Below are 72089 nucleotides of genomic sequence, written 5' to 3' on the forward strand. Positions count from 1 at the left end.
GTCCCTGCAACATTAAGAGATCTATCATCACCAACATATATATTTTTGGTGTTACAATCATTTAAATAAGAGAACATGGCTTGGTTTTTGGCCATGTGATAAGAGGCTCCAGAATCAATGAGCCACTCATGAGAATGAGAAGAAGAAGAAGATACATTTAATGCATAACCAGACTGAGATGATTGACAATGACATGCAGAAAGTGCCATTCCGGAAGTTGAAGTTGAAGTAGGCTCCACATGGATGTTATGTTTCTTCATTGCGGCTTCCAAGGCTTCCATCTTCTTAAAGCATTTAGATTCTAAGTGGCCATCTCGATTACAAAAGTTACAATGTCTATCAGTCTTCTTCCATTTGTTTTTATTGGTCTTATCATTTTGCTGAAATTATCTTTCATTTTGAGGCTGAGATGGTTTAGGACCATTCTTTTGAGGATATGACTTCTTAGGATTCTTTGAATTTGGTTGCTGTTGGGCGGCTAACGCTTTCGTGGAAGAGTTTCCAAGATTAAGAAGACCAAGGTGTAAGAGTTTTTCTTGTTCTCTTATTAAGGAATCACAAAAGGAGTCAAAGGAAGGGGCCTTGTAATCTTTTCCTTGACAAATGAAAGCTTCCCTTGTAGAATGGAAAGTGGAAACAAATACAGAGTAGGCTGGTCCCAACTTAGTAAGGATGGAATAAATAAGGTTACCATCTTCTTTCTTAACTTTAACACCTTCCAAGAGATATCTAAGGGTCTTGAATTTGGACAAGAAATCTTCAATGCAAGAAAAAATTATTAGGATCCAAAGTAAGCAACTCATTTTCAATTTGATGGGCTCTAATTTCATTTTTAATCCCAAAAACTTTAGCGAGTTTTTCTAATGCTTCATGAGGAGTCTCAAGTTCTGCAATGTGGAATCTAAGATCAGGAGAAATAGACATCCCTATCAAACCACGTGCTTGATCTTGTCTATTTTCCCATTTTGCAGCCTTGTCTTCATCTTTTGGTTTCTTCTCTTGGTCTGTGGCTATTCTGAAGAGACCTTTACTTCTAAGTAAATCTTCCATGTAGGCTACCCATTGGAAGTAGTTAGTGCTGTCAAGAATGACTTGGCATGGACTTTCCATTTTTTTTTTAAAAACTGAAGCTGAAGATGCTGAAAGTAAGTGTTCCAATGGATAGATCTCGAAAACATAGGCGGTTTAAAAAAAAACGGCTCTGAAAAAGGCTTCCGGATGAAGAAGTTATGGCTTTTTGAAAAAACAATTGTTGACGTTGCCGGCAAAGTGCGCGAATGTGCGGGAATGAAAAAAAATCCGCCCCCACAAAATGGAGACTTGAACCCAAGACCTCTACTCTCTTAAAATAGCTTTGAACCAATTGATCTATACAAAATATTTGAGAGAGAGAGATAGAGAGGGGGGGGGCCTTGGTTTGCGTGCTTGCCTTGAGAAAGCTCTTTTTCCCTACAAAACACAAAACCCAACAAGAATATGCAAAGAAAAACGAACCTTGCGGCTCGAAGTTAGCTTTAGCCAAAAAAACTAGAAATTTTTAAAAAAAATCTCAAAGTTAGCTTTAGCCGAAAAACTAAATATTTTTCTCAATGTTTCTGATTTTCCGAGATCACACTAAGGTGCAAGGAAAAGAGCATACGCATGAGAAAAATCCTTCCTTTCTGTTTCTGATTTGCCCAGGTCGCACAGAGTCGCAGGGCAAAGAGCATATGCAGAAATGAAAGGTATAGATCCGGTTAAAAAAAAATCTAAATAAACTGAGACCGAAATAAGCAGAGAGAAAATAACAGTAAACTGCAAAAAACACTGTATACCTCCCGATCTGAAAAATGACGCAGATAGGGCTACCGGAAACCTTTTCGCGTGAAACGAAAGGGGTTCCTCACTAGAACAGATGCTCCGAACACAACAGAGCAGTCCTCTCGGCCCGAAAGCAGTCAGAAACAGCAGATCTAGGAAACGACAGCCGCATGCAGTTCTACCGACTTCAGATTTGGATCACCAACGGATGCGGCCCTCAAATAGCTCTGATACCATGTAGGAATTTACAGGGTAAGTTCCTCAGAAAGAATACCAAAAGGACACCGCTCACAACCAGATCACAGATCAATACACCAGTATTTTTGACATGGTTAAAACCCTCAAAGAGGGAAACAGTCCACGGCCTGTCCCAACGTGGGTACTACAGGCAATTTATTAATCAAAGAATGAAAATTTACATAAGCTTCTCTCATGCACGGATTACCCGAACAATGACCCTCCATGCGCTTTAAATAGAACTCATGGACCAATCGGGTGTCAAGCCACGGATCAAGTGTCGGTAATACCGAGGAGAGAATGAACCGTCGGATCACTACATATCGTGACCGTCGGATTGTAAGTTACAAAATGTACAACAGTAAAGAAACACACTTTACCTAACTCTATACCTAACTCTACACTAGACCAAGTTGAACTTAACTATATCCTATGTGTCGGAATATCCTAACACCCTTCAGTACTTTGAAGCTTGCATGCCTCAATGGCAAGTTTCTCACTTCCGGCGACAGGTATACATCAATGACCTTCGACCAAAAGATTTTGCGTGGTGTTCGACGCCAAGTCCTTTATTCACACCACGTGAATTGTACTGCAGTACCTTGAGGGTCATTATCATTATCGGTGATCCCTCTCACGCTTGTTAACGGTTTACATCATTGACCGATAATCAAGCGATGTCTTTCCATGTTCGACTTCAGCGCAATTCTCACATGGATCGACTTGTACTTAGAGTGAAGATCAAACGAGTTTGAAGACCCCGGATCTAGTTTCATCCATCCGGTATGTGATATATATTCAGGAAATATAAAGACATTTGACATGTACATCATTGCAGCAGATGATCATCCTACTCAAAGGATGATAATTTCACCAAAATTATCAGTCTACCATCAGACGATCATCTGTTCTATGTACAAAAATGAATTTATAAAGCTGAGCATGGGAATGCCCGCCTCAGCTAGATCATGAAAGCAGTATGAATCATAATGTATTGTATTGTATCTTATTACAGGTCTCCTCCCAGCAAATGGATGAACTTCGGACCCTCCTGGATAAAGCATTTCACCCGATAAACGGCCTCATACTTTAGGGGGCAACTGTTATAGACATTTTTGTGCCTTACAGGATTGAGCATGAAATGTCCATAATCAAGGGATCCAAATTCCCTAAACATGTTGTTCCTACCCCTAGAGGAACAAGGCTAGCAAACCACAGCAATTCACAGAAGTTCTCCACCTGAAACAGCTCAAAAACAAGCCAATTCTGGATCATGTCAACTGCTCCACTGAGCATCTGCGCTGAATGTCAACTGCTCCACTGTCTACCTGCATTGAATGTCAATTGCAACAAAGGCTACCTGCGCTGAGCGAGTTTGGACAAGTGGCAGGTTCATTCCTCAATGTGTCAATGCCCAGGAAGCTTCCAAAATGACACTTGTATCAGGGAATTCGACTGGTGATGAGTAAGAGGTTCCAAATCTCCAAGTGGAAGCAAGAACCTCCAAGTGGACTCAAGAATTGAGAGAGGGAGAGGACACTAGTCAGATCTCAACCTGACTCATCCTCTCTCCAAAATAACTATATATAGATCTCTCCTCCATGGGATCTAGAGGCTGGAATTTTGTTATTGCAAAGAATTGATGTTGGTTTGAGACTGGAAACACTGGGTGCTTAATGCTTTGAAGGGAGCTGAAGAAGGAATTCCATTCTACTGGGAAGGAGATGCTGGATTAGAGCCGTCTGGGTTGTATCTCTTCCTGAACCCTGTTACTTATCAATAAAGCTATCTTGGTTTGCTCCTATATACTGGTGTATTTGTATGATTGCATTAGTGTATTTGATTTACTTCTAATCCTGAATCATGTATGAATATGAATATTTGCCTTTGTGTTGTGTTCTTCTCTTGTCGCAAGTAGCTGTTCTCTTGTCACAGGTAGCTGTTCTCTTGTGATCTCGTGGGAATCAAGTAGCTGTTCTCTTGAGCAAGCGAGGAGGCAAGTAGCTGTGAACACCCAAAGAGAAGAGGATCTAGATCGAGGGACAACCGGAAGACAACGTAAGTCTACCGATCTCCCCTCTTTCATATTTCTGAGGGGTGGTTGCAGAGACAGTAGAAACCGGAGTTGTCGATACTCCAGAAGTAAGTGTGGTAGATGTTGCGGTAGTTGCAGCAGCCGTTTGAGATGGAGTACTAGGTGCGATTGGCGACTGAGTAACTACCGAAGTTACAGAAGTTTGAACAGTTGACTGGACAGGTTGTGGTTGCTGGGGTGGACCAGAAACTACAGGTTGTCCAGTTTGAGGTAACAACTGTATACTTGGCTGCAACACCTGTTGACCTTGTGATGGATCCCACACTATCATTCTGGGGTATTGACCCGTAACAGGTTAGGGATACTGAGATCCGTAACCAGGTTGAGGGTAGGATTGATAATTGAAGGGTACATTTCCCGTACCTTAAACGTAAGATTGACCTTGAGGTGATTAATAACCTTGACTCGAGTACTGACCTTGGGGTAGATACCCTTGAGGTAAGTACTGATACTAGGGTTGACCTTGATGCATAAATTGATACTGAGGTTGACCTTGGGGTACATATTGAGGTTGGGGTTGACCTTGAGGAACGTATTGCACCATAGGTACATACTGTCCTTGAGGTTGCCCCCCAGCCGCAACTTGTGTACCTTGAGGTTGCCCCCCAGGCGTTAATTGAGGCTGCCCCCCAGGCGGTAATTGACCACCTTGAGGTTGAGAACCGGGAATTGAACCTGACATCATATAAACGTCTCCTACACCCAACGGTCTATTACCATCGTTTCCAGCTAATGACCCATGTCCAATGAGTTGAGGAGATTCTCCTGCAAAGGTACCAGAAAGTGATTGATACCCAGTAGGAACAGAAGGACCACCGTACAAGAAAGATTCAGGGGGTTGAGTAGACACGGACGACTGATTAGACATATTTACAGGAGTATAAATACCTCCGGGTGGATAAGGAGTACGAGGTGGAGAAAAACCTATCCCTGAGTTGTCTAAATAATTAGTTAACAAAAGGTACCAAGTAGTACTTCTAGGTGGACTGTAAAAGATAGATTCACGCTCTCTTAGGTCAAGAGTAGGTTGATCTTCAAGAACAGGGCCTACTTCTTCTTCTGGAGTAAGTTCTTCAATAGCTAACAAACCAGAAGGAAGATTTTCGGTTATGACTCTTTCAATCCTAGGTGAATCAGGAACACTAGAAGTTGGAGTAACAGGTTCAGATATTTCAGGTTCTTCGCCTATATCACTAGTTGATGAAAAACTACCAGCAAGCTCAGAAACTGCAACAGCTTCAGGATTGTAACCTGTTTCTAGACTTTGGTAATCTGGATGGACTACCAATGAAGACTCTCCTTCTTCAGGCGAACCTACTCTACTGCCACTAGGAGGAGTTACGAGGACTTTCAAACCTTCTAGATTACTCGGGTCATCTCGAGGAGGGTCACCCCGAAGTCTACGGGATCTCCTCAACAATTCGGCCACGGAAACAATCTCAGGAGATTGGCCCCGAAGTCTACGGGACTGTCTCGGTAATTCCGCCACAGTTAAAAACTTTTAACTACTGCACACGCAAACAAAGTAAAATCTCAAAGCAAACCACCTAAAGTCTCTAAAGAACGAAACAAATTTGAATCACATGCCTAAAGAATCTAGGGCATCAAACCATGCACAAACAGTAGCCTTCCGGATCGAAAACACCAGTTGGTGATGAAGCCCAACATCGCCGAATTCAGTACAGAAGTGGTGGGTGGAACAGTTACCCCGGCAACCTGCTTAATGAATAGACCGGCACAAGTTCCTCCACTTTAACCGTCTCGAGTGAAGTGAACCCCCAGGAAAATCCAAGTGAGTCTAGCCGACGTCTGCTCCAGGTACAGTGGGATCTTCCCTCCACCGTCACCTCGGGTAGAATCCGAAAGATAATGGTCACTAAGGTTACCAACAGCAACAAATACACCTGGGGGAACATTCTACACTCCGACAGCACGCAAGGGCAGAGTATCAAGCTCAATCCCCTTGCCGGCTCCTTGACAATAATCCAAGGTTTACCGACAAGTGGCCCCTGGCTCCTCGACAATGGTTAATCCGAGGTTTACCGTTTGTAATACGTGCGTGTCTGGCGTCGTTCCCAACGAGGGAGGATTGATCCCCTCACTGGTTCGGACACGAGCTCGTGCTTCTCCTTTAAGAGGAGCTTTCCCAGAGTATAAATGAAACAGTTGGATTTATCCTACCACAAGATCAGCTACTTGTTTGGTTTTGCTGTCTTGGAGAGTTAATTACTCTCCTACTCCAAGACACTAGCCTGATCTATATTGGTGTTTCAGATCCCTAGTAAATAAAAAGTTACTAAGTTGATTTTACTTTAAGCGTTAATTTTATGGTTTTCCTTTAAGACAAAAGGTAGTGGAGATGAAACTGATGGTGTGTAGACTCGACTCTCAACCACTACAAAGATGCACCTAAGATGATTTACACTACTTTCCTTTTTCAATGAATCTCCTAGCTAAGAGAGTTGAGAGAATGCAAACTTTATAGAAAACAACTTTCTTAACAAAGACAATCAAAGAAACAATTCTCTTTATCTTTTCAAAACATGCAACTCATGACCACTAATTATTCACGAAATTTCCTTTTTCTCCCAAAAGTCTACAAATGCTACCAAAGCAAACTTGTTTTCAAAGAATCTTTTGTATTTTTCCTATATTAATAAAGCATGTAAAAACTATTTATCAAATGAAATTTAACAAATCTAAGGCAATCAATTCAAAATCACTCAAAAGCAGATTAAAGGGAAATTTACCTAAAAGTAAGACTAATGAGGACAAAAGCCTACAAGGATGATTCCCGGATGTTTTACTTAGTCAAAATGCAACTAAGGATCAGTTTATGCAGAATCATAAACTAACCAAAAACAAAAAACGAAATCTTTTTGTTCTTTTTCTCAAGAATGGAATTCAAGGCTTTAACAAACAAACTTTTCGAGTTTCGCAAAGAGAAGACACAAAGGTAGGTCTCTCACAAGGGTGACTTCTATGACAGGCCCGACTCCTAAGAGGACTGACCAAAACCAAGGAGATCCAAAGTTTGACAACCTCTAACGTCAAAGTCACTACAGGACCAGTTAAAAATCAAACCCTAAGGCAAAATCCCTATGAATTCCACCAAAACCCTCGACACTAACGGAACAAGTTCAGGTGAAGATCTCTGACAGTAAACTAATGGATCTGGGCAGTAAAAACAAAGTAAAAACAAAATCTAAAGAGCAAAAAGATGAAAAATGAAATTTTCTCAAATTTGACAGGGGTACGCAGGTAATATGTTGACACAGGCGCGGGTACGCTCTATGCACACAGTCGTAGTGCGTACAAGTACGCACTGTGCTGAACTCAAAGCCTGCGTACTGCTGGCAAAGCTAAGAAAACTAAAAATCTAAATTTACTCTAAGCTAACTCACCCAAATACACAGCTAGACAGCCAAAAATCAGAAAACAAGCGATTTTTCTCAGACCAAAATATTAAATCAAAAAGAACTCAAGCACATTAATGGAGTCCCCAGTATGGTCGCCATTTTGTCACGCGGAAAGAGTCGCTAGTGCGGACACAATCGACCTTCCTAGAAGCCTAAGACTTTCTAGTGACAAACAAGACAAATAAGAGCAATCCTTCCCTAAATATGCTTTTACAATATGAGAAATCAAGTGTTTAGATCCTACCTGTAATCCAACGTTGTTGTAGTAGTCCAGCTTCGTTGATCCGGATGAGCTCCTCCTTCTCTTCGAAACCTACATTCACTAACAATCAAACGATTAAATAGCACCTGAATATCACATAAAATAAAACATATTTAACATATAGACCAAGGAGTATATGAAACAACTCATAAATAACAAATTGTTGAGAAGAATGGACTAATTTGTATTAAAAGGTAACAAAAGGAACCATTACAACCTGAGCCTTGGTGTTTTGCAAGCTCCTCCCAGGGTCCACAAGAGTTCTCCCTTACTCTGATCAGCTCACCCACCTCCTAATGGAAACAAGTAAAGATGGTAATCTCTCCTCACAAGCTTCTACAAGGAAGTCCTAATTCCAGCAGCATCTACCCTTAGGAATGTTCAGCTTTTCAACCTCCCCTCCCTATGGTCCAATGCATGTATTTATAGTGTTGTAGAGGAAGTTAATCAGGTCCACCATCAATGGGATAAGCCCCTCTTTTGGGTGGGTTAGCTCCCCTCTTGATGGGATAAGTTCCTCTTCTATAGGGATACATGAACCATCTAGAGGCGCTCCATACACGTCAAACAAGCTTCTAGAATGCTCTAGAAATAACCACAAGTAACTTTTTTGGAGTGAAACTTGTGCTTATTGACCTTTATAGGAGTACGCACCCATTGCTTTACAGACAGAGCGTACAAGTACGCAGGTATTATGAACTTGGATTGCGTACCCGCAGGTAAGGTTGAGAGAAACTGCGTACCAGAGATAACTTGACTTTAAATGACTTTTCTCTCTTTCTTTGAGTTTGACATGGAAAGCAGAGGCATGAGACTTGCCAAGGAGGATAGTATGACAGGTGATGGAGCCATACAAACTACAAATAGTTATGGTGACATTTTTTAGTGTAACAGCGGGTGTATAACTGCACTGGAGCGCTGACATCGCATCTGAATAACAGGGAAGGTTATGTCAGCGCGACCCAATATGAATAGAAGATGCGCTGGTTCATGAAATTCGACCAGCGCGAGAAACACGTGTGCTTCCGCGCTGGCAGCGCATTCGTTGTATTATGAGGCGCCAGTCAGCACGGTTATTTTAATAACAGTTGCGATGATGGGAAAAACTTTGGCAAAGTGGGTCATTTGGCAACATTAGAGAGCATGAGCATGATTAATTGGAATTCATGACACAGTAGGGAGACTGACATGGAGACAGTGACAAATTACTGTGTAACAACCAGGAAAAGATGTCGCAGAATTCCTGACATAGGGATTTGTAAGTTTGAATATCCTAAAGAAAAAGAAGCTCCTATATGAATATTTTCAGTTATCCTGGGTTTCAGTGAGATATATATGGGTATCATTGCCGATATGTTCCCTAAATTCTGTTCAGAATTGGAAGAAAGGGTAGATATTGGACATTGAGGATCACTAAGGGTCTTAGATGAAAACATAGATGAGAAATTATTCTCAATTTTGTCAAAGGATGGCAATAAATTTGAACGATGATGAGTATCATTCCATGGCATTTCGTCCAAGGTCATAACTTCCATAATCCCTTCATCAATTAAAAAATAGTGTTAAAAGGATCAGGCTTAGAGATTGGTTCCAAGCGTGAAAAATGAGAATATTCATCAATAATCATATGCATTCAATCGTCTTCATATATTGATGAGTTGGAAAAGTACTAAATTTCCTCATAGGATAAATCAAAAGGGGTACAAGGCATTTCATCACCATATAAGATCATTTCTATTCTTGAAGGTACTTTCCACATATCTCTTGATTCGAAAGTACTTGATGTAATCATGTTAATCTAGGCATCATTATGAAGGAAATTGGGTGCAAGGAATGCGAAATTTCCCATCAAATATGAGTCTTTGAGAAGACCAACGCAAATTTCTTCATATGGAGTGGTTGATTTTGCAACAAATGGGATACTACCATTGGAATTAGGGTCTAAGGTATAGTAGGATAATTGGTCTACTTTCACAATTCTTCCTTTGTGAAGAAACATAATCATTCTAAAATATGATGAGACTATTGTCGCCATGGCATAGGTCTAGATCCGACCAAGCAAAAGGTTATATTCAAGTTGAGCATCAACAACCTCAATGTAAATGGCAATTGTTTTTCCCTCTAATTCGATTGGCAAATCATTTTAAATTCCATACGGATGAAAACCTCTTCCATCAAAGGCTTTCAAAGTCATGGGATATTGATTGATTGTTGGAGAACCCAAAGATTTCCAACAAGAAATGGACATAATACATGTCGATTCTCCTTCATCAACCACTGTTTGAAAAACTCGTCGAGTTTTGAAATAAACTGGTATCTGAAACTCCAGTTGGTGCAGGAGACGTGGGACATGATTTTCAAGATCGAAAATAATCAAATTGGATTCATGATTATCTACTACTCCTATGGCTGATAATAATAATTTCCTTTGTGTTGGACAAGTTGGCAGCACTTCAAGGGAAGACATTGTTGAAGGTGACACAGCCGAAGTCTGATTTTTCTTAGAATTTTTCTTTTTGTTGTTAGATTTCTAGCTCACAAAACAAATCATGCCATAGGCGACATGTGATCATGTAAGAGTTGGATTAGTTTGACTAGGTAAGGGTAAATACGGGATCTTTTCATACAAAGTACTAGACTGATTATAAACAAGATCAAGGTATTGAGCATGAGCAATTTCTTGCTCTTCAGTTAAAACATCTCCTTTGGCCACATCTTCAGTTATTACTGGTAAAAGAGATTTTATGAACCACTAGGCCAAAATGTGGTCTAGAATGTAAACTTTAACTAGGCGACGTCTTCATCTCCATTCGTGAGTGTGATCTGAGATATGGGTTAACGTTGAATGCTTTAAAGAAGTTAAAAGTTTAGCTCCATTATCATATTGAATGGGAAACTGAAAATGGGTCAAAAAAGTTGTAGTAAGGACGTTAAATGTGTCGAAGGAAGCGTGCAGCAATTATACATACCATTTGGTTTCCTAACGAGTTAAGGTTCATTGAAAAGGTTGTAATCTAATAGAATCATCCATTAATGAGTTGGACGTGCATCAAAGATGATAGGTCATAACATGGTTGGATAGATATTCACCCGACTTACCTTCAAAATTAGGAATATCATTGGGCAACTTAGTAAAAATGGTAAACAAAAAAGTGGATCATTAGTTAATTGAGAGAGGTCAGGAAAATCCAAAGTTGCAATGAAGGGCAACTGGCAATTGGGATCCTGAGATGGATACTGATAGCCCTGAGGAGCGAGTTCTGTACTGGGAGGAGGATATCTAGGATATCATGGGATAGCCTTAGCAGTTGGAATATTCATACCTCCCAGACATCTAGGATGAGCCATACCATATTACAGTTGTATAGGTTGTTGAAACATATGACCTGGGTTTGGTTGATTCTGAAAGGGGAGACTCTGACCCATTTGACCTTAAGTGAACTGTCCTTGAAAGGGTTGACTTTGCAAAGGTTGAACTTGGAGAAATTGAGTTTGAAAAGGTGGACTTTGAACAAATTGACTTTGGGGTAGACCTTGGAAAGGTGGCCCTTGAAACGTTTCTTGCATATATGGGACATTAGGCTATATAATAGGCATTTGGGGTATTGACATAATTGTAGGAATGGATTGAACACTAGATACCTGAGGTAAATATTGAATAAGGGGTTGCATCGTAACTTGTGATATGAGCGGGACAATTACTTTTTTTTTCCGAAGAAAAAAGCCGAACTTTTCTATTAGTAAAATAAAAAAGTTACAATCAGATGAGTGAACATTCAGCAGACAACTGCTTGAGGCAGAGGGAAAACAATCCTCCTTTGTGATGCCATCAAAACATGTCTTTAGAAAAACTAAAAGTTCTCCTGTACCCGGCCTGAACAGCCATACCAAAAAATATAGACAAAATTGTCTCAGTGTATCTGGGTCTCCTTTTTTAAAGGAAAACAAGGATGTCTCTAGTTCTTCTTCATATTGAAAAGAGATGAACAGAAAAAAGAAAAAACACATAATTTCATGTGCTGCCAGTACCAGATAAGAGTCCTTTGGTACCTGGAACATTTAACAGCCATATCAAAAAGAGTATTTAAGTGTAAGGGGGGAGATCCGACACACGGTTCTGGTCCTGAAACTGCTCAGTTATCCTCCACGAACCCAAAGCCTGTTGCAAACCTGTTTTAGAATACCTGTCTGCTTCTTCATTTTTGTCCCTGTAGATATGTGCAATGGAGAAAGCATTAAAATATAACTTTAAACTTTGAATTTCTTCTAACAGTGGCATCAACATATAATTCCGACATCTATATTTCCCATTTACCCAGTTTACAACATTTAAAGAGTCTCCAAAAATCTGAACTGTGAGGATATTTCTGTGAATGAGCCATCAAAGGAGAAGTTTTAAGGCTGATAATTCTGCAAAATTGTTTGTGCCCATCCCAAGACCCACTGAGGCTTTTAACGAGTGTAAGGGGCTTAGATGAATAATAATTCCGACTCCAGTGGAGTTGTTTTGAGCAGCCCCGTCAAAGAAAGCCCACGGGATGCCTTCTCTGATATGAGGTTCCTTCCGCTAGTTCAAGTTTGAAGGACCTTCCGGCTCAGGGATGCTGGCAAGAATGGCTGAACTCTGAATTGCAATTACTTTCGCTGGAGTGGCTTTATCTTTGAAAATGCTTCGATTCCGGGCAATCCAAATGCCCCAGCAAAGAATAGGAGGGAGATTCCTCAAGTTCTTCTCAGGGTAGTGGGACCACCAGTATTCCCAAGCATAAGAGAGGTCTTCCCCTTCCCATCTTACATTAATGTTCAAAAGTTTTTTTGTTTCATCCCAGACTTGTCTTGTAAAGGAGCAGGCCAGAAATAAGTGAGGGATGGATTCAGAGGCTGCAAAACATAAGGGGCATCTACCCGGTCCCTGCTTGAAGCGAGCTTGAAGAATTTCCCAAGAAGGAATCTTGTTTTTTAAGGCACACCAGAGAAAGATTCTGGCTTTTTTGGGGCACTTCAGTTTAAACAAAAGCTTTGCCCACCAAGCAGGAGGATCCCATCCCTTTCTCTTCATCAGGAAGTTATAACCAGCCTTTGGGGAGTAGTAACCTGACTCAGCATGAGCCCAAACCAGTGAGTCTGGTTTGTCCTTTAATCTGACATTTGATCGTTTGAGTTCCTGAATGAAAACCCGCCACTCATTTCTCCAAATGGGATCAATGCCCAGGTCCTCTTCTGATTTCCATGCCTGTCCCCAGATGGAAGATAGCTCCATGTTTGCTATCTGATTTAAACTTTTGATTCCTTTTGCATCTAGATGAGCGAGAAGACCAGGTGATAAGGCAAAAAGTTCGTTGCACCCTACCCACGGATCCTTGCCAATCCGCAGGTTTTCTCCATTCCCCACCTGCCATGCTAAACCTTATTCAATTATTTTAAAAGCCTTTGTAGTGGCCTTCCAAATAACAGAGCAGTTTCTACCTTTTTTGTTTGGATTCCTAATCCAGTCTTCAAGCAGAACTGGATCAATATATTTTCTTTTAACAACTCTAGTCCAAAGGTTCTCCGCCTTTATAATTCGCCATCCTGATTTTGCTGCCAAGGATTGGCTGAAGTCAACGAGATGCTTTACGCCCCAGCCTCCCCACTCCTTTGGTCTAGCAATCTTATCCCAAGCTACCCAAGGTAGCACTGAGTCCTCCTTAGATCCAGACCACAGAAATCTGCTACATATCTGCTTGATTTTATGAAGGATCCCTTTGGGAATCCAAGTCAAAGCAGCCCAAAAAACCGGGATGGCCTGAAGAACGGAATTTACCAGAGTAAGTCTTCCAGCCCTTGATAACCACTTGAAGTTCCAATGGGATATCTTTTGTTCAATTTTTGCCACCAGCCAATTCCAATCTTGCTTTCGGTATGAAGACGGTTTTAGCCAAAACCCAAGATACTTGAATGGCCGATCCATATTGCAGATTTCAAAAGGCAAGTAGGATGTGATCAAAATCTCCTCTTGCCTGTTGAAGCCTTCCATAATTAAATGAGACTTCCTGGAATTGATTTGAAGTCCTGTAGCTTTCAGAAACAGATCAAGAATGTCTTTAAGCTCTTTTATTTCGGATTTCAGAGATCTGTGGCTTGAATGTTTTGAATTATTGATCGGAGAGTCCACAGTTTTTGCATTTTTGTACCAACGTTTCGAATCCCAAATGGAATCCATCTTCAGGATAAGAGAATGATGATGACAGAAGAGCAGCTGAGAAATAATAATAAATAGTGATGAGGATGAAACATTTGGAATAACCAACTGTCGGCTTGAAGTAATAATTTTTATTATATTTAATTTTTATTTTTATATAATTTAATATTAATTTTTAAAAATTAATTAATTTGTTTTAATATATAATATTAATGTGCTTTTAAATTTTTATTTTGATATAATATAATTAATTCTAACATGAAATTAATATTAACCTAAAATGAAAATGATTATTACCTAAGGAAAATTAAAACTAAAATGGAATTAATTTTGAAACTAGGTAAAAATTAATTCTAAGTAATTTAATTAAATTATTAATATTATTAAATTATTAATATTAATTATATTATTATTATATTAATTAATATGAAATTTGATATTAACCTAGGGAATATTTAAATTATTAATCTTAATTTTTAATTAATTGCATTAATTATATTATTAATATTCAAAGTATATATTATTAATATATAATATAATAAATATTAATTAATTATTATTAATTATATTATTACTAATAAATTAATTAATATTAATAAAATTAATTATTATTAATAAAATTAATTATTAATTATATTATTATTAATATATTAATTAATATTAATAAAATTAATTATATTAATTATTATTATTATTTAATTAATTATTTAATTATATTATTATTTCTCAATATATTAATTATATTATTATTAATATTAATTATATTATTAATATTAATTTGATTTAATATATAATATTAATTCTAATATGAGATTAATATTATTATAATTTTACCTAGGGAAAAATTAACCCTAAAGAGAAATTGATATTAATCTAGGGAAAATTAATACTAGAAGGAAATTAATTTAATAACTAGGGTTAATATATTCTATAAATTAATTTAATAACTAGGGTTAATATATTCTAGAAATTAACCGAAATTCTATACCTAGATCTAAAAGAAAACAAAGACTGAAGACACAAGAAAGGAGGGGGATAACTTACCTGCTGAGGTCCTTACCAGGGGGTGCGCTTGCGATTTTTATTTCCTTGATCAAGGGAAGCCAGCTGCCGCTAATCTCCAAGCCATTATCTCTGTTTAGATTATGAGGATGTTTGATAATTTCAAGCGCTTCTCTGATCTTTCGTCTCTAATGTTGCTCCTCCCTAGCGATAATTGATGCGCTTTCCAGACAGATATGATGTTTAGTTTTTAAGGAGTGCTCAGCCAGGGCTGAAGTACGAGATCTTTCGTTCTTAATATCCGCGCCATGTTCCTTGAGTCTCGTCTGGAGGGAGCGACCTGTTTCACCAATGTAGCATTTTCCACAGGAACACTCTATTTTATAAACTCCTTTAAGCTGCTGTTTGTCGATATCATCTTTAACGGACTTCAAACTTTGTCTGATAGTACCTGGGGCTGAGAAATGAGTGATAATGTTTTTCTTTTTTAGAATTTTGGCGATTTTGTCCGTAATCCCATGGATATATGGTAGAAAAACAATACCACAATTAGGCTGGTCTTGAGCCTTAGGCTCATGAGACAACAACTTTCTTTCAGCTTTCTCTATGGCCTTTTTAATTTTCTGCTCCTTGTAGCCTATACTTTTAAAAGTTAAGATTAGATGCTTCTTCTCTTCTTCCAGGTGTTCTGAGTCAGAAATTCGAAGGGCTCTGATGGCCAGGGTGTTTAGAACACCAACCTTCTGCGCAGGGTGATGGTGGGAATCGGCATGGAGGTAATTCTCTGTGTGGGTTGATTTCCTGAAAACCTTATGGCCCAAAGAGCCATCATCCTTTCTGATGATTAGGACGTCTAAAAACGGAGGGACCCCATTGCCACACCGGATGAGAGAGCTAAACGACCCGGGATTTCCAGAGCAGATCTAACCCTTCTGATTTCTGACCGAACTAGAGAGAAGCTTAGTTGAAGAAAAGCTTTATTATTATATTTGTTGTGAAGTTTATGCTTAACCTGAGCGAATGGAGGAATGATCTTATTATCCCTACAGTTTTTGAGAAAATGTAAATCTGCTGCTCTTCTGGCTATCCTCACTCTCGATTTTTCGAGTAAAAGGATATCACTCCAAGTATCCCCTCCGTACTGGGACAAGATTATGGATTTCAGAGATCTGTGGCTTGAATCTTTTGAATTATTGATCGGAGAGTCCACAGTTTTTGCATTTTTGTACCAACGTTTCGAATCCCAAATGGGATCCATCTTCAGGATAAGAGAATGATGATGACAGAAGAGCAGCTGAGAAATAATAATAAATAGTGATGAGGATGAAACATTTGGAATAACCAACTGTCGGCTTGAAGTAATAATTTTTATTATATTTAATTTTTATTTTTATATAATTTAATATTAATTTTTAAAAATTAATTAATTTGTTTTAATATATAATATTAATGTGCTTTTAAATTTTTATTTTGATATAATATAATTAATTCTAACATGAAATTAATATTAACCTAAAATGAAAATGATTATTACCTAAGGAAAATTAAAACTAAAATGGAATTAATTTTGAAACTAGGTAAAAATTAATTCTAAGTAATTTAATTAAATTATTAATATTAATTATATTAATTATATTATTATTATATTAATTAATATGAAATTTGATATTAACCTAGGGAATATTTAAATTATTAATCTTAATTTTTAATTAATTAATTAATTAATTACTAATTAATTAATTGCATTAATTATATTATTAATATATTATTAATATTCAAAGTATATATTATTAATATATAATATAATAAATATTAATTAATTATTATTAATGATATTATTACTAATAAATTAATTAATATTAATAAAATTAATTATTATTAATAAAATTAATTATTAATTATATTATTATTAATATATTAATTAATATTAATAAAATTAATTATATTAATTATTTATTTATTTAATTATATTATTATTTCTCAATATATTAATTATATTATTATTAATATTAATTATATTATTAATATTAATTTGATTTAATATATAATATTAATTCTATTAAGAGATTAATATTATTATAATTTTACCTAGGGAAATATTAACCCTAAAGAGAAATTGATATTAACCTAGGGAAAATTAATACTAGAAGGAAATTAATTTAATAACTAGGGTTAATATATTCTAGAAATTAATTTAATAACTAGGGTTAATATATTCTAGAAATTAACCGAAATTCTATACCTAGATCTAAAAGAAAACAAAGACTGAAGACACAAGAAAGGAGGGGGATAACTTACTTGCTGAGGTCCTTACCAGGGGGTGCGCTTGCGATTTTTATTTCCTTGATCAAGGGAAGCCAGCTGCCGCTAATCTCCAAGCCATTATCTTTGTTTAGATTATGAGGATGTTTGATAATTTCAAGCGCTTCCCTGATCTTTCGTCTCTGATGTTGCTCCTCCCTAGCGATAATTGATGCGCTTTCCAGACAGATATGATGTTTAGTTAAGGAGTGCTCAGCCAGGGCTGAAGTATGAGATCTTTCGTTCTTAATATCCGCGTCATGTTCCTTGAGTCTTGTCTGGAGGGAGCGACCTGTTTCACCAATGTAGCATTTTCCACAGGAACACTCTATTTTATAAACTCCTTTAAGCTGTTGTTTGTCGATATCATCTTTAACGGACTTCAAACTTTGTCTGATAGTACCTGGGGCTGAGAAATGAGTGATAATGTTTTTCTTTTTTAGAATTTTGGCGATTTTGTCCGTAATCCCATGGATATATGGTAGAAAAACAATACCACAATTAGGCTGGTCTTGAGCCTTAGGCTCATGAGACAACAACTTTCTTTCAGCTTTCTTTATGGCCTTTTTAATTTCCTGCTCCTTGTAGCCTATACTTTTAAAAGTTAAGATTAGATGCTTCTTCTCTTCTTCCAGGTGTTTTGAGTCGGAAATTCGAAGGGCTCTGATGGCCAGGGTGTTTAGAACACCAACCTTCTGCACAGGGTGATGGTGGGAATCGGCATGGAGGTAATTCTCTGTGTGGGTTGATTTCCTGAAAACCTTATGGCCCAAAGAGCCATCATCCTTTCTGATGATTAGGACGTCTAAAAACGGAGGGACCCCATTGCCACACCAGATGAGAGAGCTAAACGACCCAGGATTTCCAGAGCAGATCTAACCCTTCTGATTTCTGACCGAACTAGAGAGAAGCTTAGTTGAAGAAAAGCTTTATTATTATATTTGTTGTGAAGTTTATGCTTAACCTGAGCGAATGGAGGAATGATCTTATTATCCCTACAGTTTTTGAGAAATTGTAAATCTGCTGCTCTTCTGGCTATCCTCACTCTCGATTTTTCGAGTAAAAGGATATCACTCCAAGTATCCCCTCCGTACTGGGACAAGATTATGGATTTCAAAGATCTATGGCTTGAATGTTTTATTTCATTTATATTCCCATTTGTGAATAGTAAAATATCATCAACAAATAGGAGATGAGTTATGAAAAAATTTACAGCGACTTCCAAACCTGTGATCAAACTTGATCTCTTGGCTTTTGAAATCAATCTACTGAGACCTTCAGCCGCTAGGAGGAAGAGTAAAGGAGAAAGAGGGCATCCTTGTCTCAAACCTCGTTGGCTTTTGAAAAATTGGGAGGCAGCCCCATTTATCAAAACAGCAAAACTTACGTTTGAAATGCACCCCATGATCCAATTTATAAACTCCACCTTAAAACCAAGGTGAGTCAATAACAGTCTGAGATACGACCAGTTGATCCTGTCATAGGCTTTAGAAAGATCAATTTTTAGCACCACCCCTTTCTTTTTTGCTTGTCTGATACTGTGGATGGTTTCCTGGGCCACCCCTATAGCTTCATGAATTTGCCGCCCGTCCAGGAAGCCAAATTGTTCGTTGGAAATACAAACAGATAGAATAGGTTTCAGGCGAACTGCAATGATTTTTGCTATAATCTTGTATATGGTATTGCAAAGAGAAATAGGTCTGAAGTCTTCAAAAGATTCCGGGTCCTCTTTTTTCGGGATGAGGGCAATGAAAGTTGAATTAAAAGGGACATAGATTTCTCCTTTCTTCCTAGCGAGACAATTACTTGTGATACTCCTAGAATGGGATTTGAGGCAAACCTAAAGTTGGGTTGTGAAAAGTCGTTGGTATGGTAGACTGTACCAAGGTTTGAGGAGTACTCAAGACAGGATGTTGAAGTGGTTTTTGGGTACGTGTCGATGGATTAGTCGGGATGGTTGGTTGGACTTGAAAAGGTATTTGTTGTATAGGTTGTCCAAGACGTTGACCAAGTTTATACAAAGGCACTTGAGAAGTGACTGGAATTGATTGTTAATTTAAAAAAGGATTCCAGATTGTATTCAATCTAGGGTAAGACATTCCAACGGCGGGTTGAGGCATAACATGCTGACCAAAACTAGTTTGAGGCATTTGAGAATAATTCAGGTAATTCTCAGAAGGGGGTTTCCCCCCAGTTGTAGGGTAAGGTCCACTGAAAGGGTGTCCTCCTAGCAGAGGATATGACATTTTCCCCCAGGTGGGTAATAACCACCAGTTGGGTTAGTTTGTGGATTACCAACATTACTAGAAATCATATTAATAATTTTTTCAGATGTCAAACCTTCATTGGTAGGGTTAGTTACACCAGTTGACATGTTTGAAGATGAGTTTGAGGAAGAAGCTCTTGAATAACCTCCAGCAAGAGAGTGATATCCAAGTGGTAGAAAACCACCATACAACTTTGACTCTGGAGAAGTAGAAAACATGGATGTATATGATAAGGTACTTCTAGAAGCCATCATAGACCAGTCAAAACCTAGTGCAGTAGAATAAGGAGTTGTGTATCGCATAATCCCTTGTCCTAAAAATTTCATGGGTGTGAAATACCAAGGTTCAGGGTGATGAGATCTAAACAAAAGCTTTGAGATATATGTAGGTTCACTGGTAGAAACTATAGGTTCTTCCTCTTCTTCTGAAACAAGTTCTTCAATGGCAATGAGACTAGGAGGGAGACTATCAGTAATAATAATTTTCACATGTGGTGAAAGTGGAGGATCTAGAATATACGATGTAGCAGATGTATGAATCTCAGGCTCGGAAATTTTAGGCTCAGGTTCGTCAATATATGTGTCAGAAATGGGATTTGTATCTGAAAATTCTCCAGTACCTGATTCAATTTGAACGAGTTCAGTAATTTGTAAATCAATTCATGTTGAGTGTGATGTTAATCTCTGAGTTTGATCAAATTCAGTTCTTGTTACTTAAAGGCCTAAAATAGTAGATTTTATCGATTGATTAACTTCAATTCCTCTTGCATTAGAGTCTATAAGTGTATAAGTTTCAGTTTCTACTGCAATTCTAAATCCTGATAATTTAGATTTTCCAGCTTTAATGTTTTCTAATTGACTCAGTGTATACTCAGTGGGATCCCTGAGTATCCTATGTGATTGTCTTGGTAATTCTGCCACAATGAAAAATTTTCAATTGATCAATTACACAATATCTAAATTACACCTAAAGACTCTAAAAAGTAAGAAACAACATAGAAAGTAACACGCGCTAAAAATCTAGGAGTTCAAACCATACAAACTGACTCTTCGCAGAGATCAATAACTACTAGTTGGTGATGAAATCCATCATCGAAATGATCAAGGTGAAAATATTTATAGAAATGAGCATTTGGAACCAGTGACTTTGACAACCTTCTTAATGAAACAGTCTGGTGCAAATAACTCTACTATAAACCATCTCGAGCAAAGATTACCCTCCAAAAATTCCAAGTGAGTCTAGTCAACGTATATTCCAGGTACAGCAGGACCTTCCCTCTCCTATCACCTTAGGTAGAGCCCAAGGATTATAGTCACTAAATTTACCAAATATAACAATTTTACCTGGTGGGCAGTTGCAGATGAGACGTACACGCAAGGGCAGTGTAACAATCCCCTTGAAGGCTCCTCCACATGATCTATTGGAGGTTTACTTTCAAGTGGCCCCAAGCACCTTTTGATATCATTGTAATATATGAAAATCACTATATCTATGCTAATGAATTGGGTACCATCACTTCACCAGATTTGACATGATCTCGTGCTTAACTCATGTACAAGAAGAGATTCCCAGTGAAAAACAAAAAATAATTGGATTTTCTCTCCCTAACTCAAGATTCTATTGTTCATTTGTAGCTTTGGAAAGTTTACTTCCTTCCCTATTCCAAAGCCCTACACTTAAGCTACTGTAGGTGACAAGAGCCCTAAAAAATGTAAAATTCTAGATGAATTTTAATTAACGTTGTATTATTAAGATGTTCTTTACTCAATGGGTGATGAAGGTGAAACTTATGATGTTATGACACGACTCGAAATCTTAATGCACTCTAAAATGCAATAGAAACTTTCAAATTCGATGAAATCCTATTTAGAGAAAAGAAAGAGTTTCTTTGATTTTTGAGAAATGAAATGCAAAAACTCACAAATTTTACAATTTTCTAAAGCAACCAATTTCACTATAATGTAATGAAAATGCAGTCAACAAACCAATTTCCAGATTTCCCTAAATATCAAATAAGCCAACATACTCTTTATCTCTAATCACACAGCACTTTCAAGCACGCAAAAATCAATCAAGAGAGTTGGAGAAAAAACATTTTCCCCTATGAATGCTTTGATTTAATGATAATAACAGTGTAATTGTGAGAAATTTCCAAGATGAAAGAAATAATTTCCTTTATTAAGCAAAAATGACTACAATTTCTTCACAAAAGCACTAGGTCTTAAGAAACCCTAATTTTCAATTCAACATGAATTTGACTACAAATAAGTAACAACTAAGGCTTAACCAGTGTATTTGACAGAACAAAATAAGAATATCATAAGCAAAAGGACAATCTATCTTGTTTTGATCAATCAGCAAATCAACTAGGAAAAACCCTAAGTAATTATTTCGAAAATACCTAATTCTCCAAAAATCATTAACAAAGCAATCAATTGAGTTCAAATCAGACACAAGACAGTCCAAATAAAGATAATGACACTTCCATAAAAACAAACTCAAGTCTGGGTTGAAGCAAAGGCTATATTTTCAAAAATTCTCAAGGCCTGCGTAGGTTTCTAGTAGAAAACAGAGCACATGCACTCTATTGCTATGGCAAAAAGAGCGCAAAACTACGCTCTATTAGAAAACAGAAACGGCAAGGGGGGAAAACTTAAGAAAAAAATAAAAAATCAACCACTCAGATCTAAAAGGCCATTAATTTATAAAAACTCAAGTCTGGATAAATCAGAAGAATCAGAAAGAAAAACGAAGGAAAAAGACGAGAATAGAGATGCTCCCTAATGGAGTCGCCAATTTGTTACACTGGACAATCCCTCTTGCAGACAAGAGAGATCTCCCTAGATCCTTGACATAAACTAGAAACAAGCAAGACAATTGAACTAACTCTTTCCCTAAGTTGAACTTGTTCAAATTATAAGAAGTATAGCTAATGGATGAGCCTCTTACCTCTTTCATGAAATGCTCGATGAAGATTCCTTGTTGTGATTCGATGTAGCTCTTCAATGCTTGATAAGAGCTGCAAACATCAACTATAAAAGGATCAAAAGCACATGTGATATAATAATCCAAACAATATAACCTAATGATAAAGGAAATTAGGAATTTAATTTACCTTAATAAACATTATAAGAAATTATAAACCATTCATCATGCCAATAAGACAAATCAATGGGATAAAGTGTTCATTTGTATTAATCAAATATTAAGAGGAGCCTTACAACCTTTGTCTTGATTCCATGAGGTCCCTCCCAAATTCCTTCAATATCCTCCTTAGATGACAAGCTTTCCAATCTCAAACCAACAGCATAAGTTTGTCTTCTCTGAGTTCTGACCTCCTTAATCCCTCTACCCTCTAGTCATTGTATAGGTGGAGAGGAGGAAGTTTCAGATCCAAAAGAGGAGGATGAGATTCCTTCATTGGTGGACTAGGTTACCATGAGAAAAGGGATGAAGATCCATCATCTTAGGCTTATATTTCAAATAGTCACCACCTGGAAGCTTTCAGTTGGGAAATATTCGACCAACTATGTTTCTAGAATGTACTTTTTATTTTTACTTTCTAGAATTAACCTGCGCGGTTTTATAGTGGCATACAAAGCGCAACTTTGCACTGTTCTCCGAGTTGATTTCAGCGCATGCGTGGGAAACTCTAGAAAAATCAGTGAAGGTGGAACTTAACAAGGTATAACAGTTATTTTTCCCAAATTCCTCATCTACTTCAACATATTTTGGGTTGTTTGACTTCTGAGGGAGCTAGTTCAAGCATGTTCAAGAATGGTAAAAAATATCCATAAACTGATCAAGTGTCATGGTGACAAATTGACATGAAACAGTCTTCATAATAACCACGGACTGGTTTTGTGTATCACGCACCTTCTGCTAGATCCAACAGAACAATCACTCGAAGATCATTATTTTCAAATACCATGCTTCGCTTCCTTAAATTAATGATTGCATTCATGTCGAAGTCCCATTCAATCCCAAGCAATGCTGGTTATAGATTATTGTCATTTACTATCCCAATAACTTCAAAATTTGCCACTACACTTGCATCTTCAATAACTACAGTTAGTCCATGCAGGCAACCCATTGGAATTATCTTTTGTTGGTTCACCATGCACACCTAAATTGGCGACCACTGTAACTTAGGCTTCCCCATACGTTCCCAATTTTTCTCTGGAAGTACATTATCATCAGAGCCCAAGTCTAAGATTACCTGGTCCATTTCAAAATCACTAATTTGCGTTGTCAACCACATCTCCCTACCAGTTCTCTTCTTGCTTCAATTCACCTTATTGATTGCTTATTGTTCTGGTAATAGTTTATCCTGGTTGGCACAGTTATCTATCAGCTCTTGCAATCCTTCAACTACCTCCCAATCTCGTAATAACTTCATGCAAGTCTGTAGAAATGATTTTAACATTGTGGGATCTTAATCCTTTTTCGTAGTAACTTCTTCAGGTTTCTCCTTTCATGGGACGTAGAAGCACTTGGATCCATAAAACTTTTTCTTTCATTCATGAACATCTCTTTTTCTCTATGTAAATCAAACCCAACATTATTCTCATTGGTTCTTCGAAACCATAGATCTGATACTGGTTGTTTTCCTTCGACCTTGTCTTCACAAATGGCTATACTACTTCACGTGACTATGTTGATACTGGAATCATCTTCGTGTGGCTCAACTCTCATCATCTGAATATTCTGTGTCAGTTCTTGGTTCTTCTTCTCCTGCATCTTCAATATTAATACTAAGTAATCCTCTATAACATGATCAAATTTCCGAAAATATTGACAATAAGGGTGAGTGGGATTCTGATAGTCGCGTGCAAAGTGTCCTGGTTCTCCACAATTAAAGCAAATGATCTAGCCCCGACCTCTTCCATTTCCTCCTGATCCTCTTCTCCGTCCTTGGAATCCTCCACAAATGCAAGTGAGCCTTGATCGTTCTACGCATGGTTTTCAACCTACATTCTATACATCAAAGTATTATCCATCATCAATTCATAGCTTCGAAAATTCCTTTCATCATGACCAACCAATTTACAAAAGTTACAAAAGAGTTTCTTTGGAGACTGTACAAACTTCTGCATTAGATAAAAATTATTTTCGAATGTTGTCCAGACACTTGGCAGATGCTACACCAGGCACTTGTACCGGTGCTTGATCTAGCAGGAGATTCTGGCTTCAGCGGGTTGGGACCCCCTACAATTATATAAGCCCGAAATATAGGGCACTGATCTTTATGATGACCTTGAATATCTCACTTCATGCACCAAACTTCAGAATGTGTTTCCAATCTAACCTCCTTTCCCTTCTTCAAATTCTGCAACTCCATATGCAAGCTTGCTAACTGTGACTGGATCTGTTGAATTCCTATAGTCATGTCTTTGATTGGGGAAGCTTCTAGCTTCATCACGATCTCCAATGCTTCGGCCTAAGACCCAATATTTTACTGAGATAACGACAATCTTAAGTGAGGTCATAGCATAGCTATGTACCTTTCCTTATGGTGTTCATCTGAAATCTAAAGATTAGCTTGGCTCAGTAAAAAATTCAATCGCTGATCTATATCCCACATAGACTAATTAACCCTCTGCTTGATCTCCTTTAGTTCAGTCACACACTGAGCTTGCGACTTCAGCTTTCTAAATTATGAATTCAACACATCCTTTGTCTCAGCTAACAAGTTTCCAGATGAGTTGTACTATATTTAATGTAACAGGTAAGTGCTCTTTCATGTAGTGTTGTAACGAGTTGTGCTTTATTCATTTCATCATTGTTGACCTATTGTGCCTTCCACACATCTTCTGCAACAAACCAAAACTAATCGATATCCTTTGATCCCAAACCCCTAAATACAGGCATTTGCATTGTATTTACCATACTGAATAGTGGAGGTGGAGGTGGAGATGGAGGAATAGGTGTATGAGGTGGAGATGAAGTGGATGGATGTGAAATTATATAAGTATCCTGATCTACTGACTACGTCGCACCTCTGGGCGTACTAGGGCTACTTCTTTCTTCTTCACTTCCAGACTCTCTCAATAAAGGATTGTATTCACTTCCAACAAATTTGTCTAGATCTACTCTAAATTGCTTTCCACTTCACATAGATCTAGTATGACCTCTCTTAAACATTAATGTAAAGGCATAACCCCTTTTTCACACAACAACATTTTAATCCAGGTTTTTAGCGATTTCAGGTACTTACCTCTCGGACCTTTAAAGAATTGGCATTCAGCTTCGCTATAACACATAGATGTATCGATTTCAAATTCAGTGATAAAACCACCCAAGATACTATCAATCCAGTAATCAACAGCCCTTGCAACCTTATAATAAGATCCTTCAAGATGTTTGACTAATTCTAGAGTCCACACAATAGGATCATCCTTCTTCCAAGTAGGTCCGTTATCCACTAATTTGGACAACCACTTTTGTAACTCACAAGGGAACGTCGAAAAGAAAAATCCATGCACTTTTGTTTAGAGATATCTCTGTAACCACCTTTCTTTTGTTAAACGCAGATTCTGATTATCCTGAGCTAAAAACTTGTGCAACTTTCGATCTATCCACTTCTTAATTTATTTCTTAGTTGGTATCCACAAATGCCACATCATGCATCCCTCATATAGATATCGGTCCTGGCAACGAAACCATTTGTTGGCTTGAAGGGGCTTGGACCCAAGTTTAGATTTAGTTGTGCTAACCAACAAAACCCTACACTACTGGCCCTTTCGGTTATTATCACTCAGAAGTCTTCCCTAGAAGTTGTCAAAAGAAGGAATAATCTGAGGTAACCACAAACCAATCTTTAGACTCAGGTTCTAGCCAACCTAAGTCCAGAGAGGGCTCTCTCTTTATAATTTAACTTTGTTTGGGTGGGATTTTAGGCTAGTTCTTACTGCTCATGAGGATTTTGATTTTGATTGAAATTTGGGTGGTGGAATTCTTGGAATAGATGGATAAAACTAGGTCTTTAAGCCATTGGGCTATGGATTAAATCAAAGGATAGCTTAACTGGATCAGATCATTAAAGGGATTGTTCACAGGGCAGGCTAGCAAAGCAAAAGGCAAATTTTCAAAGGGCTGATGGATGGAATGATTCTAACCAGGGTAAAAGGGAAATGAAGAATCCTTAGACCGGGATCAGAATGAGGAACAAAGGGTGATCATCAACAAAGGGCAATTAATAATCCTTTGTTACATAGACCATAAATAGAAACTACGGAAGTAAGGGATCATTTAAGAATTCCCTAACTAAGATAGTTTAGCATAAAACATTAAGAAGGTAAACAGTCAAAACAGAGTGCATTACAGCAAGTTCTGAAATATCATTCCTAGTTTAACATTCAGATTTCATGGAAACACATATGATTTGCTATCTCAAAATCAGACCCTGGAAGGCTGCTGACCAGGAAGACCTTAAGTAACTATTTCAAACCTGCTTTAGGCTGAGGCTTAGCCTCCCCAACCTGAGAGGGCTCTCTCAAAGGATTATTGTTTTTTATTATGATTAAGATGGCTAACTCTTGTGAAACAAAGATAGAAAAATGTAATTGGTGGAAACACAACTAAAAAGTATCCATTGGGCTTATGGAGTCAACATTGTTTCAGTATAACAATGATATCAACCTTACATAGAAGTCAGGGCATTCAGGATTCAACACATTTAGAACATACCAGAAACATATAGGACCACACAGTCTATGAATGTATAAAGGAAGTTAGAGCACCATGAGTGATTTCTAAGTAATTACACATTCATACTACTACAAATATTGAGAAAAGAATAATACAACACATTCTAAGCATCGAATCCCTCTTGATTCCTGAGAAGCAAAGCCAATCTTGCATTACTAAAACAGAGTCTTTACATAAAGCCAAATATCATAGCTTTTCTGAATAATTTTTCCCACACCAAGTACATTTCTCCTCTCCTATATATATAATTCTATACATAGTTGAGATTCCTCCTCCTACGTGAGGGGAACTATGCTATGACAACTACTCAAACTTTAACTAAGTATTAAATACAACAACTGCTAACTGGGAGTTTTAGAAACCTAAGACAATTAGGAGTCTAACTCTACATCATGCTGAGCATAGCATTTATTACAATCAAAATTCGTTCTCTGACAAGTGGTTTCCTTCAGTTTAGCCTTAGTGGATGTTTAAAAACTCCTTGCTGGCCCTTATATCTCATCTCCATTACTGCTCCTTAAAAGTATGGGACTGCCCCCTGTTTTTATGCTTTTAGTTTCCTCAAAGATATTCGGAACCAATTAATCATGTTGATATTTCTTAATTACCCAACAATATATTGGAGTGCCACGTTCCTCATGTGTTGTAAGCCTTTCCCATATACATGTGTGATGACAAAACCTTTCAAAAAGATTTGCCGCTTTGTCAATCATAATTGATCAACCGAATTGTAACATGCAGCTACAGCAGTTTCGTAGCGCGCTACGAAACTGCTGTGTAATTTCAAAAACACAGTCTTCCTTTCATAGCTAAATGATTGCCACTGTTCATGGCTTAAGCCCCTTACTCCCCTGATCACCTTGACAAGATTTGCTTGCAACTTTTCAAGAAACGGATATTGCTCCTGAGGAAGAGATGAAATGACACCAATAACACCATTGATTGTTCCAAATATAACTGTAGGAATCTGGCTAGATTCTAAATCTGGCAGACGCATAACAAGAGATCCATGCCTAATAAGATACAACAAACTCTCCTAAGTGGTATTCACCTACAACTTCCAATTTTCTTCTCTCTTCATCAATTGCAGCATCGCTATTTTTCCTCACTGTAAAAAGGTTGAAATTGTTCTCTGCTCCAAGGTATAAAATGTATTCGCAAGGCCTAACAATGGTGTTGTTGGGAAAAGTATCTATTCAGAACGCCCCTATCCCACTCTAAGGTGTGATAGTGCCTTAGCAACAAACAAGGAAAACTATTTTCGTATTCTTCTTTATGACATGTAAACGAAGAGGAAGGATGTAACTAACCTGTGTCTTTCGTTAGTTTGTTGATCCACTTGCTCTCCTCTTTGTTCGCTTCCCGCTGCCTGCTCCCTTACTGGCCCAGCTTCACCAAGTTCCTGCAAGATCACAGAAGAGGAAAACTACACAACAGACATAGATTTACATTCATAACTAGCTTAGGATCAGATTTAAGCTAAACATGCAAATATAACAAAGCATCATTGATACACAGCATGTAGGAGAAACTCAAATAGTTTTATTGATATAATAAGAAAGTCCAAGAGGAGATACAACCAAGTGAGTCCCGATCCAGCATCTACCTCCCAGCAAAGGAATCCCTTCCTCACCTCCAACAAAGCATAAATCACCCAATGCACTAATCTCAATCTCAAACCAACAGCAATTCTCTGCAAAGTACAAAATTCCAGCCTCTGGATCTTTGAGATGAGGGGTCCATATATAGATGTAAGTAGAGAGGATGAGTCAGCTTATGTTTTGACTTGTGGCTTCTCTCTGTCAGTTCTTGCTTTCACTTGGAGGCTGAGAGCCTCTTACTCATCCTTGGTCGAACTCAGTGAGGCAAGTGTCATTGAGGAAGATTCTGGAAGCTTCCATTGTCTGTACACCTCGTGGAATGACACTGCCATTTAGCATTTCTCGCTCAGTGCACCCTGGTAGTGCATTTAGGTGTGTTGCAACGCACCTAGCTAGTGTATTGGGGTGCTTTGCAACGCAGGCAGCTAGTAGAGCATCTGAATTGATCCTGATTTGACTGATTCTGAGTAGTTTTTGGTGGAGAACTTCTGGGAGAAGCTGTCATTGGTTGACCTTGTTCCTTTAGGGGCAGGAACAACTCTTTTAGGGACTTTGGATCCCTTGGATTATGGACATTTCATGCTCAAAGCTGTAAGGCACAAAAATGTCTATAACAAATGGATATCCTAATTTTACTGATTCTGTACCATCAACTAACTGCCTTGGAGAGAAATCACTGTGACCATCCTCATCAATCTCCAGTGGCTCTAATGTCAGAGTCGAATCCCGGAATTTCTGCATCATTGTGCTTGTTGTGTCACTTGCAGCATAGCTTGAACCTCCCACCATGGCCATGGAATAGGGTAACTTTAATGCCAAATTCTTTACAAGCAGCTACAACCTCTTCCTGTGCTTTATATAATTCCCATGCAGCAGCGAAATTCCCTGCATCTTTTCCTGAATCGGAAATGAATAAATTGAACAAAACCTTTCATGATTTCTATCATGACCGTCTTTCATTGCATTAAACAAACCTCAACTTGGAAAGCATGCAAGCTATGGTTCTTAAATCGAAAGGGACTTTTGCGTCTGAAGCAACTCAAATTTTCTGATCATGCTCTCGTTTTCTTGTAGTCCCAATGACTCAAAGCATCTTTGCCACCATGATTGACCCCGTAATTTTGCAGGCCTTCCAGCTTTGCTCAGTTGAATAACTTTTGTTGATTTTGAAGTATAATGACCTGGAGTGCCAACAAACAGAACAAGTGCCTCAACTGAGACTCTAGCAAGCTCTAGCAGTGTCTTATTCAGGTATTTTGGGGACAAATAGTCTGGGGCATCCGAAACAAGCACAATTGGGAATGACTGTGCTTTGTAAGGTAAAGGAAATTTGATGTCGGCAACCCGTACAATACCCTTTCGAATCAAATTCTTGCAGGAATTGTCTAGTGTGGATGTTATATCAAATGGCTCAATACCCCAAGCTTCAGTGTCATCTTCCTTTAATAGTTTGGAGGTTACAGAACACGCGTCAAGACCGACATGTAAGACCTTGCGCATGCTATCCCCGTAAACTTCTTGCAGAAGTGGTAATGCCTTCCGGATTTATGAACCACAAGAAAGTTGTTCCCCATTATCAATACTGAGAGCCTCCCTAGATATCTCTTCCCTGGAGTTTTCTTTGATTGCTGTCCCTAAACCACTATACATATAGCCAAGAAGAAGAAATTCCCCCTTAGGTTTCTCACTAAAATAAAGCACGCGACCTCTATCATCAATTTTCATGAGACCAAAATCAGAAGCACGGCTGTCATCCATCGAGACACATGAAATTGTGATATCAGCCTCCTTATCAATGTGTTTCTGTACAAAGTCCATATAGTTCATACGGTAGAGATGGTCACCCGACAAAATAATAACATGTTCTATATGCCTATTCCTCGGATCCGAAAAAAAAAAACCACATAAATTGCCTCACGGCATCTGTTGTGCCCTGAAACCAATTCATCCCATCTTCACCTGGAGTCTGAGTGGCTGCTAGAACCTCCACAAAGCCATCACCGAAGTTCACACCATTTCCAAAACCATATGCCTCGGAAATGTGACGATTTAGAGACTGAGAATTAAACTGTGTTAAGATGAATATCTTATTGATCCCACTGTTAATGCAATTGCTCATTGGTACATCAATGAGTCTGTATGTGCCTCAACTGGTACTGCCGGTTTGGCTCTTCTTCCTGTAAGAGGAAAAAGTCGTGTTCCTGCTCCACCGCCTAGTATGATAGCAAGTACTGTTTTAGGGTCTGCAGAAGGCTTCTCAGGCATTGCCACATCAGTGTTTGAAATCGTAACATTCTTTCCAATCCTTGCATTTTTGTCAATGATACAATTCCTTATTTTTGTGTTCTTTCCAATTCCAATAGGTACTTTCCCTTCTGCTAGGAGTGCTGCAATCTTCAGCCTCTGTTTCATAATAGTCAACGCCAATCATCATGGTATCCTTTAATTCAACTCCAGATTCCAGACGTGAATGAATTCCAACAATGGAATGCTCGATATTGCATTTCTGAAGAAAACATCCATGTGAAACTATTGAATCCAGTACCTGGCATTTATCTATTATTTCCCCGATTGCTCTGATACCATTTCGAAAAGCCTAGTTGAACGACCAAACCGCAGAGCAAAGTACAACTGCAAACATGTGCCAGTACCAGGACACCTAACGACCTAATGATGAGGATAAGCGGTTGGATATGATAGACGAAGTGTATAAGCTGACAATTGTTGATGCAAACACAGCGGATTTTGGTAAATATGATAGCTGGGGTGAGATTTGCTATGGATCAGCATGAATTCTCGATTTCATAGTGCAGTTAGTGCAAAATCGGTGTTTTGCGCTACGAAATCACCTAGACCGGGTTTCTACGCTATGAACTTTGAAATGAGTTTCGACATATGATATTCATGTGAGATATGAGACCAATAATAGAATAAAACAGAGAATTGACCCCATTTGACATACTAACAAGACTCTTAAAAAGACTCTAAAACAAGATGAAAAGACTAGACCCAAAACTGACACCAACCCTTTGGAAATTTTAAAAAATTGATGTTCAGAATTTAAAAATTATTTTTTCTTGAGTGATAACATGATTATTAATAAACATAAGGGAAAATAATAATACACATGAGAGAATACTTATTTGATTTTCGCTTTACACAAGAATCCTGTAAAATGTCTAAACTTTATGCCATGATCCAACAAGCCAATCGAGTCTTGATACAATAACACTTTGATTTTAGATACAAGTCTATAGAAATGTCTTTGAATCCACCATAAATACTTCAAAATGAGAAGTATTTATACAAAAAATATTACAAAATATCTCATAACAGTTTGATATTTAATTAAGGAAATAAAAATATCTCCAAGCATGAAGATAGAGACAGATGGAAAACTGCATCATGTTGTCCCTCTTATTGTGGTAGTGTTGGTTGTTGCAGTTGAACTTGAGCCCTTTTTAGGCTAGCTGATATGTGTACACTAGAATCATCTTTGTCTTTAGTCTTTTACTGAAACTCTTTAACCCACTACTCTTTGACCCTGTTCACCTGTTTCATCTGGCTACAATTCAGATTTACTGTGGTAAATTATAGTAAATCTGTCATTTTTTCCCACCATTCAGCCTCAGGTAATTTTACTTTGAGCATTCTTCTATAGATCTCGTCTACCTCAATGTATTTGGCAAAATTAGGCTTGGTGACAAACAAGTGCTTCACCTCACGCTCGAGAAAGAATAGATCTTCTAAAGTATCATACAATACTTTCCCTGTAGGCAAGGCCTTGATACTTGAAGTGCTTTCTTGATCTTTGGAAAACTTCCTTAATTTGTTAGTGTAGTTCAATTGGGTCATAAGTTTGTCATGGATGACCATGGGACTTGAAAGGACTTTATCCCTCAAAATTTGAAATTGTTTCACGAATATATCAATGCCAACCTGCATGTTAGGGCATTTTTCCTCCAGGTTAAGCATAAGGTTTCTTTTAGAAAGAAACTTTTTGACTTCTATGATGGCACTAGTTCTGTCCTCCACACAAAGCTCATTTAATTCATGCATGTTCTTCCTGTTCAAGAAATGGATGAGTCGATTAGCATCCTCAGGTTGGTCTCCTAGGTCTTCCTTTACCTTTTGAATTGCTTCAGTGGCCACTTTCACCAGTTCTGTTTGCTCAAATATTACTTGAATTGATGGCAAAATATCATTGACAGAGTCAATGATATTGGCCCAGAGCATCTCCTTAGTCTATCCTAGTGGCTTTTGTAAAGTTAGATCCTTCTCTAGGACCTTAATCTTCTCACCCATCCTTAGGGCTTTTTTTGTTTCTTCTCTCTGTTGTATTTGGGCAAGCTTGCAGTCAGTTTCTAAGCTTGCCACTTTCTCCTTATGCCTTTTAAGCTCTGTTGCCTGGATGGACATTTTTCCCATGGCTTTCACTAACTCTGTTGTCTTTTCTGTTGAAGTACCTGTTGTTGTAGACTCAGTTGTGACTGGCAATGTTGTGGCAGGTGGAGCTGTTGGTGCCAAGGATGTTGCTAGTGTTGAGGACACTGCAATTGTTACTATGGGAATGGAAGTTGTAGAAGTGGTGGCCAGTTCACTTTGCTTGAACTGAATCAATGTGTCCAATTCTTTCTCTATTTCTTTCAACTGGTCATTTAGCTTTATGACCAAGTCCATAAGCTCTTCTTGTCCTTTCTGGGTATCTAGGACTTCTATTGTCTATGGGTGATGCAGTGGTGGAATCTTAAATTGCTTCTTGAAAGCAACTATCTCATAATTTTTCTTCTTGATCAATCTTTCAGTGGCCTTCACATCTTTGGGATCATGTCCCAACTCAATGATTAAGACCTCCAAGGACTTCATTCTAGTGTCCTTTGCCTATGAATAGGCCTTTCCTAATTGAAATTGAGCTAATATGTTATTAAGGGAATTCTACAATTGATGGACTGTGATGGCTTTCCCTGTCAAGGTGGAGTAAATCATCTCCCCTGTCTGTTTGTGCAACTCAATCTGGTCAATAGGATGTATGTCCTTTGCCAGTACTTCAAAGTCTATCTTTTTATAGTCAGTTGTTGATCTTGCTTGTTGTGTAGTGGGTTTCATAAATGTCATATGCTTTTTTCCTTCTTTCACATCATCGGCTGACATCAACCTTGTCTAGTTGGTAGGTGCCATCTTTAAGTATTGTGCGTAAGTTTAGGCCTTTAGCCTCTCATTCCTGGCTTTGATGTCCTTGTACCTTTCTCTAATATCTTGATCTTTGTCTACTAGCATCCTAAATGAGGACACTTCAACACTCTGTTGCCTTTCCAACATATGAGTATGAGATGTGGAAGGTTTTGGTGTGCCCCAAGAAGGAGTGGTAGGTCTGCTTCTTTCTTTCTCTGTGCTAGTGGCCCCAACAGTTTCTTCTGTGAATTCCTATTCTGACACAGGATTTAATCTCTACCTTTTGACTAGGTTGGTTTCTGCATATCTTTGTATAGTTTCTCTGCCTGATGTAGGGGCCTCTTCCCTGTTTCTTTTGAGGTTATTCTCCTCATTTAGGGGAGTTTGCAAGGTAGGGGGCATACTCATTATGGGCTCTGGTAGTCTTGTTTGAGTCAGTTCTTCTGATAAGTCGGGTTGTTCTAAATCTTCTTGTACCTGGTATTCTTCTTCTGTATGTTGTTCACTATGTGCCTGTTATTCTCCTTGTGCTTGAGATTGTCTTGGCACCTACAGGAAAGAACCTTCATCAAGCCTTTTCTGTAGATCAATTAGTGCATTTTCAACAACAACTTCAGTGCTATCTTTGTCCACTAGAGTATTTTACACCCATTCCAATTGATTTGCACATTTTTCTATCTCAGAGATTCGGTGGTGAATGTAGGGAGCCATCTTGTTTTTCTGTCTCCTATTGCATATAATGTCACAGGGGCCATATCTCCACATGAGGCTTTATTTTAGTTTGAGTCTCTGAAGGATTTCCTCTACTTCTTTCCCAGCTTCTCTGCTATTACATACAAAGGGGCCTAGTTGATCCTTGATTCTGAGTTGGGCCTTCCTTTTGGCCTTGACAAAATGTACCTCACCTGAGTTGATTATTTTCCTGTAGTACTCCAAAGAAAATAACCTCATTGGGAGGTATCTAGGTAGTTTATATGGGGCCAACTCACAGCCATAGATCCTAATTTCTGTGTGATTTTGGTACAAGTATCAATCTTCCACTTTGTATTGTTTTGACAGCTGCAGGATCCTCATGATATCTGAACTGATTCTTGGAGGAGGACTTCCTAACAGCATGGTCACTACTGGATGTACAAAAAGATCAATGAAATCTATGTATGGATATGGGGAATCATACTTATGTATTAAAGGAGTCCAAAAAATTACTGACCTAGGATGACCTTTAGTGTCAAGCTTTTGGAGAGTGAATGAGAACTTGTGAGCTTAGTAATATAAGAAAAGGTGGTACAAAACTGAAGAATACTTAAACACTCTTTCATTACTCATTCTTAGAAATTGTTCATGCATCCTATCAGCTATGTACTTGGCATAATCATACATGACAGTAGGGGGTTGTCCTGGAGTAAAAATGGACATGAAGGCTAAAATGATTTCATCTATGTATTCACTGGTTGTATAGCCTAAGATACAAGAGATCATTGCTACTATATCCTGACCAAATGGGGAAAATATGGTAGCCACATATGAGGGAGGGTCCTTTGGGATGTGCTTTTCCTCCCTGATAAAAGTTTGGAACATTTGAGCAAGTTTGGCAGTGGTAAGCTTGGGAAATTTGTCTAGTAAGTCTCCAATGGAAATAGGGGTTAAGTTCTTCCCTAGTTGTAGTTGCTCTTTGACTGGGAATGTAGTTTGCATGGCAATATTGGACAATCTCTGGAAATATGTGCACCTCAGGGAACTAATACTTGGGCAAATTAGACTCCCAAAGACCTATTTTGTCAGCATGGTTTAGGTATTGGTCTCTGTATCAGCAATATAACTTGAGAGGGGATTCATGGACAGAGGTGTCCTTGATTTGGAATTCTTTATCAGCAAGGGGAAGGTGGTCCAGGTCCAGGTGAGTAGTAGTGATTGGCCTGACCTCCATGGCAATTGGGGCATCCATGCTTAGTTCTTGTGGATTTAAGAATGGGGAAAGTAGATTTTCAGTCTTTGAGGTATTGGGGGTTCAATTCTAGGTGGGTTTTATGTCATTTAAAGTTCCCTTTAATTTCAATTAAGAAAACTTTAGATATTGGTTCGGAAATTAACAGGGCTTTCAATGTATTATGGCTTAAATACCTGGAATTGATGAAAACAGGGTGTCAACTAGGTAACTAGCAATTTTGAACGGTTGAAAAGGTTTCAATTAGGCTAGAAGGAAATCTGGGAGCTTTTGGCGTCTTTAGAGTGCAGGTGTACGTGGGTTGATGGATTTTCAACGTTCACAGGCACGTGCATGGAAAATTACAGTTAAAACGATAAAAACAATGATTTGGGGTTGTTTTTGGATTTATGCGCAAAAAGTCAATTTGGCAGGTACGAGTGAATAGTGACAGTTTGTCGCATAGCGGAATGAACAGTGAAAGTTTTGGTGGGTAGCGGGCTGGCAGTAAGTGGTTTACTTCACATAGCCTTTGGGCACTTAGTGGTATTGGGGGGAGGCCGCCCAATTCCACTCATCGAGAGCCACGTCGCATTTGGGGCCCGGCCAAAAATAGCCCATTTCGAGCGGGTATTGTTCGGATTTCGGGCCCTTCTGAAATCAACGTGGGTCATTAGATGGGGAGGGGGGAGATCATGTGGTGATCAAGCGTGGGAGTTGCACGGAGGGTAATGGAGGGACCCGATGGGAATTTAATCACGGTGCTTTTGATTTAATGCGCAATTAAGGTGAGGGTTAATGTTTCGGGTGGGATTTGATTAGTGGGTTAACTTTAATTAATCGCAGATCGATTAATTACGTTAATTTGTCAGGGTTTGGATAATATAAATTTTATATTTCAAACTTCGGGATAGGGATATTAAATATTAAAGGGATTTAAATATATACGGGAAAAGGGAAATTTTGGGAATTAATAAATATAATTAAAATTAGAAGTTAATATGAACATTGCGGAAAATGGATTAGCGCTAAGTATAATGTGTATTTGAAACTTATTTGCTTTTCACATAAAAACATTATGACTTAGGCTTAAAGTATTTTTGAGGGTTTTTCATAAAAAGGGGTATCCATGGGGGTGATTTCTTTTCCTTAGGGAAATGGTGTTTTAACCTTAGGAAAGAGATTTATTAGGGGGAAATGAATGAATTGAAGGGGGTGAATGTTTATGAGGGGATCTTAGTACTTATGATCCATAATTCATTGGGCCGGGGGTCTGGTCCCTTTAGAAGTCAGAGAAATGCTCTGAGCCCCTTTGACTTGAGATTTTGGGTACTTCAAACTTCTTGTGGGAAATTAGTTAAGTGAAGGGTTAAATGAGTGAGGGGAAATTAGTTAATTTGACTTTGTGAACTTTATGCCAATCCAATTTCTCATTCATACTTATAACTTTCATGATGAAGGTGGTCAATATGCTTTTATCTAACAATCATCACAATTCTACAACCTTTCTTCTACGTACCCATCTACTCATCCTACCATTTTTACTTCTCTTTATTAGGGTGCATTTAAGCTAGCAAACTCTTAACAAATATTTTATTTTCTTTACAATGGTAATCTAGCTAAATCTAACCTTATTACATCCAAGGGCTCATATTAAACAGTTAAGCTCCTTTTTATTTACTCTACCTAATCTACTTATCTGTCAAGATTAAACAAATTGGTCAGAATCTTATTCTCTATCTATAAACATGAAATTGAAACATGAAATAGTCAAGTTTAAACATTTTGACTATCATGGATTGTGGAAAAGATCACGACCTGCACATAATCATTTATTTTGCATAAAAAGTAAAAAGTAGTGGAATTTTGACTAGCACACTTTCATGGTCTTTTCATTTTCTCAGGGTTCATATTTTTCATCCTTTTTAACCTTTTATTCTTTTTGTCCTTTGATTTTTCTTTTAGGGCATACCCTCTTTACATTTTTTAATTTTTTAAGTATGGAAAACATTTGCAGAAATCAAAGGTATGTATATATTACAAGTTTAACCTCAGCCATTCAAAAATTATGACTCCTATTGGTATAGGAACCTAACAGTGGCACCACTTGGGGATGGCATTCCCTGGTGAAATGTCAAGAACTTGTAGATCAATGGGTTTTTGGATTGCTGTGATGTCACTCTGTAACTTTTCCCTTTTTAATTTTATGCATTATTGTTATTTATGACAGTAAAACCTTTGAAGCTTAGGGCCTTCTCTTCGAGCTTCAACTCCAAAGATTCACTATACAATCAACTCTAGACTTTGTAAAATAGAATATGTACAAATTATTAGTGGAATCAGTAACTAGGTTCAATGTAGTGTATAAGCATTCGACCATTAATTGGTCCTCCTTCTACTTCTGTGCCATCCATTTCTCTTAGGAAGAAAACATTATTACCTCTGAATGCATAGATGATATATGGGCCTTTCCATAGGAAATAGAATTTCTCATGTTTATGTTTATCCTCTCTTCTTGAGTCCCATTTTAAAACTTTGTCTCCTAGGTGAAAATCTTCTGCCTTAGTCCTTTTGTCAAAAACCTTCTTGATCCTTTCTTGCACAACTTGAGATATGATATACACTTCTTCTCTGGTCTGCTATAGATGAATTTTTTGGTTGATTCTTCTTTGGATGTCATTTGGTTCAACCTGCAACTCTTGGAGCAGCTTCATCACCGGTGTTCCTAAGGATGATGGGAAAAACATCTTCCATTCCATAAACTAACTGATAAGGAGTGGTACCAATGGACTTCTTTGTGGTTAGCATGTCTGCCCATAAGGCATTTACTAGCTTCTTGTTCCATGTTTTTTATTGTCTTTTATCAATTTTTTTATGATATTCACTAAACTCTTGTTCGGGGACTCGACTAGTCCATTTCCTTGGGGGTAATAAGCGATGGAATGGCCCAAAGTTATATGGTACTTATTACATAAATCAATCATTCTCTTGGACTTGAAGGTTGCTACATTATCAATGATGATTTTGGTGGGCACCCAAATCTAGATAGGATGTTGGATTCAAGGAAGGTTATAATCATAGTGTCAGTGGCTTTCCTTGATGGTATGGCTTCTATCCATTTGGTAAAGTAATCTGTAGCGCTGAGGATCCATTTATGTTGTGGATAGGTAGGTGGGTGGATTTCACCAATGGAGTCAAGACCCCATTGTTGAAAAGGTGCTTCATCAGATATTGGTTTCAGGGGGAGGGGTAAAAGCTTTTTATTTCCTTCAAAAATTTGGCATTTATGACATGAGGTTACAAATTTCTTTATATCAGAAAATAAATTGGGGCAATAGAAACCGGCTCTAAGAATCTTGTCAGTAGTGGATTTCCAGTAAAGGTGTCCTCCACAGTCACCTGCATGAAACTCTTGTAACACCTTGTCAGATTCTTCTTTCAATAAACTGTTAAGAAGGATACCTTCATGATTCCTCCAAAACAAAGCATTGTTAAGTATGCAAAATTTTAAAGATTTCATTTTTAAAAACATGCTTTTGGTCCTGGATAATTAAGGAGGAACTTGTAAATTTTGTAAAACATATATCATATCAACATACCATGGTGATTCAATAAAGGCTTGGTTGATTGGTGGAGTTGCCATCTCCTCTCCATTTTCCATTTCTGCAATAAATTTATGTCTAAGGCTTGACAATTCGATTCAGCCATGAGCTTGGCTAAACCTTGGCCTTTGATTAACTTTGTTGGCTTGATTTCTAGGTCATATTGTAATATAGTAGAATCAATTTCCCTCTCTTTCCATATGGACCATCCTGAGTTAGGATATCTTTGACTACTGAATTGGGGACATAGACTATTATATGAGAATATAAAATGTAAACTCTAAAATCTTTGATAGCTTTGACCAAAGAAAAGGCTTGCTTTTCCATTATCTTGTATTTTAAAGGGGCATCTCTCGGGCTTTGCTAAAAAAGGCAATAGGTTGTTCATAACCCTGATCATTCTTCTGCAGTAGGACTGCAGCAATTATATGTTCTAAGGAAAAGGAAAATATGATGAAATCCATATCAAACTTTGGACTGACCAAAACTGGTGTCTTTGTTAAGGCTAGCTTAATATCTTCGAAGGATCTCTTAGCTTCAAGGGTCCATTTTATGGTCGAAACTTTTTTCAACATTCAATGATCTGATTAGTTCTGCTAAGTTAGAAATAAATCTTCTAAGAAAATTTATTTTCCTAAAAAGTCTTGTAATTCTCTAATTCTCCTAGGCTGTTGTATCTATAAGATGGCTTCAATTCTTGCAGGGTCTATTCAGATACCATCTTTAGAGATTATGTGGCCTAGCAGTTTTCCCTCTTCTAATCCAAATAAATATTTTTTAGGATTCAAAGAAATTCCATACTTCCTGTATTTGATGAAAACCTGCCCTAGATAAGTGTTGTTTATCAGATTTTGAGAATACAGTGATATCATCTAAGTATATTACTAGGAAGTCATGGATTTCCTTAGCAAAAGCTATGTCCATAGCCCTTTGAAAGGTGGCCCCTGCATTCTTTAATCCAAAAGGCATTTTCAAATAAATGAATGTGCCCCAAGGAGTAGTGAATGTTGTTTTAGCCTGGTCATCTGGGTGAACTAGAATCTGATTGTAACCAGAAAACCCATCCAATAATGAGATTCTGGTTGACCCTACTACCCTTTGTAATATATGATCCATTTTAGGGAGAGGGTAATTGTCTTTAAGTGAAACTTTATTGAGATTCCTGAGATCAACACACAGTTTAATCTCACCAGTTTTCTTCCTTGTTGGCACCAAATTGGAAGCCCAATCAGAGAATCTAATTCGTGCTATTATCTTTGCTTCATACATTCTTCTGATTTCCTTTTCAATAGAAGGTAATAGAATAGGATTGATCCTTCTAAGCTTTTGTCTAAAAGGTTTTTGATTTTATTTTATGGGGATAGTGTGTTGTATTATTCTGGTGTCATAGGACTTGAGGTCCTCATAACTCCAAGCAAAGACATCTTGGAATTCCTTTAGCAGTTCTATGTATTTCACTTTCTCAGTAGGAGGTAAATACTTTGAAAGTTTTATCAATTTTGGATTTTCCTCGGTCCCTATGTTGCACTCCTCTATATCAGATTTTAGGGGTTCCATTTTTGGTTTTCTAGGGACATCATTTGAATCAAACAAGTCTTCCAAAGGAGTTAATCCTTTGGGAAAAAAGTTGTCTTTGAGATTAATGATTTTAGAATCTTTGTTAATTATCTCTTCAATTTCAACTTGCTTTAGGTTTTGAATATCTGATTTTGTAAACTTTGTGGGATGAAATCTATCTATCTCTTCATATTCTAATTTGTCAATTTCTATTTTATCTTTAAGATTAGGATCTACTGTTTTTTTTTTTGTAAATTAGCAGTTTTATATTAATTCATAAAATACATAAGATATAAAATGGTCTGCACGCACAGACAAAAGTAAAACTTCCTTGCCCGCTCAAAATGTCTATGAGCCACTAAAAAATTATCTCCTGAACCCGAGGCTAACCATGCAGGGTTTCCTAAAGAGGGGCTTGAGACAACAAAACATTTCACCACCTTGGGCGACTGGACAGAAGGAAAGAAGGAGGACCAGGCGGACCTCATCAATCACAAGAAACCAGTATCCTTGAAACCAGTAACAAAACATGCCAAAACAAGAAGTGAGATCTCAAACAGAAAAGCCATTACAGCTCTAAGATTACATAAAATTTACTGGGATCACTCGGGCCGGTTGTAGCAGTCATTTCTCAGGCTGAGGATTCCGATGAGGAGTGGTCCATTTCCCTTGACTGGTATTGGTTGCTTCCTCCGAGACCTCCACCGCAGCTGAGGATCCTTGACAAATGGAGTGCCTGAGGAGACTTATGAGGACACTCATTTTTTACAAGAGGACTCTAGCTTCCTAAGTCAAGGTGCTAAGATTGAATTCTATGGCATCCATTCTAGCCATATGCTATGTTGAAACGAGAGAGATTGCCTGATGTGCTTGTTTGATGTCTTCACCCTGCATGCTAAGCGCCTTGGCTATCATGGTTTTCATCCTCCAAATTTCACCCTAGGTTCTAACAAATTGAGTTGCTCGAGTAGTTGCAATGCCCGGATCATGAATCCATTCCACTTCCTTCCCCAGATATTGCTCTTCCAGATGTTCTTCCTCCTCTGTAACTGTCGCTTCTAGCTCTTCGATTTTGCACTTTTATTTTTGGGTGTTCTAGGTTTCATAGGCTTTCCGGGCCTTCTGCAGGTCTCAGTTAGCCAAAACATTACGACTTCCTTCACGCACCATACTGCTATTGCAAAACGCAGAAACACTGAAACTCCTGATATCACAGCAATTGTTATGTTGCAGGTCATGGGAGAGTTGTATGCCGATATTCTGGTGGGAAGCTGTAGATATAGTAGAGGGTGGCCAGGTCTAGCCCGAAGTTTCCCACTTCGTCGTTGATAGGCGTTGATCCTGTCGTAATAACTGTTGTTAGAATTTCCCAATTCATGTTCATGATATGTAACCTTAGTATTAACTCTGCCACGCTTGAGCCTATTTATTGAATGCCATGTGTCCTCCTTTGTGATTTGTTGACAGTGTTGATCATATTTTTTTTTGGTTGTTCGCCTGGGTCGATGCACTTTGTCCTTGTGGATGATTTCCCACTCCTCCTTATGTCCTTCATGGGTCTGTCGCCTGATATTCCTTCGATTTGCTATCTTCATTCACTATTAAGGCAAATTCCTTTGTACCCCTACACCACTTCTTCCATTAACTTATGTCTTGTCTCGAGAGAACTGTACACTTACTCTGAAGTTTGGTTCATGTGACCTCACGCCAACAGGTGTCCAGGTAGGTGAAGTGGTTATCGATCCCGTAGTTGGCCAGATGATCAGCCACTGCGTTCGCCTTTCTTCTCACTGCTTGTAGTATGATTCCATCAAGGCATGAGAGGTGCTCAGCTATGAGCTTTGTGACCTTGGCCAACCTCCAATGCTTTATGACCTTACTCGGTTTCGCTCTTTTCTGCATTCTCCTTGCTGCAGTGATAGCCAATGTATAATCCCCTTCCACCATGATGGCTCCTATTTTCAGGCACCTAAGAATTCTTAATCCTTGCTCTAAAGCTGCAAATTCCATTTCATTATTAGTTCATTCACCTAAAGATTGACTGAAAATATGTTGTATTTCCCCTTTGCAATCCCGAAGAACACCTCCAATACTTGCTGGCCCTGGATTTCCCCGAAAGGCCCCGTCAAAGTTGAGTTTATGAAAGCCTGTCAGTGGAGGAGTCCAGGCATTCACGACAGTGCCTTGTTGTCGTTGATTTGATGAAACAGTGATGGTTCCTATCTCAATGCCAAATGCCTTCAGAATTTGTAAGTCTGAGACTGAGAAGTCCTTGTTCTGTTCCGCTTTCCCTCTGGTGAGAATTGTTTCTCTTATGTTTTACAGAATTGTGCCTTTAATAAATTCTATGTTTTTGGTTTCATTTTGGAACACTCTTCTGTTTCTTTCTTTCCATACCGTCCATACTATAAACCCTGGGATAAGTTTCCATAATGTATTAACCATTTGGGTTTTGGAGAAATTGCCTCTCCAATTCTCTATACTTTCCTGAATTGAGTTTCTTACCCTGTCCGTCCTCTTAAAAATGGTTTCTATCCAATTCCAGAGGCTATATTTCCATTCACTTGTATTGAGGAGGTGATTCATGGTTTCCTCCTCAATTCCACACAGGGGGCAACGTGAGGGGCCTATGAACCCTTTTTTCCTAAGGTTCTCCCAGGTAAGCGTTCTTCGGTGCATCAAGAGCCAGAGGAAAGTTTTAATCTTCGGCCAAAGTTGAGCATCCCAAACTTTACTATACCAATTAACTTTTTCCTCATGTTCATTTCCTTCTATATAGATTCTTGCTTCTTTGAGTGAGAAGTTTCCCCCCTCGAGTTTGCCCCAGCGTAGTTGATTAGCCTCCCATGCTTTCCTTATCTTTCTTTTGGCCAGCTCTGTCTTCAGTGCTCTTATACTGTTACTTTCCCCTTCCGACGGTTTTGTGTCACTGAATAACCACATTCTCCATGCTTGGTTATTTTCATTAGGTTTCTAGTAATGGTTTACTGTTGTCCTCCCTAGCTCCTGGCTTCTTCTTTGAATGGTTAAGAATTCAAGGCTTTCCAGCTTAGCTAGTTGTTTCCAAGAATCTTCCCAGAACAGGGCAGTCTCTCCATCTCAAACTTCCCAAAAACTCTACTCCTAGATTATGTGCCAATTAGTTCTAGCCAGGTTCCAAATGGGAGAGCCATCAGGGGTTTCTCGCATCCTGATCAAATTCTGCAGGCTATAATTGTGAGCAAACTTTGCTTTCCAATGTTTGGCCCAAGGTAAGTTGGGTTCCTTTAGCTACCTCCACCATAGCTTGGATCCACATGCCCGGTTGATGGTGAAGGGGTCCTACAAGTTCAGCCCACCCAGGTGTTTGGGTTTGCAGATCTTATCCCATGCCATTAGAGACCACTTCTACTTCCCTGAATTACCCGACTAGAGAAATGCTCTTTGGATGAATCAGATTTTCTGGAGAACCCCTTTAGGTACCAGAAGAATGGAAAGAATGTAATGCGGAACAGCCTAGATGACGGATTTGGTGAGGACAAGGTGGCCTGCAAAGTTAAGGTTTTTGTGCGTCCAATGATGAAATATTTTCTCTAGGTTGGCAATAATTATTTCCCAATGCAATTTTTTCTAGGGTCTATCAGTCAGCGGAATGTCGAGGTATCTTGAAGGGAGGTTGCATCTTTTGAAGCTTAGGATGGTAGAAAGATTCTTCTGGACTGCTAGGTGCATATTGAAAAATAAAATGGAAGATTTAGTTAGATTAAGCTCCATACCCGAGGCCATACTGAAGTGATTGAGAATATTTCTGAAGCCAAGAGCTTCTCTGACAGAGGGTGTGTCGTGCAACATTGTGTCATCGACAAACTGTTGATGTGTTGTTGCAGGGCTGGAGGGCAAGGGTTGGAGTCCCTGAATAATTCCTTCCTCTTTTGCTCTACTGATTAGCCTGCTTAGACCTTCCATTAGAATAAAAAACAAAAAGGGGGATAGGGGGTCCCCTTGCCGTGAACCTCAGGAGGGTGTAAATTGGGCTGTGGGAGTTCCACTAACTAGGATTGAAAATCTGGTAGGTTTAACCAGGGCTAGGATCCAGATTATCCACTATTTTGCAAAGCCGAAGGCTTCTAAAATAGCTTCCAAATAGTGCTAATTTACCTTATCATAAGCCTTTGATAGTTCCAACTGCATTAGCATGCCTTATTTTTTCTGAGTTCGGAGAGTGTGAATCATCTCTTGAGCTAGCAAGATGTTGTCCATAATCTGTCTCCCTTCTACATAGCCTGATTATTCTTCCGAAATGATTCCTAGAAGAATTTGTTTTAGTCTATTGGCTATGACTTTAGAAATAATCTTGTACAAAACATTGCACAGTGCAATTGGTCAAAACTTCGACAAAGTATTAGCTTCCTCCTCCTTTGGAATAAGGGCAAGGAATGTAGAATTGAGGGCTTTGAGGATTGAAGAGGAATGTCGGGAATCCTCCACCACTTCCCATACCTCTATCTTGATGATCTCCCAACACGCTTTGTAAAAGTCAATGGTGAAGCCATTCGGCCCAGGTACCTTACCATTTGGCATATCTTTCACAGCCTCTTCCACTTCTTCCAAGGTGATGTCTCGATTTAAAGCCTTGTTTTGATCCTCAATGATGAGCTTGGGGATAGAAGTTAAAATTTCCTTAATTGCTTCCTCTCTGTCAATATCAGTTTCCCGAGCAATCTGGCTGAAATGATTTATGAGAAGGCTCGAGATTTCTTGATGAGTTTGTACCGAGGTTCCCTGATCATCTTTAATACTTAATATTTTATTAGCACCTTTGTGATCAATGGCAAATCTATGAAAAAATTTTGTGTTCTGTTCACCTTCCTTAAGCCATTGAATCTTGGACTTTTGCTTCCATATCATTTCCTCCTATTAGCATCTTAACTGCCAGGCCTGCATGAGCTTTTGTTCTATGTTCATAGTTTCTTGGTTAATATTTCCTTGGATCCAATCCTTGTGAACTTGTTCCATTTGCTCCTCCAGTTTCTTTTTTTCTTTAAATATGTTACCAAAGACTTATTGATTCCAGGATTTTAGTCTAGCTCTGATGTGTTTAAGTTTAGCCTGTAGAATGAACATTTTAGTTCCTCTTATGCCTAACGGTTCATTCCACCATTTTTCAATTTTCGGAATGAACTCAGGATGACTGAGCCAAAACTTTTCAAATCTGAATGGCTTATTCCTGGGTGTGCCTTAGATGGACACAGTCATTATTATGGCCAGTGGTCCGAACCTCCACTAGGTAGTATGTCCGACTCCACACTGATCCCTTCTAGGAGAATGGTTTCTGTCACTAAGAATTTGTCCAGTTGAGAGGTGATTTGCCTATCACCCCCCCTTTTTTTGTTCCAAATGAAAGTGCCACTCTTGGGGAAGATGTCTACTAGCTTGGCCGATTTAATGAAGTATTTGAAAGCTTCAGTATCCCTGTTGAGCATTCTAATACCTCCTCTCTTTTCCGTGAGCGAAGTGATCATATTGAAATCACCTCTGAAGATAGCTTTTGCTTGAGGATATCTTAGCTGCAAGTTGGATAGAGTGCTCAGTAATAGCAATTTGGCCTCTAGTTTATGACGGCCATAGACATTTGTGCATAGATATGTTTCTGGATTTCCTACCATTTGGACTTCTATTGAAATGTGAGATCTGGTAGCTTTAGAGGAAATGAGCTGGATAACCTGTGGATTCCACAGAATGGCCATGCCCCCTACCCATCCACGACTTGTTGTTTCTAGGTAGTCCATTCGTTTACCCAGTTTTTGACTTATATTGACCATTTTTTTGTTGGAACATTTAGTTTCTTGCAAAAACACTATATTTGGCTGTTCCTTTTGGACTTTCTTCTTTAATAAACATTGTTTTTTTTCTATTTAGCCCTCTAGCATTCCATGAAAGTACTTTCATAATTAACATAGTTTAGGAGGTTAGTGTGAATGCCTCAAGGGCTTTCATCTTACCTGAATTTAGGAGCATCTGTCCCAGTTCTTGTAATGCCTCATTGTTAGTCCTTCTTCCACTTTTTTTTCCGGTGCTTTGAGTTGTTGGAGGTTTAATTCAGTCCCTGCACTCTTACCCCTAGCCCTTTTGTTGTTCCCAAGCTCTTTCTCTGGAACTCCAGCTCTACTTATTGTCTTGCTATGAATAATTGTTGATTCCATTTAACTCCTCTTCCGATATGTGTTCCATTCCTTTATTTTTCCAGTCTTCTACCATGTTTGGTAGATCCATACCTTCTTGCTCAAGCATGTTGCTTAGTTCCATATCCTCGAGCCCTATTTCGCTGGTTATCATCTTTGAATCTTCTTCTAATCCTTTCGTTGGTCCCTGAGCTTGAGGGATGTTGATCGATCACTTAGAAATAGGTTCTTTCATTCCTGGTGTGGCTGTGGGTTGGCTTTCTTTCAATGATTCTCTCTCTGGATTGTTGTCCTCTGACTCTGTGTCTGATTCTAACACCTCAAAAGCATTGCTTTTGTTCTTAAGGGAAGTGCTTGCTTTAGTCTATCGTTTTTTATTTTCTCTCTGTCTTACATCGGTCGTTCAAAGGCTTCCTTATTCTTATCTCCTTTGTTCTCCTTGGTTTTCTCTGTCGTTTTGTTCATTTGGAATTCTCTGATCAAATGTCCATGCTCATGAAATTTCCTACAACGGAACGAGATCTGCTCATAGTCTATAGCTTGAAAATATACTTCATCTCTGTATTCCAACCATAGGCCCTCATGAAGTGCTCCCGAAACATCCATTTCTACACAGATTCTAGCATGGGAGGTATATCTTTTCTATAATGTCGCTTTTGAGGCTTTGATGAAGGTGCCTAACTTGTTGCCTATCTGTTCCAGTGTTGCATGTCCCCAATAGTCAATCGGAAGAGAGAATAGGCGAATCCAGAACGATACCTGTTTGAAGGTTTCCTGTTCTAGCGCAAAATTGGGTTTCCATGGTTTCATTTAAAGACCTACTAAGGCAAAGAAATATGGTCCTCCATCAAATATTCGATCCTTGTCTTCCAGATTGGAAAAAACCACTGTAAAGAATTGGCTCCTAAGTGTAGTCTTACATCCCCTTTGGGTTTCCATTGTTGCTTTATCCACATGCACAGTGCTCTTTCTATTGGAGAGTTTTGGTAATTGGAACTGCTTTAATTTTCTTAGGTTGATTTGGTACTGCTTTCTTGTTCTGGTCAGGATTATTAGTGTTCTTTTTACTCCTCAAATTGTACTATTTATGTACTTCCAAGATAGCAGAATCATACCCTTTCTTGTAATCGAATGATTCTCCTGATTGGGTTTGCAACTGCTGAAGCATGTGTAATTCCTAATCATATTGAGTCAAAAAGACAGTTTCCTCCTCATCTAATCCCATTAGGATAATTTGTGTGTCTTGTTCAGGGTCTTCTGAATGGGAGGTTTCAGCATAATTTTCCTAAAAAGGAGGCCTAATATTCTGATCAGGTCCATTTTTTCTAGTATTCTGATTTTGATTCTTTCTAAAATTTGGATTTCACACTGGAGGTGCTTGTTGATTATCCCAGTGAGGCTTCATTTCAATATTCTCTATCCTATATATCAGTTTTTCCATTCCTTTGGCTAAGGCATCTATTTTAATGTCAGAGGATGAGGCTTCATCTTTCAGTGGTCCTCTCCTTTCATTCCTAACTCTAGCTCTTTTTGCTAGAAAATTAGCTTCTACACTAACTGCTACACTCTGCATGTCTTCTAAGGTTGGAGGATTTCTCTCTCTTAGTTGGAAAGCCATATTAGTATCAAACCCATCAAGAAATTTTATCAAAGCTAAGCTAGGTGGGGGTCTCAGATTGTCTGGTATTGCATTGTATATATTGTTGAATCTAGTACAGTAATCCTGGACTGTTTCATTTGGTCCTCTCTTGATGTTTTCATATTCTGAAAGGATCTGCAAAGGGTTATTTTTCTTTTCCCATCGATTTAAAAATTGCTAATAAAAAACTTCTAGAGTTTCTATGCTATTAGCAGGCAAAGATCTAAACCATGTTCTTACATCACTAGCTAGAGTCTGAGAAAAAAGTCTCATTTGGACATCTCCAATATAAATTTCATGTAATTCAAAGAAATTTGTCATTTTGTTTGTGTGTTGTTGTGTTGTGTAAGTTCCTATGCCATCAAATTGGACAATTTTGTTCTGGAAATATTGTGGCATGGCACCTCGTGGAGCGGGCAACACAATAGGAGCATATCGATTTGTCATGGCTCTAAGTTGGGCACAACTAAGAAGTGGGGTTTGGCTACCAAGAGGTGATACATTGGGTGATGGGGAACTGGGAGTAATGGGTGACTGATGTGTAATGGTAGGTTGGTGGGTAAGTGAAGGTATAAATGGAGGTGTGGAATGAACTTCAGAAATGGAAGGGAAAATGGTGAACTAAAGGGAGTTGAAACTGTTTCAGAAAGTTGAGGGATCTTAGTAGTGGTAAGGGATGACTGAGGGGAATTTAGGATGTATTGATCAGTTGACAAGTTTACCCTTTGGACTTCAAGTTCTGCTGTAAATTCTAGATCTATAATTGTGTCATCAAGTGCACTCTCAGACCTGGTTCTAAATAGGGAAAGGTCAAATGACTCGTCAAAGGGGAGGTCTTCTAAAAAAAACCACTCATCAGGGCATGAATCTACTTTAATTGAGGGTGTGGGACTGACTGAACTTTCTTGTCTTCTGTATATTCGTGAAATCAGATTAGGACTATCAAATACTTGGGGAGGATTTGGATCAGGATTGGCCCTAGTATAGCGAGTTCTCCTTGAAGCCAAAATTTCAAACTTTTCTAGTTACTTTCTTTTTATGGAATTTTTATAAATAAATTCTAATAAACCCTTCAAGAGGCTTGAAATAAAGATTTGAAATTTCTCACAGGTTTATTAAGACTGGGGATTTTTTCCCCAGTATGGTCGCCACTATGTTATCACTCAGAAGTCTTCTCTAGAAGTTATGAAACGAAGGAATAATCCGAGGTAACCACAAACCAATCTTTAGACTCAGGTTCTAGCCAACCTAAGTCCAGATAGAGCTCTCTCTTTATAATTTAACTTTGTTTGGGTGGGGTTTTAGGCTAGTTCTTACTGCTCATGAGGATTTCAATTTTGATTGAAATTTGGGTGGTGGAATTCTTGGAACAGATGGATAGAAATAGGTCTTTAAGACATTGGGCTATGGATTCAATAAAAGGATAGCCTAACTGGATTACAGCATTAAAGGGATTGTTCACAGGGTAGGCTAGCAAAGCAAAAGGCAAATTCTCAAAGGGCTGATGGATGGAATGATTCTAACCAGGGTAAAAGAGCAATGAAGAATCCTTAAACCAGGATCAGAATGAGGAACGGAGCGTGATCATAGACGAAGGGAAAATAAGAATCCTTTGTTACATAGACCACAAAGAGAAACTATGGAAGTAAGGGGGCATTTAAGAATTCCCTAACTAAGATAGTTTAGCATAAAACATTAAGAAGGTAAACATTCAAAACAAAGTGCATTAAAGCAAGTTCTTAAATATCATTCCTAGTTTACCATTCTGATTTCATGGAAACACATATGATTATTAATAAACATAAGGGAAAACAATAATACACAAGAGAGAATACTTATTTGATTTTCGCTTTACATAAGAATCATGTAAAATGTCTGAACTTTATTCCATGATCCAGCAAGCCAATCCAGTCTTGATACAATAACACTTTGATTTTAGATACAAGTCTACATAAACGTCTTTGAATCCACCATAAATACTTCAAAAGGAGAAGTATTTATACAAAAAATATTACAAAATATCTCATAACAGTTTGAGAATTAATTAAGGAAATAAAAATATCTTCAAGCATGAAGATAGAGACAGATGGAAAACTGCATCATGTTGTCCCTATTATTGTGGTAGTGATGGCTGTTGCAGTTGAACTTGAGCCCTTTTTAGGCTAGCTGATATGTGTACACTGGAATCATCTTTGTCTTTAGTCTTTTACTAATACTCTTTAACCTGCTACTCTTTGACCCTATTCACCTGTTTCATCTGGGTGCAATTCAGATTTACTGTGGTAAATTATAGTAAATATGTCATTTTTTCCCACCATTCAGCCTCAAGTAATTTTACTTTGAGCATTCTTCTATAGATCTCGTTTGCTCAGTGTATTTAGAAAAATTAGGCTTGATGACAAACAAGTGCTTCACCTCATGCTCGAGAAAGAACAGATCTTCTAAAGTATCATACAATACTTTCCCTATAGTCAAGGCCTTGATACCTGAAGTGCTTGCTTGATCTTTGGCAACTTCCTTAATCTGTTAGTGTAGTCCAATTGGGTCATAAGTTTGTCATGGATGACCATGGGACTTGGAAGGCCTTTATCCCTCAAAATTTGAAATTTTGTCATGAATTTGTCAATGCCAACTTGCATGTTCTGTCATTTTTCCTCCAGGTTAAGCATAAGGTTTCTTTTAGAAAGAAACTTTTTGACTTCTATGATGGCTTTAGTTTTGTCCTCAACACCAAGCTCATTTAGTTCATGCCTGTTCTTGTTGTTCAAGAAATGGATGAGTCTATTAGCATCCTCAGGTTGGTCTCCTAGGTCTTCCTTTACCCTTTGAATTGCTTCGGTGGCCACTTTCACCAGTTTTGTTTGCTCAAATATTAATTGAATTGATGGCCAAATATCATTGACAGAGTCAATGATATTGGCCCAAAGCATCTCCTTAGTCTATCCTAGTGGCTTTTGTAAAGTTAGATCCTTCTCTAGGACCTTAATCTTCTCACCCATCCTGAGGGCTTTCTGTGTTTCTTCTCTCTATTGTATTTGGGAAAGCTTGCAGTCAGTTTCTAGGCTTGCCACTTTCTCCTTAAGCCTTTTAATCTATGTTGCCTTGATGGACATTTCTTCCATTGCTTTCACTAACTCTGTCGGCTTTTTTGTTGAAGTACCTGTTGTTGTAGACTCAGTTATGACTGACAGTGTTGTGGCAAGTGGAGTTGTTGGTGCCAAGGATCCTGCTAGTGTTGAGGGAACTGCAGTTGTTACTATGGGAATGGCAGTTGTAGAAGTGGTGGCCAGTTCACTTTGCTTAGACTGAATCAATGTGTCCAATTCTTTCTCTGTTTCTTTCAACTAGTCATTTATCTTTAAGACCAAGTCCATAAGCTCTTCTTGTCCTTTTTGGGACTCTAGGACTTCTGTTGTCTATGGGTGATGCATTGGTGGAACCTTAAGTTGCTTCTTCAAAGCAGTTATGTCATCATTTTTCTTCTTGATCAATCTTTCAGTGGCCTTCACATCTTTGGTATCATGTCCCAACTCAATGATTAAGTCCTCCAAGTACTTTATTCTGGTGTCCTTTGCCTGTGAAGAGGCCTTTTCTAATTGAAATTGAGCTGATATGTTATTAAGGGAATTCTGCAATTAATGGGTTGTGATGGCTTTCCCTATCAAGGTGGAGCAAATAATCTCCCATTTCTGTTTGTGCAACTCAATCTGGTCAATAGGGTCTATGTCCTTTGCCAGTACTTCAAAGTCTATCTTTCTATAGTCAACTGCTGATCTTGGTTGCTGTGTAGTGGGCTTCATAAATGTCATCTGCATTTTTCCTTCTTTCACATCATACGATAACATTAGCATTGTCCTGTTGGTAGGTGCCATCTTTAAGTATTGTGCATAAGTTTGGACCTTTAGCCTCTCATTCCTGGCTTTGATGTCCTTGTACCTTTCTCTGATATCTTGATATTTGTTTGCTGGCATCCTAAATGAAGAAACTTCAACACTTTGTTTCCTTTCCAACATCTGAGTATGAGATGTGGAACGTTCTGGTGTGCCCCAGGAAGGAATGGCAGGTCTGCTTCTTTCTTTCTCTATATTGGTGGGCCCAACAGTTTCTATGAATTCTTATTCTGACACATGACTTAATCTCTTCCTTTTGACTAGGTTGGTTTTTGCATATGTTTGTATAGTTGCTCTGCCTGATGTAGTGGCCTCTTCACTATTTCTTTTGAGGTTCTTCTCCTCATTTAGGGGAGTTTTCAAGGTAGGGGGCATACTCATTATGGGCACTGGTAGTATTGTTTGAGTCATTTATTCTTATAAGTCTGGTTGCTATGACTCTTCTTGTACCTGGAATTTTTCTTCTGTATGTTGTTCACTGTGTGCCTGTGATTCTCCTTGTGCTTGAGATTCTCCTGGCACCTGCAAGAAAGAACCTTCATCAAGCCTTTTCTCTAAATCAATTAGTGCATTTTCAATAGCAACTTCAGTGCTATCTCTGTCCACTAGAGTATTCTCCAGCCATTCCAATTGATTTGCATATTTTTCTATCTCAGGGATTCGGTGGTGAATGTAGGGAGCCATCTTGTTTTTCTCTCTCCTAATGCGTATAAATTCACAGGGGTCATATCTCCACATGAAGCTTTGTTTTAGTTTGAGTCTCTGAAGTATTTCCTCTTCTTCTTTCCCAACTTCTCTGCTATTACATACAAAGGGGCCTAGTTGATCCTTGATTCTGAGTTGGGCCTTCTTTTTGGCCTTGACAAAATGTACCTCATCTGAGTTGATTATTTTCCTGTAGTACTCCAGAGAAAATAACCTCATTGGGAGGTATCTGGGCAGTTTATATGGGGCCAACTCACAGCGATAGATCCTAATTTCTGTGTGATTTTGGAACAAGTACCAATCTCCCACTTTGTGTTGTTTCGACAGTTGCAGGATTCTCCTGATATCTGAACTTATTCTTGGAGGAGGACTTCCTAGCATCATGGTCACTACTGGATGTAAAAAAGATCAATGAAATCTATGTATGGATATGGGAATCATACTTATGTGTCAAACGAGTCCAAAAAATTACTGACTTAGGATGACCTTTAGTGTCAATCTTTTGGAGAGTGAATGGGAACTTGTCAACTTGATAATATAAGAAAAGGTGGTACATAATTGAAGAATACTTTAACACTCTTTCATTACTCATTCTCAAAAATTGTTCATGCATCCTATCAGCTATGTACTTGGCATAATCATACATGACAGTAGGGGGTTGTTCTGGAGTAAAAATGGACATGAAGGCTAAAATGATTTCATCTATGTATTCACTGGTTGTATAGCCTAAGATACAAGATATCATTGCTACAATATCTTGACCAAATGGGGAAAATGTGGTAGACACATATGGGGGAGGGTCCTTTGGGATGTGCTTTTCCTCCCTGATGAAGGTTTGGAACATTTGAGCAAGCTTGGCAGTGGTAAGCTTGGGAACTTTGTCTAGTAAGTCTCCAATGGAAATAGGGTTAAGTTCTGCCCTGGTTGTAGTTGCAACATTTCATTGATTGATTCAGCAGTGATGGTGAAAAGGATGGTTTGGTCAGGGGAAATCACTACTCTTTGACTCTGAATGTAGTTTGCACGGAAATAATGGACAATCTCTACAAAGATGTGCACCTCAGGGAACTAATACTTGGGAAAATTAGACTCCCAAGTACCTATTTTGTCAGCATGGTTTAGGTATTTGTCTCTGTATCGGAAGTATAATTTGAGAGGGGATTCATGGACAAAGGTGTCTTTGATTTGGAAGTCTTTATCAACAAGGGGACGGTGGTCCAGGTCCAAGCAAGGAGTAGTAATTGGCCTGACCTCCATGGAAATTGGGGCAGTCATTCTTAGTTCTTGTGGATTTAAGAATGGGGAAAGTAGATTTTTAGTCTTTGAGGTACCGGAGGGTTCAATTCCAGGTGGGTTTTATGTTATTTAAAGTTCCATTTAATTTTAATTAAGAAAGCTTTAGATACTGGTTTGAAAATTAACAAGGCTTTCAATGGATTCTGGAGTAAATACCTAGAATTGATGAAAACAGGGTGTGAACCAAGTAACTGGCAATTTTGAATGGCTGAAAAGGCTTCAATTAGGCTAGAACGCAATCTGGGAGATTTTGGCATTTCAGAGTGCAGGTGTACGTGGGTTGACATCTTTTCAATGTTCACAGGCGCGTGCATGGAAAATTACAGTTAAAACAATAAAAATAATGATTTGGGGCTTTTTTTATATTTATGCGCAAAAAGCCAATTTGGCGGGTACGGGTGAACAGTGATAATTTGTCGCATAGCGGAATGAACAGTGATAGTTTTGGTAGGTAGTAGGCTAGCGGCAAGTATTTTACTTCGCACAGCCTTTAGGCACTTGGCGTATTGGGGGGAGGCCATCCGATTCCACTCACCGAGTGACACATTGCATCTCGGGCCCGGTGGAAAACAGCCCATTTCGGGCAGGTATTATTCGGATTTCGGGCCTTTCCAAAATCAATGTGGGTCGTCAGATGGGGGGGGGGAGATCGTGCGGTGATTGGGTGCGGGAGTTGCATGGAAGGTAACGGAGGGGCTCGGCGGGCATTTAATCACGTTGGTTTTGATTTAATGCGCAATTAAGGCGAGGGTTAATGTTTCGGGCGGGATTTGGTTGGTGGGTTAACTTTAATTAATTGCAGATCGATTAATTATGTTAATTTGTCTTGGTTTGGATAATATAAAGTTTATATTTCAAAATTTGGGATAGGGATATTAAATATCAAAGGGATTTAAATATATATGGGAAAAGGGAAATTTCGAGAATTAATAAATATAATTAAAATTAGAAGTTAATATGAACATTGCAGAAAATGGATTATTTCTAAGTATAATGTGTATTTGAAACTTATTTCATTTTCACATAAAAACATTATGACTTAGGCTTAAAGTATTTTTGAGGGTTTTTCATAAAAATGGGTATCCATGGGGGTGATTGCTTTTCCTTAGGGAAATGGTGTTTTAACATTATGAAAAGGAATTTATTAGGGGAAAATGAATGAATTGAAGGGGGTGAATGTTTATGAGGGGATATTAGTACTTAAGATCCATAAGTCATTGGGCCGAGGGTCTGATCCCTCCAAAAGTCAGAGAAATGCTCTAAGCCCCTTTGACTTCAGATTTTGGGTACTTCAAACTTATTGTGGGAAATTAGTTAAGTAAAAGGTGAAATGAGTGAGGGGAAATTAGTTAATTTGACTTTGTGCACTTTATGCTAGTCCAATTTCTCATTCATACTTAGAACTTTCATGACGAAGGTGATCAATATGCTTTTATCTAACAATCATCACAATTCTGCAACCTTTCTTCTACTTACCCATCTACTCATCCTACCATTTTTCCTTCTCTTTATTAGGGTGCATTTAAGCTAGAAAACCCTTATCAAATATTTTCTTTTATTTACAATGGTAATCTAGCTAAATCTAACCTTATTACATCCAAGGGCTCAGATTAAATAGTTAATCTCCTTTTTTTTTTCCACTGGAAAAATCGTAATCTTTCATTAACTTAGAAAAATTACATATTGTAGATGCATTTTGCATATGCTGTATATTCTTCTGCCACATGTGGGTGGCTATATATCTATTATGTCTATTCAGTAGCAAAAATCATCACGCAGGATGATCTTAGTTATCAGTTATATATATACAGATTGCCACACAGGGCTTCAGGTTACAATTTTTATCATCTATGTACAAAAAAAGTTCCAAAAAAGTATCATTTTCAGATCTGTTTCTCATGGGCTAGCTGCCTTATGATAGTGTGCATCTATGTATGGGCGGTGGTAGTATTGGTATGCATCCGTTCCTCGCTGCTCCTGTATCATCCACTCTCCTCTGGGAAGTGTCGTGGCCTCCTTGGATAGTTGGTCGGCACTGCTGGTGTGTTCCCTGTAGATATGTTGACAAGTGATGTCAATAAATTGTGCCTTCAGTAAATTAATATCATCCAAAATGTTGCTGAGAGTGTGTGTGTGGCAAACAATATTATTGTTGAACCAATCAATGACAATCTTCGAATCTCCATATATATGAATATTCATGCAATTGTGCCCCAATGCAAAATGCAAGAGATGACGGAGGGTAATGATCTCAACAAAATTATTTGTGCCAGCTCCCAACCCCAGTTTTGCTTTGTAGAAATGCTGATCATTGATGAATAGTAGAAAACCTCCCCCATAGCCCTGCTGTTGGGCTGCGCCATCGAAGAATGCCCATGGGGTGCTATGATCTATATGTGGAGGGTCACGGGGTCTTTGAACCTTAGGCTGTGGCAGCTCAGGCGTCTCATAATAGGCCGATATGATTTTGGCTGTAAGATGCGGCCAGTGCACAGGTTTATCTTCGAAGATCATTCGGTTTCGTGCAAGCCATAGGTACCAACAAATAATGATAGGCAGGCTTTGTAGCTTGGAGTTTTTGTGATGGTAAAACCAAGTTTCCCAGGTTCGATTAATATCATCGCCCTCCCATTTTCCGGTGTGTTGAATAGAGGATGATATAGATTTCCATATAGACGATAACGCAGAACAGTTTAAGAACAAATGAACGCTCGATTCGGGGTTATGTTTGCACAGGGTGCACCAGGTCGGTCCATAGACTGCACGACGCATGAGGTATTCCCCAGTAGGGACAACACCCTTTAAGATACACCAGAAAAATAGCTTATGTCTGGGGGGAGCGGTGAGTTTCCAAATAGAGTTCCACCAAAAAGAGATTGTGTCCGGAACCTTATGCGATATCAGAGTGTGATAGCCAGACTTTGGGGTGTATACTCCGTTCTCCGAATGATACCATACGAGCTCGTCCTGCCCTTGTTTGATCCTTATATGTGATTCTGATAATGCATTGATATATGCCAACCAATCCTGATGCCAGTGTGTTGGTATATTGATCTGATTTGCATTTTTCCATCGTTGTTCAAAAATGGAAGTGTTTTGTGGATCAGCAATGTCAGTCAGAACTTTAATCCCCTGTGAGTGAAGATGTCGGATAAGTGCTTCAGGAAGAATGTGCCTACCGCCGCTACCATTCCAAGGATCCAGACCAATACGGGCATGTTTTCCATCATTGATTTTCCATACCAGATTATCCCTGATAAGAGTCATAGAGTTAAGAAGCGCTTTTCAAACGGATGATATACCAGATTTAGGCCAGGTAGGGAGGCGAATCCAATCCAAGATATTGTGAGGCCAGATATATTTGTGATATGAGATATATGTCCAGAGGTTGTTTCCAGTGAGTAAGGTCCACCCCATTTTAGCCGCAAGGGCTTGAGAAAAAGTAGGGAGATCTTTAAGACCCCATCCACCCCATTTCTTTGGAGTGGCGATCTTCTTCCATCTAACCCAAGCAAATATGCGCTTTTCCTGATTCCCATTCCACAGGTATCTATTGCAAGTTTGTTGTAGCCTGGCCAAGATGCTGCGCGGGATCCAGGCTAATGCCATCCAAAAGACCGGGGTAGCTTCCAGGACAGCCTTTACCAGAACGAGTCTGCCTGCTCTTGAGAGATATCGATGGCTCCAGATATTGAGGCGCTTCTCCAATTTTGCGACTAGCCAGACCCAGTCCGCAATCTTTGAGCTGAGAGGCTTGATCCAGAAACCCAGATATTTGAGGCCGAGGTCTAAGGGATGGATGCTATAAGGAAACAGCTGCAGGGCCAGATGGGATTCATGGATAGAAGTTCTGGAGAGAATAATGGAGGATTTTGAATGGTTGGCAAGCATCCCAGTGGCGGATGAGAAAAGAGTGATAATGTTCGAGAAAGAACGGGAGTCTCGAATGCTGCCATCAAGGAAGATCATTACGTCATCCACAAAGAGGAGGTGGGTGAGGAAGCAGTCGTCAGTTATCTTGAGTCCACTAAAATCCCCATTTCTCTTAGCAGAGTTTATAAGGCGGCTCAGGCCATCCATGACAATAAGGAAAAGAAGGGGAGACAGAGGACAGCCCTGTCAGAGACCACGTTCAGAATGAAAAAACTGGGATGCAGATCCATTAATCAGAACACTGAAGGTGGGAGTGGTGATGCAAGCCATAATCCAGGTGATGAAATTATGAGGGAACCCCAGGTGGATGAGAAGCATCTTGAGTTAGAGCCAATTGACCCGGTCAAATGCCTTGGCTAAATAAATTTTTAAGATAATGGCTTTGTGATGCTTGGTCTAGATAGTATGAAAGGCTTCTTGTGCAGCACCAATGGCTTCATAAATCTGATGATGCTCCAGGAAAGCAAATTGTTGAGGAGCGATATATCGAGACAGAATAGGACGGATGCAATTTGCAATGATTTTGGAAATGATCTTATAGAGCACGTTGCAGAGGGAAATGGGGCGATAATCATCAAAGGAGGAAGGAGTATCAGATTTGTGGATCAGAGCTATGAAAGTAGAATTGATGGCATTATACAGGGACCCAGACACCCGACATTCCTCTACAGCCCTAAGTAGATCATTGTTGATCAGCTCATAGAAGGCAATGTAAAATTCGATGGTCCATTCATCCGGCCCCGGGCTACGGTCCTTCTTGAACCACTTTATGGTGTTTTCAAGTTCCTCAGGAGTCACTCGATCAAAAAGGTTCTCCGCTTCTTCTTCATTTACAAACCTGGGGAAATGTCCTACTATGTTGATGATGTCTGCAATAGTGGAGCCCGAGGGTTGTAGAGGTTCCTGAAGTGGGATGATCCTAGCTGTGAGATCTTGGAGAAAGTGTCTACCACTCCACCATCTGGCAGAGGGAGGTTCCATATAGTATTTTTAACCTTCCTGCCTTTAGCGTAATTGTGGAAGAAGTGAGTATTGTCATCTCCGGCCTTTAGCCATGTAGCTCTGTTGCGAAGTCGAATAGATTCTTCTTGCTCCCTCAATATCTTTTGCTTCTGGTTTTCAAGTTCCACCAAGTGGGCTTTATCTTCAGTTGTAGTAAAGCCCAGGCCTCTTTCATTTGAAAGTGTGGATAGTTCAGATTCTATGAGCATAAGAGCTAAGTTCTCCTTTTGGTGTTTCTCTCTGGCCCATTCGATAGAGTGATGTTGAGCTGTGATAGGTTCATGTAGAAGCCTTTTGCCAGAGTATCTGTTGGGTCCCTATAATACTAGTGATTACCCCATTACTATTGTAGTTATACCCCTTATTTATATTGTTGTGCCCCTATTACCCCCATATTGTTATTTCTGTGCCCCATAAAATCCCTCTATTGTTATTTTTGTGGCTTTATATTATTATTGTTAGGTCGGCTGGATTATATTGTGACTCCTTAGACTCCTATATATAGAAAGGAGGTTTTGTCATTTGTATCATCCAAGAATTGTTCATTTATGTAATGTAAAGGAGGTTTCCCCCTCGAAGAGGCTAAATTCTAAGGCGTGGATCTTTCTTTTCTATCTTTTCTTGAGCTGGCTTCATAACATTTGGTATCAGAGCTTTAGATTCTAGGGTTTCGCTGCTCCAAACAGGTCATCGTGGAATTTTCGCTATAACTTTTTTTCTGTGATGTTTCAGAAGTCTCAAACAAAACCCATTTGAGAAGAAATCGCGCTGAACCTTGGGTCCGAATTTCAGAGTGTTTCGCGCGATATTTTCGGAGATATGATCTCAGGAAGTTAGTCTTTTTGCAGACTCCTGAATTATACTCAAAACAGATGATCTGGGGAAAATCGTCATAACTTTCTTTCTGGGCATCGGATTGAAATTTTGTAAGAAGGCACAGAAAGAGGATGGACTGTAGTTTTCTTTTATATATTTTTCAGAGTCAAAGGTTGAAGCAGTGATACGTGGCACTTCATACAAGTTCACTCTACTGAAATAGTCTATAATCAGGTCACTGCGGGAGATTGTGCATAACTCTTTCTTGGAGAATCCAATTTGGATCAGACTAGTGGCATTGGAAAGAGGACATAGGAGGCTACTACAGGTCACAATTTCAGAACTGGAGGATTCGAAATTACAGAGATACATCAGATTCAATATCAGGCTTCTACAAAGTAAAAAAATGTGTGTAGTTTTTTTTTTAAATTTTTGCATAAGCTTGGTTTGAAGGAATTCAAAGGGCATAGTAAAGCATTATTATCGGTAACTGATGCCCCGAGGAAAGAAAATGCAAACACCTAGTAAGGAACCTGAAAGCTCTAGCATGACTCATGAAGAAGAGGAAGAAATGCTACATGATATATCAAAATTACAAGAACAAGTGCAACAAATGTCACGCTCACAAAAGCTAACAGATGCTAAGATAAATGGCGTGGAATCTAAGATAAATGGTGTGGAATCTAAGATAAAGGGCATGGAAGCTAAGATGGATGATCTGAAGATAGATTTGAGGACAGATTTGAAGACAGACATGGCAGATTTGAAGACAGATTTGACAAATTTTCTACAAGAAATACTTACTAATGGTGAAAAGGTAAGGAAACTCATGATGTGAACAAAAGAAATGTTAATCATGATTCCATAGACTCTAATGTTGGATCGAAGACCCACCATATTCCAAAAATCGATATGAGTAAGTTTGATGGCAAGGATCCCGCCACATGGATATTACAGATGGAGCAATTCTTCGATCTCAATAATGTGCAAAACACACAAAAGGTACGTATGGAAACTTTATATTTGGAACCAAATCAGTTTGTATGGTATCAATGGCTTTGTTCTCGTAAACAATTTATCACTTGGGCAATTTTTATGGAAGAATTGATAGCACATTATGAGGATACAAAAAGCAACACTTTTTTTAGCCAATTGATAAGTCTCAAACAAAAGGGTTCAATAATGGAGCACATTGAGGAGTTCCAAAAATTGAACATAAGGGTAAAATATATTCCAGAGGAGCATAGGATTGATGTGTTCATAGGGTCTTTAAAGGATAATATCCAACATGATGTGCGCCTTCGGGAACCTGATTCATTAGAGAAGGCATTCAGGTTAGCAAGAAAAGTGGAAAGCAAAATTATGGCAACTAGGAAGCATACCATTCACAACTATAAAGATGGAAGTGTTGTTGCTCATAGTCTTCCACAACCTACAAGGTTGACACCACAACAATTGGAAGAAAAAAGAGCAAAAGGGCTTTGTACAATTGTGATAGCAAATACACAAAAGGTCATAAGTGTGCTGAGAAGAAATTATTCTACATAGGTTGTGAAGAGGAAGAAGAAAAGGAGCAAGAAAGGTCAAAAGAAGAGGATATATTCCAGGAACAAAGCCTAGATGAAGAACAAATAAATCCGACCATATCTTGTAATGCATTGGCGGGAATTACCACTCCTCAAACCATCAAGATAGAAGGACAAATCAAGAAGAAAAAGGTAATAGTGTTGATTGATTCAGGAAGCACCCACAATTTTATTCATTGTAGGGTAGCAAAAGAATTGAATTGCTTCCTATATCCAACACCAGAGTGTCAAGTGATGATTGCAAATGGAGGAACAATAAATTGTTCTGGAAAGTGCCATAATATCAAGCTATCCATGGGAGAATATGTATTGACTAGCCCAATGCTTTCCATTCCAATGGGAGGTGCTGATGTTGTACTAGGAGTCCAATGGCTATAATCCTTGGGTACGATAGCTTTTAATTTTCAAGAAATTTTCATGAAATTTTCTGTGGAAGGAAAGGAAGTTGAATTAAGGGGTATTGCAGGGAAACCAGGAAAGATAATAAGCTCTAATGGCATGACAAAGCTTCTAAAAAAGGAGAAAAGAGGTGTAATTGCACAATTATGTTCGCTAGATGTTTCCACATTGGAATCATCTATTTCTCCAAATCTCCAAAAATTCCTGGACAATCATTCCAAGGTATTTGAGACTCCCAAAGGTCTCCCACCTATGTGTGATCATGATCATGCTATTCATCTGATTCCAGGAAGTGTTCCTCCAAACATCAGGCCGTACAGATATCCATATGTCCAAAAAAGTGAAATTGAACGTATGGTTGCAGAAATGCTAGAGGCTGGTATAATTCAACCGAGTCAAAGTTCTTTCTCAGCTCCAGTAGTATTGGTGCACAAGAAGGATGGATCATGGCGCATGTGTCCAGATTATAGGGAGCTCAACAAGCTCACTATTAAAGATAAGTTCCCCATTCCTGTCATTAATGAATTACTGGATGAATTGCATGGATCAATTTACTTCACCAAGTTGGATCTTCATTCGGGATATCATCAAATCAGAATGAAGATTGAAGACATTCCGAAAACGGCATTTAGAACTCATGAGGGTCATTATGAATTTTTGGTCATGCCTTTTGGCCTTACCAATGCACCTTCAACATTTCAAGGTTTGATGAATTCAATTTTCAAACCATTCCTTAGAAAATTTGTGTTGGTATTTTTTGATGATATACTAATCTACAGCAAGTCTTGGAAGGATCATGTTGAACATGTTGACAAGGTGTTACAACTATTGGAGGAGAAACAATTATATGCAAAAAGATCCAAATGTTTCTTTGGAGTCCAGGAGGTGGAATATTTGGGTCATATTGTATCTCATGAAGGAGTTAAGGTAGACCCTAGCAAAATTAAAGCCATTAAGGAATGGAAAATCCCCACATCCATAAAGCATCTGCGAGGATTTCTTGGGTTGACAGGGTATTATCGCAAGTTCGTTAAGAATTATGGGAGAATAGAAGCACCTCTAACAACATTATTGAAGAAAGATTCATTTTCATGGAATCTGGAAGCAACAAAGGCCTTTAAACATCTTAAAGAGGCAATGTGCTTGTGGGCTCCAGTATTGTAGCAATAATGCTACAACTCCTGGGGCTTCCTTCTCTAATTTTATCAACCCGGTAGTTCGTAACAAACTTGGAAGCGACGGTGTTGTATGCACAAGTACTAGCTCTTTTCGCAGCTGTCACTTGGTCAGCTGGCACAAGTCCGCTAGGGCTCAAGACAACTTCTATATGTTCTCAGAAGAAGCTTTTTAAGTGATGAACGAAGGCTATATCAAAGGAAATTAACCTACTTTGCAAGAATGAACTGAAAGCCAACCAAACATGGAAACCCTAGTAAACCCTAATCTGACCAGCTTAATCCTTACTATGCAATAGTGGGAATGCAACTTCTAAAAATGATGCCATTACTTCTAGTGAGAGGAAATGCATGAGTTTAAACTACTTTCATCTGAAGAGAACATGTTTTTGTATTTTTGCTCAAGTGGTTGGAGTTATTATGACTGTGCTTCTTACTGGTTCTTGACTGTGCAGGGATAGTTCAAGGGGAGGAAGGCTTGGGAAAGGTCAGGAGGACTCTGAGAGGTTCCAGGGGATCCCTAACATCATTCTACAGAAGTTCACAACGTTCAGGTGCTTGGCAACCGTGTTTGCATGCTTCTACAGGATGTCTGCAGGGGATCCTACAGGAAGCTCAGGATTTCTACAGGAAGTCTGCTAACTTCTACAGGATGTTCTGCAGTCGGAGTTTTGGGTGATGGAGGAGTGAATGAGCTGTATGGATGGATAGGGAGGATGAGAGGGGAGCTTGTGATGGCTTATGGACAGAGAGATGAGATGGAGAGAGAGGGTGTGTAAAGCTGGTTGATCGATAGAAGGGTAGAGGCAATGGAAGGCCGAAAGGACAAAACAACGTGGATAATAGAAGAGTTGGTGGGCAAAGGAGCTAGCTGAGAGGGAAGGAGATGGCTTAGGCATGACTGAGAAGGATAAGGAAGTGTTGAAGTGGTGTTGCGCAGTGTAAATGAAACAAATCACCTCTGTCTTGCACAAAACCAAGAATTCATCAACCTAGTCTAACTGTTTTATTAAAAACCAAAGAACAACGATGGAAGTTAAGATAGAAATCGTGCATGGTGCTGAAACAAGGGGTTATTTCTCAAGATCTAAATGCATGGACACTTCTACCAATGGAAATATGACTTTAAAGCTTGCATGAACATATAAAACTGCGTTTTTTTGGTGGTTGGCACGGTCTACACTCCCAATCTCTAAACAGAGGTGGAAGTGAGTGTATGATCAACCTTTTCTTGGAAATCTAATGAATTCTAATCCTCCTACTCTAATCTAAGCTGCTAAAAGCACTTTATCCATAAACTAACCTACTTAATCACATCAAGAAATTTGAATCAGCAGACTGTGCTTTCCAAATGCATGTCAAGGCAAAGAAATGAAATGCTGAAAGGAAAGACAAGTAACAATACAAAGAAAGGAGGCCTATTGCTCTCAGGTTGGGCCCAAACCTGAGAGCTATAGCTCCTCTAAGAACTCAGAATTGAACTCAAATCTGCCTGCCTTTTATTAAAATATCATAATCATAAGTCTAACAACATGCCAAAAATGGCTTACAAAGAGCAAAACAGAGCTATAGCTCGTGATTCAAAATCTGCAACAAAGGTTCAAAAGTCCCCATCGAAGGCTACAGCCTCAATATTTATACATGATGAGGGCCAAGTTGGCCTCCTCAATTAGTGGGGCTTGGCTGTCCAACTAAAAGTAAACTGTTGTTCCTGTAGAATCCGTTGGCTACCTTCTAGCTCGGTGGTGATAGCTGTTGGAGCTCGGAGTTGGGGTGGAGATCACGAGGAAGGTCATTCAAGGCTGTGGACAACCTTCCTACAAACCCGCAATGCCACCTTGGTTGTCTCCTTGTCTCCATCTGCGTGGTCTTTGCTCCATTTAATGTCAAAAAACCTGAAATAATCATGTATTAGCCACATAGGCATAATGACTGCCCTTCTTCCTACAAATAACATGAATATACTAAGAAATGATGCATAAGTGATAAAAAATGAAGGGTTGAGCAAGGTAAGTAGGCCAAATGAGCCCAAAATGTTACCAAAATTTGGGGCTCATCATGTGCCAAGCACCGGTCTTAGCTACATCGGACTTCACAAAAACCTTTATTGTGGAATGTGATGCTTCAGGAAATGGAATTGGTGTTGCTCTAATGCAAGATGAAAGACCCATTGCTTTTGAAAGTCGTCCAATCAAGGGAAAGTTTTAAAGCAAAGCTATATATGAGAAGGAAACGTTGGCAATACTCCATGCACTTAAGAAATGGTGACCCTACCTAATGGGAAGACACTTCAAGGTAAAAACGGATCATGATAGCCTTATATACCTTTTAGAACAAAGATTATCCTCTGAAGAGCAACAAAAGTGGGTCACAAAGATGTTGGGTTATGACTTTAAAATCATCTACAAAAAAGGGAAGCAAAATGTGGTGGCAGATGCACTCTCAAGAAAGGATGAGGATATGGAAGCATTGTTGTGTGCCATTTCTATTATCCAACCAGATTGGATAAACGAAGCAAAGGAGGAATGGAAGAATGACGAAGAAGTGTGGGCACTTATTCGAAAGATACAACAAGATTCCAGTACTTCTGATACATTTAGCTGGAAAAATGATTCGCTATGGTACAAAGATCGCTTATACCTCTGTAAGAATTCCCACCTAAAACAAAAGATTCTTATGGAATTGCACACTTCTCCCTTAGGAGGGCACTCAGGATTTTTAAAAACTTACCACAGGGTTAAGAAGGAATTTTTTTGGGATGGCCTTAAATCAGATATTCAAAAGTTTGTGGCGGAATGTTTGGGTTTGCCAACAAAATAAAGTTGAAACAATTAAGACACCGGGTCTATTACAACCTTTATCCATTCCAAGCCAACGTTGGGAGGAGGTTTCAATGGATTTTATCACAGGTTTACCCAAGTCTGAGGGAAAGGGTGTCATCATGGTGGTAGTTGACAGACTTACCAAGTATGCATACTTTTGTGCATTATCACATCCATTTAAGGCTAGTACAGTTTCTACTGCATTTATGGAAACAGTTCAAAAGCTACATGGAAATCCAAAGATTATTGTAAGTGACAGAGATCCCATTTTCACTGGAAATTTTTGGACATAATTATTTTCTTGTCTTGGTACTCAGCTAGCTCATAGCTCATCTTATCATCCTCAATCTGATGGGAAAACTGAGATAGTAAACAAATGTTTGGAAGGATATCTCCGTTGCTTTGTATCTGATAAACAGACACAATGGGTCAAATGGTTGCCTCTGGCTGAATGCTGGTATAACACTTCCTTCCATACAGCAACAAAAATGACCCCATTTATGGCACTTTATGGGTACCAACCACCATCAATCACATCATATTTAAGAGAAAATTCTAAGGTTCAGGCAGTGGAACATCACATCGAACATCAACAACAAGTCCTCCAACTCTTAAAGGATAACCTCGTGTTGGCACAAAATAGAATGAAACAACAGGCAGATCAACATCGCAGTGAAAGAAGTTTTGATGTAGGTGATTGGGTATTCCTACGGCTACAACCATATAAGCAAATGTCCCTAAAGCAAGCTAAGAAGGATAATAAATTATCACCAAAGTATTATGGTCCGTACAAGGTGTTGGAAAAGATTGGTACTATGGCATACAAATTGGAGCTTCTTGCAGCTTCTCGATTGCACCCAGTTTTCCATGTTTCATGTTTAAAGAAGGTTATAGGCGACAAGCTCCCAGTTCAAACAATATTGCCAGAACTTGACGAGGAAGGAAAAATTATATTGGAACCGGAAGCAGTCACAGAAACAAGAACTCGACAGCTACGAAATCGATCAATTTCAGAGTATCTTATCAAGTGGAAGAACTTATCCGCTGAAGATTCCACATGGGAGGATGAGAATTTTATGCAGAAGTATCCAGAACTGCTCAAGCGTTGAGGACAACACTTTTTTGAAGGAGAGGGGCATGTTGGGTCCCTATAATACTAGTGATTACCCCATTACTATTGTTGTTATACCCTTATTTATATTGTTGTGCCCCTATTACCTCCATATTGTTATTTCTGTGCCCCATAGAATCCCTCTATTGTTATTTTTGTGGCTTTATATTATTATTGTTAGGTCGGTTGGATTATATTGTGACTCCTTAGACTCCTATATATAGAAAGGAGGTTATTTCATTTGTATCATCCAAGAATTGTTCATTTATGTAATGTAAAGGAGGTTGCCCCCTCGAAGAGGCTAAATTCTAAGGCGTGGATCTTTCTTTTCTATCTTTTCTTGAGCTGGCTTCATAACAGTATCTATTCTATCAATCGGATTGTGGATCCAGAAGTCTTTAACGAGCTTGATGTGAGAGGGATCCTGTAACCAGCCATGGTTGAACTTGAAGGGGGCTTTTGGTTTTTTGTATGGCCCTGAAATCTCCAGATAGATAGGATAGTGGTCAGATATCCCCCTGGTACCAACCCATTGTTTGTAGTGATGAAGTTGTTGTAACAGAGTGCCTTTCATAATGAATCTATCGAGTATGCGCGCCAGGGCAGCTTCACCAATTCTTCTGTTCCTCCAGGTAGGGAGAGGTTTATTCATGGTAACATCGATCAGGTCATGACGTTCCAGGAGGTCAGTCATAAACTCGGTGATCGAGTCAAATTGTGTCGTGGATCCCCAAGATTCGCTATACCGCAGGGAGAAATTTAGATCGCCCCCTAGGATGGTATTCTCAGCTGAGAGGATAGATAGGCTCAGAAGGTGATTCCAGAAGGATTCTCTTTGATGGCAGGGTCCATATATGTTGATAACCCTGAGATTGATACCCAGATCAGCCGAGAATAGGTCAAGTCCTAAGAATCCAGGTCCCCCCCATGTACCATGAGCCCTTATAGAAGCAGGGTTAAAACCAATCGCTAGGCCCCCCGATCTACCCGAGGAGTCCATCGCCGTGAAGTTCCATCCCGGGGTGATGGAGGATAGGGAGGCAGATATGGAGTCCGCAGGGCCAAGGGTCTCCTGGAGGAGAATAATATCAACAGGAGATGATTCAATCAGTCGTTTCAGGGCTAGTTTCTTGGAGGCACTAGCCAAGCCTCTGCAGTTGAATGAGTGGCACTTCATGGAGGAAGATTTCCTGGGGTGTTCTTCGCTCTAAGTACCCCAACAATGGTGGATTGTCGCCCAGAAGCAACCTCAGCTTCCGCTCTCCTGATAGCTTTTGTAAGATCAGATTTTCTCCCTCGAGCAGACAAGGGGGTCAACCCGGATGATGTGATACCCAGACCGGCGATTTTCAGATGAGATCCCAGGGTGTGAGTACGTGGATGCAGATTATAGGAGTGTTTAGAGCCTCGGGATGATGAGGGAGAAGATGATGGCGACGGGATCTTTTGAGATGATGGAGCGGAAGGAGCAATAACCGGGGAGGAGGGCATAGTGCAGAATGCAACAGACAATGAGGGAGAGAGTGTAGATGGAGCAGATGTGAAAATAGACAAAGGAGGGAAAAGTGAAGTACCCGGAGTGGATGTAGATGCTGAGGCTGCCCGAGATCTGGTGACCGGAGTAGATGCATGGCATTGAGCAGCGCCCGGTGTCTGTAGTGGAGTGCTGAGGGGAGCGCCCGAGACCGGAAAGCGCTGAGTGGTCGGTGATATAGTCCTCGATGGAATGGTAGAATGCACAGGTGCTTCATCTGTTCTCTTGTTGAGAGGGCAATCCTTGAATATATGACCCACCCTATGACAGCGGTGGCATCTGAAAGGTACCCCTTCGTAGTCTAGGATTTGTACCCGTGTGAATCTGCCCCAGTGTAGTGTGATCTTTTCCTCCAGGCCTTCACGAGTGTCTAGGTGTACAAGGATGCGAGCAAGCGTTCTGTTCCTGGATTCCACGAAAGTACGATCATGGTCGAGGTATGTTCCCAGGGCGTTCCCGATGCGAATGAAGACTTCTTCGCTCCAGTATTGGAGGGGGAGCCCAGGTAGATGAACCCACAAAGGCCCAGCCCCAATCTGTTCTCGTTCAGGGTCGAAGAGAGGGCTCCATCTTTTTAACAGCACCGGCGCCATCTCGATATGCCAGTATCTAGCTAATACCAGGTCCGTGTAATTTTCCTTAGCAAAGTGAAGGGCGAACCAGCCTCGGGGAAGAACTTGTACTTCAGGGAGTTCTTTTAGAACCCCTCCCCAAATCTCCTTCACCCAAAGGGTAAGCCGGGTCGCTGAATAAGCACGCCCGCGAACATGTCCAACGAGAATGGTATTTGCCATTTTGGCTGCCTCCCCAATAGCCGATGTCTCTCCAAACCGAATAGAAATATCCCTGGATGTAGCTTTGACACACTTAGTTCGCTTCTTACCTGAGCGCGGAGCTGAAGGGTGATCCACCAAGGGATCCGGGGAGCGTTCCAGGAGAGTCACCTTCGATGAACTGACTCTGACTGCAGGGTTCTCAAAGCAACCCGAGGGTGAGTGGAGGAGAGCAGAGGGCCCGGCCACCGACGAAAGAGGCAGTCCAGTAGATGCTGAAGCCGGGTACGAGGAAGACAGAGGGTGTGAATCAAAGGGAGGAGACGGAGGGATGACAGTCGATAGGAAACGGAGGGTCCCCGGAGACAGAGGAGGGAGGACCAAGCCAGGGGGCTCGAGTGGGGGGGTACCTTCAGGCAAGCAAGAGGGGGGGGTGTCGGGATAGTAACCACCGGAGAGGGATGCGGCGCAGAAAGCGGAGAATGGCTAGGGCCAGCAGACAACGAAATGAAAGAAGGGCGATAAAAAATGACCTGTGAAGAAAGCGGGTCTTCTGAGTAGTCAACCTCCTCCTCCGTTTCCATTACATCACCGACAAAATCTGGGGCCATGTTGAAAATGACAGATGGGCCTAAAAAGTCAAGCCAGCTAATAGGCAGATCAGGTGCGCGGTTAGTCTACAGGCGATAGAGGGAGGGTTTTCAGAAAGCCCTAACCGAAACCCTCGCGGGCAGCTGCAGAGCGCGCCATCTCCAGTTAATCTCCTTTTTATTTACTCTACCTAATCTACTTATCTGCCAAGATTAAAAAGTTTTGTTAGATTCTTATTCTCTATCTATAAACATGAAACTGAAACATGAAATAGTCAAGTTTAAACATTTTGACTATCATGGATTGTGGCAAAGATCACAAGCTGCACACAATCATTTATTTTTCATAAGAAGTAAAAAGTAGTGGCATTTGAACTAGCACACTTTCATGGTATTTTCATTTTCTTGGGGTTCATATTTTTCATCTTTTTCTACCTTTTAGTCTTTTTGTCCTTTGATTTTTCTTTGAGGACATACCCTCTTTACATTTTTTAATTTTTTGAATATGAAAAGCATTTGCAAAAAGCAAAGGTATGTACATATTACATGTTTAACCTCAGCCATTCAAAAATTATGACTCCTATTGGTATAGGAACCTAACATCGGCAACAACCCGCTTAGTGCAGGCTGCAGTCTCACCCGAGGCAGTATTGGGGGATGCTAGAACTAAGTTTTTGCATCCAGAAGGCTATGTGATGTGGGGGTAAGGTGTTTCTTCAGTTTAAGGCTTGATCTAACCTTCACGAACCCTTATCCTCAAAATCCTCAAACTTAAAGCAATTTCCAATTAAACAGAGTTATGAGCTTCGCCTAAGGGTCTAATCATGCATAAAATAACATATAACAGTAGATCCAGATCTTCGCGGTGTAATTAAGACAATCTTACAGATAAATGGCATTCAACTGAGCATAAATACAAAAAACACATAAGTATACAGTTCGGACATAGAATTGCTTCAAATACTTTTTATTATTCCAGATCTTCAATACATGTACCTTTCAAACCCTCCACACTCAGCTGCAGGGCTCATGCACTCAGCTGCAGACTTACCAAGATCTCTATGCACACAGTAGCAGGAGCCTTCCCCTTTGCCTGAATACAGAAAAGAACAATTCATACTTTAAGCCTCAATCATAACAATTAACTAACTTCACTGCTTAATGACTCCTTAATGACTCCCTTTTACAGTTTTTACATTAGATTACCATGGTTTGTGAACCATGGGAGGAGCTTAATAAAACTCATCTCTTTACAAAATAAGGGGCTTTGACTTCCCTAAAAGCCCCTTTGACTCTTAACAACCTGTACTACTCGCACTCCGCTCCTCAAAATGTGGAGCCTTTACAATATATTATCAAAATTTGACTTAAGACATAGAAAAAATTAACCCTGGGGGACCCCATCCCAACATCCATCATCACCAGCTTCTTGGCCGATCATATGCTTTCACTTGATTTTTACCCTTTCCTGAGGAACTACTGCAATCAGTAGGCTTATTAGCCATCCTCTTGACCTTTGCGTGTTTT

The 72089-nt window shown here is 39.1% G+C and overlaps 1 protein-coding gene and 1 pseudogene across 1 annotated transcript; both read right to left on the reverse strand.

The window, feature by feature from the left end:
• Window positions 1-12380: 12380 nt before the first annotated feature.
• Window positions 12381-13073, reverse strand: LOC149180522 (uncharacterized). The gene has a single exon (XM_089413897.1). It carries the CDS (start codon window positions 13071-13073, stop codon window positions 12381-12383), a length of 693 nt encoding a protein of 230 aa, XP_089270023.1.
• Window positions 13074-29880: 16807 nt separating this feature from the next.
• LOC149180523 (putative pectin methylesterase CGR2 pseudogene) lies at window positions 29881-58088 on the reverse strand (annotated as a pseudogene).
• Window positions 58089-72089: the final 14001 nt, after the last annotated feature.

This window comes from Pinus tabuliformis, chromosome 3_2, assembly GCF_031772625.1.
Source record: "Pinus tabuliformis cultivar Carrire ecotype Pingquan chromosome 3_2, CPIR1, whole genome shotgun sequence".
Lineage (NCBI taxonomy): Eukaryota > Viridiplantae > Streptophyta > Pinopsida > Pinales > Pinaceae > Pinus > Pinus tabuliformis.

Excerpts from the sequence above, each read along its gene's own strand:
- LOC149180522 (XM_089413897.1), bottom strand. The coding sequence starts at position 13,073 with ATGGAGCTATCTTCCATCTGGGGACAGGCATGGAAATCAGAAGAGGAC.